General features: G+C 38.0%; 1 protein-coding gene and 3 non-coding genes across 8 annotated transcripts in view; 3 read left to right on the top strand and 1 right to left on the bottom strand.

Moving 5' to 3' along the window:
• Positions 1 to 26,989: 26,989 nt before the first annotated feature.
• Trnas-aga (transfer RNA serine (anticodon AGA)) lies at positions 26,990 to 27,071 on the top strand. The gene has a single exon. It is a non-coding gene; the product is annotated as a tRNA-Ser (tRNA).
• A 17,911-nt stretch (positions 27,072 to 44,982) lies between these two features.
• Positions 44,983 to 45,055, bottom strand: Trnar-acg (transfer RNA arginine (anticodon ACG)). Its single transcript has one exon. It is a non-coding gene; the product is annotated as a tRNA-Arg (tRNA).
• A 12,733-nt stretch (positions 45,056 to 57,788) lies between these two features.
• Trnar-acg (transfer RNA arginine (anticodon ACG)) lies at positions 57,789 to 57,861 on the top strand. Its single transcript has one exon. It is a non-coding gene; the product is annotated as a tRNA-Arg (tRNA).
• Positions 57,862 to 60,323: 2,462 nt separating this feature from the next.
• LOC106054970 (semaphorin-5A-like) overlaps positions 60,324 to 72,089 on the top strand; it is a 190,710-nt gene continuing 178,944 nt past the window's right edge. Inside the window, exons 1-2 of one of the 5 annotated variants that reach the window (XM_056045776.1) lie at positions 60,324 to 60,455; positions 68,717 to 69,078. The gene's annotated coding sequence lies outside the window, so the exon portion shown is untranslated. Of the gene's footprint in view, positions 60,456 to 60,480; positions 60,765 to 60,790; positions 60,806 to 68,716; positions 69,079 to 72,089 lie in introns of those variants that run through there. The other 4 variants (XM_056045772.1, XM_056045774.1, XM_056045773.1 and 1 more) reach the window with 4 other exon arrangements.

The following is a 72,089-nucleotide window of genomic DNA, read 5'->3' as shown; positions in this document are numbered from 1 at the left end:
AACAACAACACAAAGTACAGACCTTCATCAACAGATGTCTGAGAAATATTTTGAAAATACACTGGCATGACAAAATAGTAAAGACCAAAGCAGTGAGAGATGGGTGAACAGAAAAATATAGAAGTGCAGATCTTAGAGAGGAAGTGGAGATGGATTGGTCACACCCTTAGAAAAGATACCAACAACAGAGCTAGACAGGCCTTAGAGTGGAACCCACAGGGAACAAGATGTAGAGGAAGACCAAAAGGAACATGGCGACGCAGTGTACTAGAAGAAGACGAGAGGACCGGAAAGAGCTGGGACGCAATTAAAGAACTAGCAAGAGACCGTGGCGTTTTTTTTTTCTTGAGGCCCTATGCTCCATAAGGAACACAAAGGAAAGATGATGATGATGATGATGATAAGCCGCCATATTTGTGAGAGTACCATTAGCTTTTTAAAAAGTGGATCCAAATTTTTTCTTGTATTCATTCCTTCCCGCTATGTTTACAAAACTTTATCAATTCATTCTGTCTGTCTGTCAAAAAGTTTGTACACTTTATTTTTCCCACACCCAATCTCGGATTAAGCTAAACTTTTTCAGAATTATTTCTTTTACCTGCCAAAACAAAAATCAATAGAGAAAAAAAAAAGTTAATTAACTTTGGTAATTAATTATTTTGTTTGGTATGTCGAACAAGGGGAAGAAAATTTACTTGACTGATTGGTGTCGTGTAAGCTGAATTAGTCCCCTTTATTGTTTGTAGAAAGAAAAGTTTGTAAATAATTATAAAGGCTATTTCCATAAGCAGCTCCCTGGCACAGTGGTTAGCGTGTTGGCTTGAGGAGGCCTTAGCCCTCGAGTTCGAGTTCATGTAGTTCCCTTTGTTTGTTTTGTAATAAATAATATTTACAAAGCCACCACCCAGATACTCCCTTCCTTTTCCCCATCCCCTCCTTTTCCCAACTGGTCCAAACAGGAGAAAGAATTGCAGCGTACTTTTTCCAGATACCCCGTCCTCCCCCCCTCCCTTTTTAATTGGTAAAAATATTCCTAATCACACAAATTTATTGTTGTTTTGATTTAGCATCTATTATGTGTTATCGTTACGCTTCACATCCAAATTAATTATAACGTCTATATTACACATTGTAAGATTGTATATATTATGGTTTCTATCTTTATACATTTTTGTCTTTTTCTTTGACTTCTCTCTATCGCTTTTCTGTCTGTATATATATATATATATTTTCTGTCTGTATATATATAAATTTTTTAAATATTACTTTTGTTTCTCTCTTTTCTTTTCTCAAAGTGAAAGTTTTTAACACTACTGAAAAACTGAATGAGTTCCGGTCTACTTTTTGTTTTGGACAAGTTGCACATTGGAAACATAAGCTGTATTGAGATTTGATTCACTAATCTAAATCATCTAGAAACTCATTAAGATATATCCCGTGTCTACGTTTTTTCGCTACCGTTCCCAGTACTTGCGAAGTGCCACATTCCCATCAATCACTCGGGGACTCGCCATAATTAGCTGCAGATAGAGATCTCGTCTGATTTAAAATACTATTCGTTTACACATATTTCTTTTATCTCTCTCTCCCCCCCCCCCCCGCCTTCCATTTAAGTGCATGTCTGTCTTAGTCAACTCTCCCACAGCCCCCCCCCCTCCTCCTCCTCCTCACCAACTATAACCAATTTACGGTCACGTGGTTTCCACCTTCTCATTAATCGTAAGCGGTTTTGGTTGATAAGGTGGGCTACGTCACTGCCGCCATCTTTAATTGCGGACGGCATTGTGGGAAGATTGAAGTAGTACGCTTCCGCTGACCTAGTTTCTAGCGCACTCTGCTTGGTAGCTTTCGTGAAAGAAATAGAAGCGTTTTATTAAACCGAAACTTACTAGTTATGATTGATTCGGCGCTAATTCTGCAGTCTTCAGATTTTTTTTTAGTAAAATTTATCAATGAAAACAAGATATCTAGTGTTGCTTAATTACAAGTACTACATAGGATATTTGTAGTATGAAAGTGTGGTGTACAATTGAGAAATGTTTACTTGCATAAATAAGAGTTTCTAGTTTCATTACTTAAAAAAAAGTCTACGTAATTTTAATATTTGAAAGTCAGTATGTTATTGCAAAGTTTATATTAACTCACTCCGTTTTTCTGTGTGACAGACTTTGTCTGTCTGTTTGGTTGGATTTTTTAAAACACTTTTTGTCCGACCTCCCATTCTCAGATCGGGTAGAAATTTTGCAACATTTTTCATCGTCGATAATAGCACATTAATCACATTTTTAAAAGAATATAGCAATTTGTTAATCAATAAGTGGTACTTATTTGATTTTGTCTTGTATAGAATAAGGGAAGAAAAACTTGCAATTCTGAGAGATATGGCAGCGATTAATCGGTGCTACCCTTTTACTCAAAAAAAGCTTTGTTTTTTTAAAAGTATTTTTATATTTTTCATGTTATCTTGTGTTACATAAATGCTAATCCACCAATATTGTACTCTATCTCTTAAGTCTACATAAATATTATATCCTATTTAATGTCAAGGGGGCCTCGCTTTATCAATTAAACAGTCAAGAGAAGACAATCTGTCTTTTATTAGCTATTTCAAGGGAGTCAATTTGTTTATGTGTATTCGCGACAACCAGTTTCGTCCTCTCCCTTTATCTTGAAGCAGTCAAGTGTGGCATTCTAATCCTCTCGTATTGATGACTCCAAGCGAGACCAATTGTTCTAAAAGACCTAAACACTGACTTGCAACGTCACAACATGTGGGCAGTTTAGACCAATAGCTCGTTGCCACGTCGAACAGACCTTGCGTCAACATTGGACGAGAATATTATTTATCAACCAGTTTGCAAAGCGAAAAGCCAGAAAAGTGAAGTTCCGTAACTGTATCCGTTGGAAACGGACATGTTGTTAGTTGTTACAGCGTTAGAGGCGGATTAGCCCATTGGTGTGATGTAGTACTGTATATATTGCTACGATCTTCTCTGTCAGCCCTTCTGTAAACACTGCCCAACAACACAACACAGCACATCTAACACAAGAACTTGACAACAAGAGCTTCAATAAATAATGTGGCGGTTTAATTACAAATGCATCAATAAAAAAAAAAAAGTAAAGTACCCCTTTTCCAGATCTTGTGTTCTATAGGGCGGATGATGTTAAGATCATCTGTTTATTTGGCCAGTGGTTAACGAGCAGGGTGTTATGTGGTCTGCACAACGACCAACCGCCTTTACTTTCCCCAACTTAAGTCAGGTACCCATTAGAGTTGGGTGGACTCAGGGGCGCCCTAAAAATCCCGGAATTCAAAATCAGTCTTCGCCGAGATTCGAACCCAGGACCCCAGGTTCGGAAGCCAAGCGCTTAACCACTCAGCCACCGCTCCCCCACAAATGCATCAATAACAGCCAATAAACACAATTGGCTACACTAACTTCAAATGCTTTGTTACATCACGGAACTGCCTAATAAACACTAGAAGTCTCTCTAGCTCGTACAGCTACATTCTCGAGGACTCGGAAGGTACCTCACAGTCATACTTGCCTTGCTGTCCTTTTTTACACACTGTCTCTCGACCGGAAAGGCCTTCGATCACATGACCATAACACTGGTCATATTTGCGTGTACTAGCAGTACTGTCCCTTGTCTATCGACAGCCGTTGACCCGTTGACCTGTGTGATTGGCCTGAGTCGTGTGTATCAGTAGGCCGCACACACATTAACCCTTTCAGCCCGCCTCTGGAGTTACTACAATATATATATAGTCTACCCTTAAGGCCCAGGGACCAGCATATGATATTCGCCAAGGGCTCCGCGCACTGCTAAGGCCGACCCTAACGCCACGGAAACTACAACAGCAGAAAGCCAAAAAAAAAAAGACCTTGTTCATGGGGATTCCTCTAAAGACAAGTTCATGACATACCAGTGAAAGACCATTGTAAGCTGGCAGGCCGAAAAAGTTATTGTTGAACAAAGCAAAAACCAGAATAGGGACCTGGAATATTAGTACCCTACTTACACGAGGAGTACTTTATAAAGTCGCAAGGGAGAAAAGAAGATATAGTATTTAGGTGTTTGACTAGCAGAGGCATTAATAAAGGGTAGAGGAATATCAGGCTGTCACAAGGGGAGACCATCATCTACTAAGGTCATTGGGACCTTAAAAGTCTCACCATGACTCACACATTAGTCAGATTTTATGTTAGGGAAAACTCGACGTCAACATGCGCTGCAACAGACGACCACCAGAAAACATCGCAAACAGAAACCACTCGTGGCTCGGACACCGAAACGAACGTGGAGATCCAGTGAAACCAGATGGACAGGGACCCGACTCGGACGAATAGCCCTGTGCCCAATTGGAAGTCAGATGATAGTGTTATCCGTCTATCGCGGGCCGGTGTTCCCAAACATACTGTGAATTCGTTTCATAATGATGCAATTTATTTCAATTTAAGTTTATTGTAATTGAATAAAATGAGAGGTGAAATAATACAAGGAAGGAAAAAAAATATTCATGAAATTATGGAGCTACTTTTTAATAAAATTGTTACATATATATACTGCTCTTCAATGCCATTTTTTTATTTTTCTGATTAGCACAAAAAAGAGGCATATAAAGCCCAAATAAAAGTCCAAAGAGGATAACACTACCAATCATGACCTGATCAACAGCACATGTACAACACTATCTCATCTCCACCAAACTACAACTCTAGCTTTTTAAAATACTCTGAAAGACACAAAGAGAAAGGCACATTCCTTGTTCCATATGCTAGGACAAACGTGTATACATGCTCCTTCTTCCCCAGTGCTATTAGAGCATGGAATGGGTTGCCTGAATCAGCCAGGAAAACCAACTACTTAGCAGAGTTTAAGATCACTGATTAGCATACATGACTAGATTGACACATGAAAAGCTTGGACGTAAATTATCTTCTCTTTTTGAAGTAACGTCTGTAGTATATAAGAAAAAACATATACGCTGTTTACACACACACACACACACAACCACATGATATGAATAACTAATTCGTTATTATCTTAGAAATACGCTAAAAAGAAAGTGACGCAATAGTCAAATATAAAAGTCTTATGACCTCTAATAGGGGTAAAGCGCTTAGCTTTCGAAATCGGGGTCCCGGGATCGAATTCTGGGATTTTTAATTTCGGGATCTTTGAGTGTCTATGTATCCACCCACCTCTAATGGGTACCTTGCATTAGTTAGGGAAAAAAGTAAAGGCGGTTTTGTCGTTGAGCTGGCCAGGTGACACCCTCGTTAACAGTGGTCAAAGAAACAGATGACCTTTACATCATCTGCCCTATGGATCGCAAGGTCTGAAAGGGGAACCTTATTTTATAATAAAGGAAATATAGACACATTTATTACAATTAATTTTATTAGTAACACAAATACTTGGTCCGGCAGGGTTACATATATAAGAATGTTTATCGTATTTTCTATATTCTATACTAATACACGTGATTACTAAGATTTTACCACCTGTTTAGAAACAAAAATTAATTATATATATATATCATTTCCATACAATATGCCTACTATAATCTCACTACAGTGAATATCCTGTTACTTTAGTCAGCCATAGAGAAAAAAGGGACCGGTGTGTATAAGAAGGATTATGCGTATATTGTAATTTTGACTACCTTTGTAGCACTTGTGTTTTTTGGGCTTAAGAAATAAAATTGTTAAATTGTTAAAAAAAAAACAAAAAAAAAAAAAAACTTGAGATAGTGTCCAAGCCCACACTAAGCAAATGAGAGGTCAATTTGTGAATAATAAATATAATATTACTGTAACTTGAGATAGTGTCCAAGCCTACACTAAGCAAATGAGAGGTCAATTTGTGAATAATAAATATAATATTACTGTAACTTGAGATAGTGTCCAAGCCTACACTAAGCAACAAAGCAATGAACATAGAGTACCAAATAAAATGAAGTTCCTACAAGTCTAGAACCTAAAATAATTTCAATGACATAGATAAGTCTGCTGCATTCATGAATATTAACTATTTACTGACTAATTGTACTTTTTTCTTTACATTATAACAATTATTGTTTCAATGTCTTTGCATTTAATGTTCATCTCTTTCTAAACAAAGCTAGATACGGCTATAAAGGAAACCCGAAGAGTTTGTCTCACCGTAACGTTCAAATCTTTAAGCACGCTGGAGAAAATAAATTTATTTTTTTTTAACGATTTTTAGCTCCCTCGTAAAAAAGAGGATTTGGACAGCTCATAATGGCCTCCACACCGCGACCAGATTTAGTGCGCCCCCAGCTGCTGAGACAATAGACGTCTGGTAGGTGGCTGAAAGATTTGGAAAACTTTCTGGAATGCCAATCTGGCAACAGAAGGGACATTGTCGTTTGGGGGCTTCACCTTTCGGCTCTACCTGGCCTATGAGTCACGCGCAAAAGCCGTGAATGTGCCGATTTTGAACTGTGTCATTTTGGCAGACTTAGAGTATTGTGTCAATATATATATATATATATATATATATATATATATATATATATATATATATTCAAAATGCCTTCAACGTCCTGTGAAAAGATTTCTATTTCTCATATTAACACACTTCTATTGAAAGCCTTGTAAGTATTCGTTCAGCTCGCAATCAAAGATTTTAAGCATTTATTCAAAGGTGTATGTAGTATGGAGGTCTTCCCTGGTCAGGGCCGGCCTTATATAATTGGAGGCCCTAGGCGAGTGAATTTTGTTGCCCCAAATGAAATTTTTAAAAAAAAAGCGAAATAATAAAATTACGCAATTTTTTTTAAAGTCTGGCTAGTGTACTCCACCGATATCATTGGATACAAAAATAATTTTGAGGTCTGTGCGAGGCCCCACCAGTTGGAGGCTCTAGGCGGTTGTCTATTTTGCCTATGCCTAAGGTCAGCCCTGCCCTGGTCGTGTGGTAGGCCTATACTCTCTGGACTGGTGCTCTGTAGTCTCGATGGTCCCGGGTTCGAACAGAGCCCGCTGACATCCACCGTCGTCCAGAAACATGTCAAGCCAACAAGCTGATGTTGGGTCTGCTCTCTGAATATGCAACTCAACGCAAACCTTGTTGATGTCCAAAGAGCTGAGCCGAAGGCTCTTCGAGCTCTAAGTTTGAAAAAAAAACCTGTTTGGTCGTCCAGCCGAACAGTAAAAAAAAAAACAAACCTGTGTGAACACACAGTTCTGTTTGGGAGAGACCCTAGACAATGCCTATGTAAAGCATTGCTGTTGACCGATGCATTTGGCCCCCAGCGCGTGGGCTAGACACGGCCGAAGGCCGAGAATACACCGGGATCTTCTGCCATTTTCCTTCAATGTACCAAGCTAACTGTGCGGGATCCGCCATTTATGTGACGGTCCCTTTGAGGAACAGCGCATGGATGTGGGACATGTTTGTGGGGACTTTATTGCAACCCCGCCCGTGCAAGGGGTTGACTCTCGTCTACCCGTGGGCATCCCCACGGGAGTCTTGTGTTGCTACCCATTTAGCCTAGCCACTTCCCCTAATGGCCGTTTCCACGCGGGCGCCACGATGAGGCAGGGCAACGTGCCCGCGTCAACGCAAACCTACACAATATAATAGCACGCGTTTTTTTTTTTTTTTTTTTTTTTTAAAGAATCTTCTTTATTTAAATTAGTAGCCTAAAATTATAGGTGTTACAAAAAAGTTTGACAAAAAAATCTAAAACCATTTGCATAAATGTGTTTAAAATGTGGTAGATTATAATCCCCCTACTAAAGAGCCTCCAGTGTTTGTTACTATTAATAGTGAATAGTTGTAAGAGTTGTTTATTTTATGATAAAACTGCTTTCATAAGTGATTTAAAAAATTTGATTTTTCGCTTTCAGAAAAGAAAAAGTAGCCGTTGCATCAGAACTTTGAATGGTCTAAAATATTATGAAGTCGGATTTTCACTATCTTTTCTAGTTTACGTGATCTAAATGGGACGGACGGACGGACGGACAGACATTCCACACAAAACTAATAGCGTCTTTTCCCCTTTCATGGGCCGCTAAAAAAAATGATCATTTCGCTTGAAATCACTTCTTACAAGCTTTTTTGTCTATATCAAGTCTTCTATAAAAAAAAGATATAGAATAAAAAATGTATTTCTTTGAGTTTCTGTTTACTCCGACGTCACTTCCCCTCTGCCTTTATCCCCCCCCCCTACGCATTCACTTTTCGTCTAGAAGTACTAGCCCCCTTCCACACAAATACACACACACACTAGATCTTTCGGTGGCACCCTGGCACCCCGCTAGCCAAGTCACGTGATAGCTAAGGTAAGAACACTTCTCGGACCCCAAAAAGCCACGTGGTAACGTGATCTCTCTCACCAGGTGGCGCTGCTTTACCAGCAGTAGCGTCCCTTGGCGTCACCCCCTCCCCGACAGCCTATTTCTTTCATTCTTACATTTGACCAAGAAAAAAAGGGAAATAAATTAACCACAAATCTTTTTTTTTTCATGTTGTTATGATCTAGCCCCCCCCCCTTTTCTCTCTTTCAACACTTGAGGGCAATCAAATAAATCTATCACTTCCTGAAACGTGGTGAATGGTATAGCCATAGGATCAGATTTACTGGTGAGATTCCCTAAGTCTCTCTTAAAGCAGTGACATTCCAGAAACGTATTGGTGATGGAGGCCTTGAACAAAATGTTAGTCACAGTGAACTATTAATTTATAGCATTAGACCAATTTGTAAGAGTTTAAATTAATTGGTAGCTTTCATTCTATAAGCATGCCCCAATCTCTGGTCCAATCTTGGTACCAATCTTAGGTCCAATCTCCGTCCCCCCCCCCCAACCTCTGGTCAACTCTCTTTAATGATTTGAACTTAAACCCCTTAGATAGGTAGCAAGCCACACATCGCAGTATTTTTAATTGTTAGTTTGAAAAAAAAAAAAAGAGAGAGAGATTGAGAGAGAGAGAGAAAGATGGAAAGAGAAATGGACAAAGAGAAAGTTGAAAATAGAGACTGTCAAAGAGTAAGATGATAATAGAGAGTGTCAAAGAGTAAGATGAAAATAGAGATTGACATAGAGAACAATGAAAATAGAGATTGACAAACAGAGAGTTGAAAATAGAGATTGACAAAGAGAACAATGAAAATAGAGATTGACAAAGAGAGAGTTGAAAATAGAGATTGACAAAGAGAACAATGAAAATAGAGATTAACAAAAAGAGAGTTGAAAATAGAGATTGACAAAGCGAGAGTTGAAAATAGAGATTTACAAAGAGAGAGTTTAAAATAGAGACTGACAAAGAGAACAATGAAAATAGAGATTGACAAAGAGAGAGTTGAAAATAGAGATTGACAAAGAGAAGAATGAAAAAAGAGATTGACAAAGAGAGCGTTGAAAATAGAGATTGACAAAGAGAACAATAAAAATAGATATTGACAAAGAGAGAGTTGAAAATAGAGATTGACAAAGAGAGAGTTGAAAATAGAGATTGACAAAGAGAGAGTTGAAAATAGAGATTGACAAAGAGAGAGTTGAAAATAGAGATTTACAAAGAGAGAGTTGAAAATAGAGACTGACAAAGAGAGAGTTGAAAATAGAGACTGACAAAGAGAACAATGAAAATAGAGATTGACAAACAGAGAGTTGAAAATAGAGATTGACAAAGAGAGAGTTGAAAATAGAGATTGACAAAGAGAAGAATGAAAATAGAGATTGACAAAGAGAGCGTTGAAAATAGAGATTGACAAAGAGAACAATGAAAATAGAGATTGACAAAGAGAGAGTTGAAAATAGAGATTGACAAAGAGAGAGTTGATAATAGAGGTTGACAAAGAGAACGACGAAAAATAGAGATTGATAAAGAGTAAGATGAAAATAGAGATTGACAAAGAGTAAGATGAAAATAGAGATTGACAAAGAGAATGATGAAAATAGAGATTGTCAAAGAGAATGATGAAAATAGAGATTGATAAAGAGTAAGATGAAGAGAGATGTAGGAAGAAAATGAAAGAAATGAAACGAGTAAGACAGAGACAGAGACAGTTATTTGCTCTGACTACCACTGAAAAAGAAAACAACATTGTATAAAAGAACGCTTGTCTGTCCATCCACTCAAGTTGGCTCTTGTTTATCAGACTAATTATTTGTTTGGTCATGAGCCATGGCATTACATTGTTCCTCTTTCCTTTTGGCTTACATAAGTGTCCCTCGTTTTTTTTTTTTTTTTTGTTCCAAGAACCCCACGTGGAGGCACAACACGCCAGTGCAACGCCTTCAGCAAAACCTATAAGCAAGTAACAACAGACTCTATAATTTCTTCATCTAAAAAAAACTATTTCTCTTTACATCCTAGAGACAGCGCTTCCCAAACTGTTTACCGTGGAACCCGAGTATTCCGCGAGGCCTGAATAGGGATTTCGCGAACTACTGGAATACTAAACTAGATGCCCACCACGTGAGTTAATCTCCCTAAAAAAAAACAGCGAATTGTTCCGCTAACTTCTCAGGATGTGCGAAGTGTTCCGTTCAGAAAAATGTTTGGGAACCACTGCCCTATCATAATGTTAAAAGTGCTTTGAACCTGTATCCATTCGGCCTTTACCCCTTCACTTCTCTTAGACACACATGCATACTCTGTGAAATAAAGAGATAAAGATCTGGAAATGATAAAAGAACCATTAGAAAGCAAAAAAAGAAATAACGGAAAGAAGAAGAAAAAAAGAGAGTTAGGGTGGAGAGAAAGAGGAAGAGTTATACATAGAGTGAAGAGCTCTTAAATGAACAAGGATTAAAACTAGAAGAAGAAACTAAAGTGTTTATTTATCATTTCTACAGTCTTAATTTGAACTCTTAAAAACGATTTCTTTTTTGTTACTCTCTAAAACTCCTAACGATATAAACAAATAGCTCAATGACTGGCTCTCGACTTCCGTCCAACGGTTTAGTTAAATCCAGAAAGACTTCATTTTGCTATGATATCCAAGGAAAATATTATCAGAGTGAAGCCTTGAGATCTTTAAAAAAAAAAAGCCAAAGTAGTCATTGTTTTTTTATAGCAAATTTTTAATTTGCGTGTGCATGTTTGTGTGTGTGTGTGTGTGTGTCTGCGTGAGTTTAATTTAAATTCTTTACCCAAGAACGTGTCAAGACGATTCCCTAGCGGCCAGGATTTTTTTTAGACGTTTCATAGGAAATTGATTTTGTAATGAGAAAATCACGAAAATCGTTGTTGTTTTTTTAAAGATTAAGACGCCATCAAAATATTTTGTGTGAAGTTATTCAAAGACGTCATCAAAATGTGTGACAAAAAATCTTGCTCGATGACGTCATCAAAATGTGTGTTGTGATGTTACTGGCTGACGTGACGTAAATGCGAGGAGAGGTACAGCTCAAACGCTGAGTCTGTCAGATTGTACTTGATGACATCATGATAATGTGCAGCGAGATGTTCTTCGATGGCGTCATCAAAATATGTGGCTTTATTTAATAACCCGGGAAACATGCGGTTTACATGAAGAGCTCTTGTCATTTTGCTGCTAAATCTTGAACAAATGGTAAAAATAAAACCACACAAAAATGACATCCCACGGCCATTGGGAATTGACCTAATTAAGTTAGAGACTTTGATTCTGCAGTCTTAAAAATGTGCACATAAATAATTAAAAGTTTTTTTTTTTAATTGCACATCTTATCCCTTTTTCCCAGTGGCGTAGCTAGCGATTCGGGGACCCTGTGGGGGAAGGGGGGCTTGACCTCTTTAGAGGCCCCTGCATTTTGACATTCGACATCGTGACATGAGATAATGGCGTAATATATAATGTAAAAACACATTTCGGACACTCATTTGGGGGCCCCCAAGTTGGAGCCTGAAGGGATTTTTTAATTTGGACCCTCCCTCCCCCACACTAGCTACGCCACTGCTTCTTCCATATTCTGCACACAGGATACAAAAAAAGCTTGCTATTTATAGAATTACATCTTATTTATAAAAATCATAAATGAAAAAAAAGCTATTTCTATTTTTTCTTTCCTTTTTGTAAATGTAATCAGTTAGAGCAAAAGTAAGGTTCCTTACAAAAGTTGCGCTGAATGGTGTAAATATTTGTTTCTATAGACTACGATTAACTATGGTGCGATGTTGCCAGCACAACGATCTGCCTCCAACCCGAATTTATAAATCTCAGTATTCGTCGGTATTCGAACCCTAGACCGTTTGGTTTGGAAACCAAGCTTTTCATTGACCACCTAGGATAGTAGCGAATTACTAGAGCTAATAAATGCGAACGCAGTCTTAAAGAACAAAGAGAATCAAGTGTGCCGTACTGCCACGTAGATCAATCAATACGATGGCCGGCCATAATTGCCGCCAAGATTCAATTAAAGATATGGACTAGCCATAGCATGGCCTGGCACGTACACAAACGAAACGAGAACCTCTGAAATACAGATGGCGGCCATTGGTGAGAATAATAAATAGTTTGAGAAGCCGTCCATGATATTTTTATTATTTTTTTTTTAGTTTTCATTTCCAAAAAAAGTTTGACGGAAAACATTGACACTAGAAACGACGTGACGTTGTTATTATCCTTTCATTTGAATGTTTTGAGACGTGTTAAAAATGTGGATTATGTTCACGTCTGCCAACTTTGACGAAACAAACAAAAAAAAAGACGTTTGCGGGTTGTTTCCACTATTAACAGCGCATAGAACATTTTGATTCCTTTAATCTCTAAACTCAAAATAATGTTCGCGTGGATAGAAAATTATCCTAATATTCATCATCTTTAATGCAAGAGATTTTTTTTCACTATAATATTGTCGACCACCTGCGGACAATGGTTATGCTTGCCTTGGGTGTGGCAAAATATGTAGGTCACAGCTGGGGCTGCGCAGCCACGGGAAATACTGCACTCCTCACTAATCTTCGGACTGCAAGACAAGCCTTATTTTCGATTCTTACCAATGTCTAGGTTGTATTAAAATATCACAGTCGCGAACTAAACAATCAAAATTAATTTATGCTAAAAGCCCAAAAGCTTATCAATATTTGATTTCGCATTAATAAAAGTGCAAAAAAAAATAATAAAGTAATTGTAAAGCGGTAAATAACATAACTAATCAATCTTCCTATTTTTTATACACCGAATGCGCCAAATAGCTAGTTATTTATAGTTATCTACCATAGATGAAAATCGCCAATATGAATGTATTAGTGAAATCATTTAGACAACAAAGCATGTTTAATTAAGCTAATTAAAATAATTTGCATAGCTTTATGAAGAAAACTGAACTGCAGGCCAGGATTGCATAGTCCAAAGCAGCACTTGCAAAACTCAAAACAATCTGGATGGACAAAGGCATAGATCTAGACACTAAAATCAGACTGATGCTCTCCCTGGTCATGGCCACATTCTTGTATGTTTGCGAATCCTGGAAGCTGATCGCAGAGCTTGAGAGGAGGATCCTAACAATGGAATTGAGATGCTACAGAAAGATACTAAGGGTCACATTCAAAGACCGCATCACAAACGAAGAGATTAGAAACAGGTGAGATTTAGCGACTGGACCCCACGATGACCAGCTAACGACTGTAAAAATACGCAAAGAGAAACATTATGGCCATATCACAAGGTCCGCAGGGCTCGCAAAGACCTTCCTTCAGGGAACAGTAGGCCTACCAGGAAAATAAAAGAAGAGGCAGACAGAGAAAGCGATGGGAAGACATTAAGGAATGGACAGGCCTGTCATTGAGGGACATTCTTTTCAAGACAAAAGACAGAGAGGAATGGAGAAAGACGATCAAAAGTTCGTGTGTGGTGCCCCAATGTTCTAACAGACTAAGAGACTAAGAGATAGATGAATGAAGACATATCTATCAATCTATCTATCTATCTATCTATCTATCTATCTATCAATCTATCTATCTATCTATCTATCTCTATCTATCTATCTATCTATTTATCTATCTATCTATCTATCTATCTATCTATTCTATCTATCTATCTATCTATCTATCTATCTATCTATCTATCTATCTATCTATCTATCTATCTATCTATCTATCTCTATCTATCTATTTATCTATCTATCTATCTATCTATCTATCTATCTATCTATCTATCTATCTATCTATCTATCTATCTATCTATCTATCTATCTATCTATCTAGATCTAGATAGATAGTATAAATTTGATAAATGTTATATATCTCTTTACATACATTATTACTGATAGTTATCTGTTATTGTTGATGATGCCTTCGTCGCTATTCTCATATAATCCTTATATAGCTGTACGTTTGGGATTAGTCTTTGGCTTGCCTGAGTCTGGTTTCAAGCTAATTCTGGTATATAAACACAAAGTCTTATAGAACCCACGAGGTTAGGCTACTACCTTTCAGAATTATTATATGGTACGAGGGTGTCGTGTGGCCAGCACAACGACCAGCAGCCTTTACTTCACCAACATTTAGGGAGGCGTCCTAAATTATCATCACCGAGATTCGAACCCCTTGAGACTCTATTCTGCCTTATTACTTTCAATTCTTCTTAAGTTCAAAATGCGAAAAGTTCGTTAAATGATTTGATTCCTCTATATGTTAGGGTTCATTGGTGTTCATGAACTTTCAGGCCGCTGTCTCAAGTTCATTTTGGTGCTTTCTGGAAACTGAGCATCTCTTTCATAATTGAGTTCATCCCTCCCTGATCCTCCCTTTCCCTCTTTTCTCTTAACTCCCCTTTTGTTTTAACACCCCCCCCCCCCCGAACCCCTACACCCACTAAAAATTAAATATACCCCCTCCCCCATTTGGAGTACAAAGATGATGAAGAAAAGACAAATCAGGGCGCCTCAAAAAATGTTGCACCCCTTCCCCTCTCGAGGTCTCCTTTTCATATATTTTTTTTTCTTTTTGCACTGAGTACAGATGGTCAAATGTTTGACCCCTTTGGGGCACGAGCAGGAATCAAGGAAAAGAAAATGAGAAGAAAAAAAATGAGTAAACTCACGCCTCCAAGATGGAGAACGATAAAGAATCGCGCCCCTCACAAAATTAATTGCCCCTTGTTTCTGTGAGGGGTGGAATTGGGGTTTGTCTTTGTCTTTGTGGCTGCTGCACCCACCCAGCGCCTTCTTTGATTTGATGTGAAGTTATACCGTTTCAAGCTTCCGGCTCCCAGTTGTTCAAATACGTTTTGTTTTATTTATAGAACAGCGGAATGATACAGAGACATTGTACAATAAGTAAGCTTACGCTAAAAAAGAACGAAACTCTCCAGGAAAGGAAAATGAATACAATATACAATACTCATGTTTGTTTATTTAGCATAGACATGTGTAACGTTATACAATATTTGTTAAATCATTAGAATTTTACTGGGAAGACGTCGCGGGGAGATGTAGCAGAGGGGCTACTGCAAGTTGTGATGCTTCGCGAATTATAAGACTCTCAAATGTACTGTTGTTGTTACTCCACTAATCTATCTTCCTTGTTTTTATAGAGCTCTGACCTAGACATTCTTTAAACAACAGCTACATCACAGCTACACATAGGCTACACAACAGCTACACATCTACACGACAGCTACACCACATCTACACAGCAGCTACACCAAGCTACACAACAGATACACCACATCTACACAGCAGCTACACCAAGCTACACAACAGCTACACCACATCTACACAACATCTACACCACATCTACACCACATCTACACAACATCTACACCACATCTACACAACAGCTACAACACATCTACACAACAGCTACACCACATCTACACAACATCTACACCACATCTACACAACATCTACACCACATCTACACAACAGCTACACCACATCTACACAACATCTACACCACATCTACACAACAGCTACACAACAGCTACACCACAGCTACACAACGGCTACACCACATCTACAAAACAGCTACACCACATCTACACAACAGCTGTACCAAGCTACACAACGGCTACACCAAACTACACAACATCTACACCACAGCTACATAACGGCAAACAACCACCCCGGATGCACAATGGCTACGCAACGGCTGCCATTTCACTTTCTTTACACCAATCAGACATTGCCTAATTGACCTAATTCCGCCAACATTTGCTGCGACATTGAAAGAACAGGAGAAAACCAAAAGGGAGGGGGGTGGGAAAGACGAACATTTTAAAAAAACGGGGGGGGGGGGGATTGTAAAAATCAATTTCTCATTACTAAAACAAAACAAAAATTAAGGAAAGGGATTACGCATTATGCTAAATTGTTCTAATGAGAGGCATTATATATTCATAACGCCATCTCATTAAAGGAAATGCCATGGTTCGTGATTGTCAGAAAGTTATTGCGTTGAAACAAGAAAAACCGGATGTCTTGAACCTCAAGTGATTTGTTGTATTCGAATACCATAAAAAGTTTGGATTGCACTAAACAAAACAAAACAAAATTATTTGCATGTAAATTGTGGTTCCGCGTCGAAGAACGCAATAAACATGTCCGTCTGTCAATGTTCATTTGTCCAGTGCGTAGTGTAGAAATGTTAAAGCTGAGGTTGGGGGGCCCTTAGCAGGGCTCACAAACCAAAGCCCTGGCTATAGTTAGATAGCCGCAATGCCTTGTGTGTGTCCCTGTAAGGTCTTAGCACGGAGTAAACCCTAACAGAAAATCCGGTTTTGGAGCCCGTAGGGGACAGTGGTACGACAACTGCTCTCTGGCAAACTCCTACAGCCAACCCTAACCCAGCCTCAAGTTGCAATGGTTCTCCATCCCACTGGACGCGGTCAGTATGGAAGAGGGGTAAAGTGTTGACGTGTGGGCAGCCCAGCACTCACAAATTGACCACCAAGGCTTTCCCTCAGAAATGGAGAGGTCACTGACAGTAATAACACAGGAAGTTGCAGAGGGAAGGGATTGCCTGCCTCGTAAACATGACACAGTAGACAGTATATGACAATGCAATCAGGTTAACTCTTTAAAACCTGCAACTCAATCCGTTAGAAATACGTGATCGATCTGACCAAGAACTATAATGTGCAAAGAGTTAATAGGGAATTAACTTTCTATTGCCCACTAAGGGGAAGAAACCTTTGATTGAAACACACTGAACGTCTTGTCGGACTCCAGGACTCCTGTGTTTGTCTGTCCTCTTTTTTATTTATTTTTTTATTTTATTGGGGGGTGCCTTCCAGCAAGGGGCTGCCAGGTCACTTGACTGGGAGAGTGAACGCAGGTTTCTAGGAAGTCCGTGTTTTAAAAATTGAATTAATGAATCCAGGGAGACTTTGGAATTTGAGACGAAACTCAGTTATGAGAAGAAAGGGGAGAGACGGAATTTCTTTAACAGCACCCTTCCCTCACCCCCCCCCCCACCATTTTATTGGCCAGACACACGCATTGACACGCACACGTACGCATGTTGCGCAGGCATGCGCAAGCCAACGCTGACTAAATTTAACAAGTGCGGGATAACTGGTTTGGCTTTCTCGCGAATTTTTAATGATGAGTTATCTTTTCCTTGAGTAACTTCCCGTAATGTGAGACAAGTCTTTAGGAGTTCATTCACCGCCTCATCTGTGTGAGTGTAGGCCCCTATGTGTGCGTTGAGGGGGGCTGGGGGGACTTGATTGTAAATGATTTAATATGTAAATTTGACATTTGTTTATTCCAGTGACATTGAAAATATTTTAATTCCAAAGATAGGAAAGAACAAGCGAAATATAAAATTTCTTTATAAAAAAGTTTTATCTAAGGGGAATAACTCTCAATAATGTAAAAGTTATTTCTTTTTTAAATGATAAATTACAAATAATTAATTATTATTATTATAGCTTTTATATAGCGCTACTTTCATGCTTATAGCATGCTCAGAGCGGTTTGGTCCAATCTCTCTTGTGGACCAGTGGGGGGGGGGGGGGGGGGAGGGGGTATCTAGGAGTTGGTTTTCCGTGCTGCCTTCAGGCGCTCAGTAAACACAACTCTGCCCGAGTCGGGTGTCGAACCTCGAGCCCCCTTCAACGTAGCAAAGCCAAGCTAAGATCAAGCGCACTTGGCCTCTCGACCACGTTAATTTTTAAAATGGATTCATGTTTCGTTATCTACAGTAATAATTATTTAAAGTTTCAACTTAATCCCAGAATGGATGTGGATCAAGTGGACGAAACACTACATATTTAGCTATTTGTGTGAATACTGAAAGATTATTTTCCTTTGTTGATTATTTTCGTTTGTTGATATCTAAAAAAAATAATTAATTAAAAGTAATTAATTAACAAACTGTTAATATCTTTTATTGATTCGTGTAATTTTTTCGCCAATGAATAATTGTGCAAATGTTGAACTTGATCCGAGAATGGCTTTGGAAGAAATCAAGTGATCAAACTTTGTACCAGTCCTCGAGCCTTAGAGAATCTTTTGTCCGTTTGTCACCATCAGCGCAAGGTGCATATATTTGTGGCTCTGTATGACCTTTGCCCCAGTGCGCCGCGCAGTGCTGATGCCGCCTCTGTACTGCACCCTCTGAGGAACGTGATGGTCAAGTGTTCGAATCCCGGTGTCTGACTTGGCCGTGAACATCGCAATCCTAAGGCGCTCCTTGAGCTACCTGATATTACTCTAGGATAGTAGAAGCAGTTGGTCGTTGTAAGGGCCACATGACACCATTTTTAACGGTATATCAGAGATATAGATGAGACAGCAAGGTCTGTACAAAAACAAAGGAAGGGAGATTTGCTGGCGTCAACAGAAATTAAAAAAAAAAAGCAAGCAATATGATAATTTAAAATCCTATATTTTGTTACAAAAAAATACATTCATATTTAAAAGAAATAATATTTTTTAGTAATCTATAACAAATACAATACAAATGGGATATTATAGATATTTAGTAATAAGAAAATATAACGTAATAATTACCTCCCATGTTCTTCTATATCTTTAACATTTACAAAAAAAAATAATTCATTCAATTTTCGATGAAAGTATTTTACTGAAATTCTATAAAATATTTAGTCACGCACCAGTCAGTCACCAGATTCTATGAGTATAGCCAAGAGTTTAAACATCCTCCCTCCAGCGGGTTTGAAGCTAAAAACACCTCTTCAAAATAAAAAAAAAAGCAAATTACCCAAAAAAATTCTATGAGCGTAGCCAAAGGGGTTTTGAGTTTATATATATATATATATATATATATATATATATATGCTGGGGGGGGGGGGGGAATCCCATCAAAAACTCCCCCACCCCGAAAAAAAATCCTAGCTACGCCCATGGGTACAGACCAAAAACAGTTTGAAGACCATTGATCTTAAAAAAACAAAGACTGAGACAAGTGTTCCGTGTTCTCTGGATGTCTTCGGGGACAAGTTGTGGACTGGGTCAGTTTGACAAATCTTCTGTCCTCTTCGATTGGGCCCTGCCAGAACTGGTCATTAATTTCCTGTCACACGATCTGTCCGCCGTGTGTCTGTCCACACAATTTCGGACTCCTTCCTTTCCCCTGGACTGTCCCCCCTGGTTCCCAACTTAATCACCGCTTCTGGAGAGTGTTGGTTTTGTCCAGAACTGCACCGGACATGGAGCCCTCAATAACGCTGACCATGTCTTAGTGACATCTTGATTTACCGCCCCTTGTCACAAGGCTCGGAGTTTCTTGCTTTATTTTCTCCCAAGCTTTTGGAACCAACGACTTTTAAAAAAAAAATTAAAATTGAGATGTAGCATGGGCGTAGCTAGGCTTTTTTTATGAAGGGGGGGGGGGTTTGGGGATTGAGCTTTTTTTCTTTTGAACACACACATACATATGGCCCCCCTCCCCCCACTCCCGGCCACGCCCGTGCTTGTCAGTATCAGTATTAAACAAGGTAACCATTAAACAGAACATTCATTAACAGGATATCCATTACACGGGGTGTCTATTAAACAGGTTGTCCATTAAACATAATATTTTAAAATAGGGAGAATTTAGTGCCTTCCTGTAACATTCTCCCTCTCGAGCTCATCGTTGTTTTCGTTGATGCCGTTCTTTGTTCCAGTTTGTTGTTCCAGATTTTGTTTTGCTGACATGTTGTGGATGTTCCTTTAAAATTGAAGATTATGACATCGACATCGGGACCATTGAGACGACAGTTCAGAACGAAGCTACACGAAATGTTCTTGTGTATTTTTTGGGGTGGCTTTTTCGCTGTTGGTTGTATTTCTTGTGCGTCTTTGTGTGTGTGTGACGTCTTTGTGTGTGTGTGTGTCGTCTTTGTGTATGTGTGTGTGACGTCTTTGTGTGTGTGTGACGTCTTTGTGTGTGTGTGACGTCTTTGTGTGTGACGTCTTTGTATATGTGTGACGTCTTTGTGTGTGTGTGTGACGTCTTTGTGTGTGTCGTCTTTGTGTATGTGTGTGTGACGTCTTTGTGTGTGTGACGTCTTTGTGTATATGTGTGTGACGTCTTTGTGTGTGTGACGTCTTTGTGTGTGTGACGTCTTTGTGTGTGTGACGTCTTTGTCTGCTTGTTTGTTGCTTTGTGTTTTTGTTGTTTACAAAGCTTATATCGACTCACTCTGTCTGTCTGTCTGTCTGTCTGTATAGTAAAGAGTTAGTACACATTATTTTCTCACACACCCAATCTCGGATTAAGTTGAAATTTAGCACAATTGTTTCTTTTACCTTTCAATCATTTGCGACCTATAGGGCAGATGATGTTAAGGTCATCTGTTTCTTTGGTCAACGGTTAATGAACAAAGTGTCATCTGGCCAGCACTACCACCAACCGCCTATACTTTCCCCAACTAAAGCTGGGTGAACTAAGGGGTGCCCTAAAATTCCCGAAATTCAAAGTACCAATTCTTATCGAGATTCGAAGCCGGGACCCCAGTTTCGGAAGCCAAGCGCTTAACCACTCAGCCAGAGAAAAGGCAAAGGAAGCTTTTTTTTATGGGGTTGAACTCTGGATGATAATGTGAAGGTTCACCAGCCGTCTGTGTTTCTCTAGTGTGTGCTCTCTTCATACTAGTTACAATGTATTTATTCACGATGACACAAGTTTTTACTAAAGTTATCTTATCTGTGTTATGGAGTGTGTGTGTTTGTGTTTCTATGGTGACGGTGGGAAGAGATTAGCGATTGGTTGTGAATGATGCAAGATAAACGATATTGTCGTCAGCGGTCTTAGGACAGACAACTCCAGAAAGCCTGACTGAAAAAATGTGTTATTGTAGTGAGTTAGATTTTGTTAAAAATACCATTATATAATATTAGTAAAGTCTACTTATAAGTCTACTACATTAATTTTGATTGATTTCAAGTTGAGTTTATCTATTTTGTAATAAAACTTCTATTTAGTTTCGTTCACCAAAATAGTTATTCGGGTTATTTCAAGCTCTTATATAACTTAGAAAATAATACGCCTACAGAGATTTAGTTGTTTACCAGCAGTTTGGTACTACAAGTCAACGACCGTCTACAACAATCAATCGAAATAAACTTACACACATATACATGAATACATATGCAAGCACATATGGACATTCAGATATTTACACACACACATACACATAAATTCCACATGAACACACACTTTTTGATGAACGTATTCACGCATGAACACACACACTCACATGAACACTCACATTCATCGACGTACACACACGCACACTAGCCGCGTCGCCAATTTTGACCAGGCAATAAACCAACAAGCTAGTTAACATTAAAGTATAACGTCCATTAGGAGAGTGGACAATAACATCTTTGGTCTCTTTACCTTGGGAGAAGGAGGGGTGGTGGGGGTGAACACATTTCCTGGCGGCGAACAGATCCATTAAACACTTTGGCAGTCGCCCCACTGGTGGTCCTGCCCCTGACTACTACCCTAGGCTTTGACCACTCCGATGAAACTGGACACCACCATCTCCACCACGTGACGCTCGGGCACGGCAGTATCCGGAACAGTGGCGAACAAATCCGGGATGAATTTCCCCCGATTACGATATCTCTATCTGATCCCTTTGTGGAGCTATCCATCTCCTTTGGTGTGACCCGCACCCCTCTCAAACGAAGGTCAACAAACGCCTTGGCATCGTCTCCTTTGGGGTGGGGAGCGAACAATACGGGCGAGAATGTCTCCTCTCCTGAAATTCGATAGGGGCAACTATTACAGGTGATTTGTTGCCTTTGTCCTGCTGCGAGGCTACTCAATGTCCGGCTCATTTTATTGTTCCCACCCCCTTTTTCCCTGTATCAACAAAAACGTTAAGTTTCGAGTATGGAGATATTCTTCCGACATTTGACCCGTGACCTTTTTTTTTTTTTGCGGTTTAATAATGACCGTGACATTTAATCTTAGCAGAACTTTGTGACCCAGTGAAATAATTCATTGTATCTAGTTACAAACACGGAAAGTCAGTATATTATCTGGCTAAATGGATGGATGGCTGCCTGGTCGAGCGTATGCGCGCTAGACTGTCGTTCAGACTTCTCGATGGTCCCGGGTTCATACCCTGCCCGCGGCCTTCCCGCGGGAGGTTTGGACTACAATGTAGACTATCTTCGACTATGAAGAAACATACGAAACATGTAAATTATTTTACAAACTCGAATGGAGTACAGATGTGCTGGTGTATTATGGTGCCTTTCGCACCAGCAGACATATATGTCAAAGAACCAAGATTGTCTCAGCATAAGAGATATAGGTTTCCAAATGTTAAATTCACAACAAATAATCAGCCTCTGTCGGTACCAAAATGTTAGCTCTATGAAGGTCCTACCCTGTAAATTATGCTACTAAGTATCTAGTGCCTATTCTAAAGTTACGTCAATTTTAATGGTGCATTCACAGTCTGTCCTTTTAGGTGCGCTAAACGACTTCCAATACATAACATTACGCTAAGTGGGAAAAGAAAAATACAAGCATAAATAAACAAGTAGACAATGAATGATGTTATAATATATATAACTATATGATGGCAGTATTATAATGATGAATTATTATAACGAAATAAAGGACATCTCTGTACGAAGCTTGAACCAAGGACCAGACCTATAGGCTAATATCATGTGAAAATGGACTACTGAACACTTTAAAGGGAGACTACAATATATTTTCTTTCTCTTTTAAATAAATCTCGCTCCTTACAGTGCCAAAGACTTTGGTGCACTTTGTTAATAACAATAATAATAATAATAATATAATAACCACTACCATTATCGACATCGCAGTACCACTGTCTCATAATTTAAGAAAAACTGAGATAGAAAGACTTACAATCTTTTGCAACCTAGGCTAGAAATTAAGCGCCTATGGAAATTATCCAAGATAACAATATATCTCATTGTACAATTGACCGATGGGATAACAACAACTGACCACACAGATACCTTCAAGCCCCAAAACATTCCTAGGAACATCCTCGTTACCAGTCAGAGGGCGGCACTGCTGCAGACCTGCCACATCACCTGAAAATTCCTCAGTGGAAACTGTTAAAGTACTCTAATTTAGGGGGCGCGTTTGCTGAGTGGTTAAGCGCTTGGCTTCCGAACCTGTGGTCCTGGGTTCGAATCTCGGTGAAGACTGCGATTTTGAATTTCGTGATTTTTGGGTGCGCCTGAGTCCACCCAACTCTAATAGGTAGGCTACCTGACTTTAGTTGGGGAAAGTAAAGGCCACATGACACCCTGATCGTTAACCGTTGGCAAAAGAATCAGATGACCTTAACATCGTCTGCCCTATAGATCGCAAGGTCTGAAAGGGGAGACTGTACTTTTACTTTACTGTTAGTACTCTAATTTAGCTGGGATGTTTGCCTGCTTAATTTATCTATTTGATTAGATAGTTCCACTGGCGGATCCAGGGGGGGGGGGCGGTAGGGGCGATCGCCCCCCCCCACTCGGACGACCCCCCCCCCAAGGGGGGGGCGGACGAATTTTAGTATAGAAGTCACACAATTTGTATACGAATTTATTACTTATGTTAATAATATATACTAATTATTTATATTTCAAACTATTTTTAGACTATTTCGCACCCCCCCTCTAGTATGTTGGCCGATTAGGTGGGGTCGGGAGGGGGCGATAGCATCAATCCGCCCCCCCCAACCATAAACTTTTGAGTGGGGGGGGGGGCGGTTTAATTTATTTGTAGAAATCACAGCTTGCCAAAAGAATCAATTAAATATCTATATGATTAAAACTTGTTATTGATATTTTAACCGATCTTTATATTATGTCGTTCCCCTGTTGTCCGATTGGTGTGTGTGTGGGGGGGGGGGGCGAAACCTCTACTGCCCTTCCCACCTAAACCCTTAGAGTGGGGGGGGCGGTCTTACTTTTATGGAGAAATCATAGTTTGTGAGCAAGATTAGTTGCATTGATATATAAATTTGATATTATGTCGCTCTCCTTCAGGTATCTTGGCCGATTCGGTGGGGTAAGGGGGGGGGGGGCGATTGCATATACTGCCCTCCCCGCTCTAGCCCTCTGAGTGGGGGGGGGCGGTCATATTTTTATGGAGGAATCATAGTTTGTGAACAAAAATAGTTGAATTTCTATATAATTGATATGTGAAACCATTTGTATAATATGTCGCACCACACTCTAATCTCAAATTTTATGATTAGTAAATATAAAAGGAAAAAGGTGGGAGGGGCGATACATGCCATCTCCTTTCCCTCCTCGGACAAAGCAATAATTTTTCTTTTTGTATTATAGTTAAGAAATTACAAAATGTAAAAAAAAAAAAAATCAACCACTAATATAATTTATATATGCTATAAATTAAATTCTCGTATCGAGTGGCCCCACCCTTATTCTTTAATGCCAAATGCAATCATTAGCAGAAATTATAAAAAGGAGCGAGGATAAATCGTTTTCATTCTACCGCCCCTCCCATTTCCAGACAGAGTTTATGTAATTTCACATGAATTTATCATAATTATTTTAAGAAAGACTTTGCTTTGGAAAAGTTAGAATTCAAACAAAAATTTTCAGTATAAGAGTCACGATTGAGATGAGTAGTTAAATTAGGGACTATAACTCACAATTTATGCTTGAATTTTATTGAATATTATTTATCGAATTTTTTTTCGGCGGCGATCCTCAAAGCCTTAATCTAAATATGTGGGGTATCTGATCTTTTCAAGGAACAAATCGGTTTTATTTGCAATGTATTAAGGGCGTATACATTCAAATTAGAATATTTTTCAAGTACAATATTATTCAAAAGGTCCTTTTTTAATAGGATGAATAATGAGCTTTAGGTAAGGAGAATGTGTTTCTTCAGCGAAGAATGCAAGAAAACGCTTTTAGCGTCGGGGCTTCGCCCCGAAAATCACTGATGAATAGTTAGCTAACCCTAACCCGAACTCCACTGATTAATAATGAGCTGTAGATGTCAGGAGAATGCGTTTCTTCACTGAGGAATGCATGAAAGCGCTTTATGCGTCGGGGCTACGCCCCGAAACTCACTGATGAATAGTGAGCTGTAGTTGTCAGGAGCAGGCGTTTCTGCAATGAAAAATGTAAGAAAACGCTTTTGGCGTCGGGGCTTCGCCCCGAACTCCACTGATTGATAAAGAGCTGTAGATGTCAGGAGAATGCGTTTCTTCAGTGAAGAATGCATGAAAGCGCTTTATGCGTCGGGGCTACGCCCCGAAAATCACTGATGAATAGTGAGCTGTAGTTGTCAGGAGCAGGCGTTTCTGCAATGAAAAATGTAAGAAAACGCTTTTGGCGTCGGGGCTTCGCCCCGAACTCCACTGATTGATAAAGAGCTGTAGATGTCAGGAGAATGCGTTTCTTCAGTGAAGAATGCATGAAAGCGCTTTATGCGTCGGGGCTACGCCCCGAAAATCACTGATGAATAGTGAGCTGTAGTTGTCAGGAGCAGGCGTTTCTGCAATGAAAAATGTAAGAAAACGCTTTTGGCGTCGGGGCTTCGCCCCGAACTCCACTGATTGATAAAGAGCTGTAGATGTCAGGAGAATGCGTTTCTTCAGTGAAGAATGCATGAAAGCGCTTTATGCGTCGGGGCTACGCCCCGAAACTCACTGATGAATAGTGAGCTGTAGTTGTCAGGAGAAGGCGTTTCTGCCATGAAAAATGCAAGAAAACGCTTTTTTGGCGTCTGGGCTTCGCCCCGAACTCCACTGATGGATAAAGAGCTGTAGATGTCAGGAGAATGCGTTTCTGCAGTGAAGAATGCATGAAAATACTAAGAAATACTGCTTATTTATTCTTATATATATATATACACATATATATATGTGTGTGTGTGTGCTGTACGCACGTTTATGTATAGGGTTAGGGTTTACTGGGCGTTAGGGTTAGGGTTTGGAAAAAAATCGCCCCCCCCACTCCAAAGTTCTGGATCCGCTAGTGGATAGTTCTAACCGTTAGTGAAATACAATAACCGACTATTGCCTGAAGATTTAGACTCTAAACAAAGCCATATTTAGACTCGAAGATTCGTGGCCCGTTTGAATCCCTTTTTTCCACGTTCATATATTATATGTCAGTGCTAAATATTTCCTGGGAGCCCTAAGCCTGTGTTGCCTACAGGTAAAAAACCGGAACTGTTTGTAATGGTATTTTGTGTAACGTAGAACAGGCTTTTGTGTTACATTGACGGCCAATCGTTCAAAGCAAAATATAAACAAAGGGAAACTTGGAAAGATTAGGTTAAGATCACCGTGAAGGATTAAATGGTCTTTCCTCTCTCAAGTCTCTTTCTCTCTCTTGTCTCTCTTTATCAAATTCCATATTTACATAACTCTTCCTTATTTGTTCTCTTATATATGCTCTCCGTAGATTACATTCTCTCACAACACTACTCTCTGTCTCTCTCTTTTTTTTCTCTCTCTCTCTCTCTCTTTCTCCCTCTCTCTCTCTCTCTCTCTCGCTCCCACTCACTCACAATCTCTCGCTCTACCTCATGCTCGATAACATACGATAACACATTTTGCTTCTGATAAAAAGCACCGCACAGCCTGTACACAGTTGTCGTGGCCGAGTGGTTAAGGCGATGGACTAGAAATCCATTGGGATCTTCCCGCGCAGGTTCGAATCCTGCCGACAACGCATAATTTTTTATTTAAATAGTTTTTTTCTCTTATCTTTCCATTTTTTTTTTAAATTATTTAATTATTATTATATTTTTTATTACTATTATATTATTTTTATTTTTTTACTATAATTTTTCATTTTTATTATTATTTTTTTTTGTTATAATTATTTTATTAGCATTGTTGATGTTGTCTGTATTAAGACTAAGCACAAAGATCATTCCACCTTTGTCCCTAATTGTTATTACAAAGCTTTTATCAACTCATATTAACTAAATAGTCAGTTACAGAGTGGTATATAATAAATTTTTGTTTTTTATGTAAGAAAGAAAATAATTCTTGCAGCATTGACGGATATGTCTGTACATGTGTATTATTTCCCTATTAAAAAAATATTTTTCATACTTTTACAAAGCTTATATCAACGTACTCTGCAGGTTTGTCTCACTGGTAATTTATTATTTAGTTTAACTAGTTTAACTAGGCAAACTAATAATACAGTTTGCACAGATGTGGCTAAATATGCTGTGTTTAGTCCCATTAAATAATTGTTAACGCTATTTCTACCTCACGCATTCTCCGATCAAGTTGATACTTTAATCAGTTATTTATTGTACCTAACAAAACAAGAATCAATAAACAGAAATACTCAATTAGCCCATTGAATATAAGTATTTTATTATTTTGTTTGATATCGAATGAGGGAAATAAATTGTACATTATTGGTAAAAATGGTTTTAAGGAGGGAGTTCTTCCCCTTTAGATAAGCTATTTTCTTGAAATTGCTTTCTAAATTCTGATTTTATTTGTTTAAACACATATCTTTAAACATCCTATTACTTTCCTAGATTTCCCGCCTTAAAGAGGATAATTTATTATTGCTCTTACGGAAAAAGTATGAACAGGTACCTTTAATAATTTTTTAAAGCCCCAAGATAAAAAAAACAAACTTATACTGCTCCTAGACCGAAAGGAATTGGACATGATTGTTATTAAACAAACTAACATCAGTTACCTCCCTTCTTGCCCCTACTACTCTGTCCGATCTTATTATTCAAATTCTTTCGTTAGGACTATAACCAAACCAGCGCGAATTAGTGTACATGCTTGCATCTCTTTTGTATGTATGTGTGTGTGTGTTTTTTGTTTTTTTTTGGAGGACGTCTGCTTCTAAGAAAGAGAGTAAAGCAGAGTTACCTACCCATTCATGTATAGATTTTAGCCCCCGCCACAGCTGTGACGTCAGCCTCATCGCCTCGTTCAAAACTAGTGCACTTTAATCTCGTCTTAGGAAACATTGAAACGTTTCTTGAGCCAAATTAAAACTTAAGATGTTGTTAACTGTGAGGTCTTCCTTATAGTGTGGCCTGCGCTCAGGACCGTCGTTTTCAATGTTCACTTTTCGAACCCCGAGCGCCGCTACCCATTGCCTTCTAGCAAGATGCTTGAAATATTACGCTAATATCTAACTAAATAGCTAACCCTAAAGGAATGGCTGAAAACAATTAATTAATATATAAATGTGTGTGTGACACGTCTCAAAATAAGTAGCATTTATTTCCCTTTTTCTATACCAAACAAAATAATTCTTCTTCTAAAATACAGATTTTACTTCAAGAAAAAAAAGAAGATGATTAAGTCCAACGGGTGTCAATAGGTCAAGCTTGTCATACACGTTAATCAAGTCACTGGTTTTCCAGGCTGACTCAGGCAACCCATTCCATGCTCTAATAGCACTAGGGAGGAAGGAGTATTTGTACAGATTTGTCCTAGCATATGGAACAAGGAATGTGCCTTTAATTATCAATAATTTTTAGCTAACTGGTTCATATTTTTTTTATTGATTCGTGTTTTGTTAGGTACAGCAAATGATCGTGTAAAGTTTCAGCTTGATCCGAGAATGGAAATTTGGAGAAATAACATGTACAAAAATTGTATCAGATAAACAGACAGAATGAGTTGATAAAAACATTGTTTAAAAAAATTATTTAAAAGACACGCTGTGTTCATCTGAAACTGTTTACACCATCTTGGTTTCATTTTAATTTTTTTTTCAACGTAACGAGTACGACTGAACCAAGGGACCCGCCTACAAGTTTATTTATATAACATAAACTCCCTTTATCTTGTTTTATGCTCTTATAATAAGATTCGGAACATTTTATTATTGCTGATAGAAGAGAGCGGTTATCGTAGAGTTTAAACTGCCAGGGTTTGTTTCGTTTCGCTATGACATCATGATCTTTTAAAACTTTATTTTTTTTTTTTTTAAGTTCATACTTCTGCTCTAGTTTCTTGTACCACCTGTTTCACTAGATTACGGCACTTGGCTAGGTCAGGAGCGCGATGCAGACGGCAAAAAGGTTAAGAGGTTAAAATTATGGGTTCACTTTATGTCCAACTTGTAAACAAAAACAGAACGCGGACCATATGTTGGTAGGTTAAGTCTTTTGGATAACTGACATATGGCGAACACAGACTGCGGAGTTCTTGAACAGGTTTAGCGTTGGTAGGAGGGGGACTCAGTTGCTGATTCTTTCACAAACGCGCAGACGTGACCTATGTGCCTTGTTCTTTAGCCCTAGCACAACGAAACAACTTTTGCATGATCCATCACAGATTTTCTCATGAGTTCAAACTGGAATATTAGTTGAAGGCGAAACTCACTTTTGGCATCTGTCTTTCTGCATCACTTTGGCTCATTTCTCTATCTCCCCCCCCCCCTCTTCTCTCCCACTCTTTTTTTTATGTCTCGGTGCCTCTTTCTCTCTTTCCCTCATTTCTTTTCCTTACACTCTCCTTCCTTTCTCGTAGCGCTACCTCTTTCTCTCTCATTTATCTCTTTCTTCCTAAATCTTCCATCTCCCCCATCTATTATATATTTCTTTCTATCTTTATTATCTCTCCCTCCTTCTCTCTCTCATATCTCTCCCTCCCTCTCTCTTCTGTCTCATTCACATTTTTGTCCTCATTTTCTCACATCCCTCCTTTCTGCCTCTTTGTCCATTCCTTCCTCTTTTATCTCTCTCAGTCCAGTTAAAACATTTCTCTTTCTCTTCATTCCTTTCTCTTTCTCTTCATTCCTTTCTCTTTCTCTTCATTCCTTTCTCTTTCTCTTCATTCCTTTCTTTCTTTTCATGCCTTTCTCTTTCTCTTCATGCCTTTCTCTTTCTTTTCATGCCTTTATCTTTCTCTCTTTCTCTTCATGCCTTTCTCTTTCTCTTCATCCCTTTCTCTTTCTCTTCATGCCTTTCTCTTTCTCTCTTTCTCTTCATTCCTTTCTCTTTCTCTTCATTCCTTTCTCTTTCTCTTCATTCCTTTCTCTTTTTCTTTTTCTCTTCATTCCTTTCTCTTTCTTTTCATTCCTTTCTTTCTCTTTTTTCTCTTTCCTCTTGCTCTTCATCCTATTAACTTTCTCTTTATATTTATCACTTTATCTATTTCTCTTCATTCATTTCTTTTTCTCTTTCTCCTTCTCTTCATCCTTTATCTTTCTCTATAACCCGTTCTCTCTCTCTCTCTCTCTCTCTCTCACCTTTTACTGGTTTACTCTAAGCTTTACAGAATCAAGAATTGATCACACAAATCAATATCAACGCATCATTTCTAAACAACACAAGTCACTAGTGGAATCTGTTGAAGACGCAGTGACTAAAGGCATTAGTTTAGCAATACCATTTCGGGAAAAAGGGGTGGGGGCTATAGTCTCACGTTCTGTTTGGTTTAAGAGCTCTATATCTACACATTCGTTTCTTGCGCCACATTAATGCCCTCCTGTCTCCGACGCTGAGTAGGCGACACCTCTGTTTGGCTCAACTACATTCAAAGTTCGAGTTGAGAATGTTAATCACTTCGTGAGATTCCCGAGGACCACACAAGTTGTGACCAAACTTGAAAGAATTTTTTTTAAAAAAAAAAGCTTAATTTAAAAGTATTTCTTTAAATCTGGTTTGGCTTACATTCCGTTATTAATTTAGTCTCACAGATAAAACAGTTCTGTAAGTTACAAGAACTAGTCAGGGGAGATCACCATTGTACATTGAAATTGATACGACACGGGTAGTTTTCTCTTTAGCTTAGTTTCTATCAAGTTTCTTTTTCTAAATAAAATAGCAACATTTTTTTTTCATTGTTTTTTTTTCCTCTTTGTTTTTTTTTTTTTTTTTTTTTTTCGTTGTTTTTTATTCAACATGGGTGGAACCTGGACATATCTCTCCAGAAATTATGGCGATCTACAAATAAATGTAGCAGTCTATTTATGTTGCAGAGGATACAATTACCACCTCGTTGACAACACTGTAAAAGCCTCAGTTTCACTGTTATAATATTTTAAAGTAAAAAAAAATAATAATTAAATTTGGCTAGAGAACTAGGCCTAGATCTAGATCCAACATCGATTTTGAAAGGACTATCGCGATCTTGAAAGGACTATCGCATTCGGGAATTTCGTGCATTATTGATCCAAGAGTTTTAATAAACTAATGTTGAGGAAAGTTTTGCGCATCGACTTCCAAGTCTAGATCTAAATGCCTATCATTGGAATAATATAAAATGTAGAATATCTATAGATTCGTTTAACCAGGATTTATTCTCAGAGGGAGTTTTACTTTTATCTTACACTGTGGAAATGATCCAGGTTTAAGTTTAACATTTATTAGTTATTAAGCGAAAAACAACTTTGTAAAATTTGCATAAAGGAAGTCTTTTAAAAAAAAATTATTGCAATGTTCATTTTGTTTCCCTTGCTCATTTTACAAAGCTAATATCAACTCACTCTGTCTGTCTGTCAGTCTGTCTTCCTAAAAGTTTCCATTCTCGATCAAGCTGAAATTTTGCACAACTGTCAACTGTCGAAGACGAAACATTAATCGATAAGCATTATACCAGTTATTTAATTAATGTTTCTAATTATATATTGTTATTGGTACAGTTATGGTTTCAGTATCTGTAGCAGCTTCAGTTTTTAACATTGGTATTCTATTAAAACGCAAGTCGCTTAAAAAAATAATTAAATTGATTATACAAATTAAAAGCATCAAAAGAAAAAGTTATGTGTCATTTAAAATCACAAAATTTCAGCAAAAGAAATACATGAAAAAAGAAAGAGAACTCTGACGTCCTCAGAGAGTTTGAGTTGTGCGCCCTTTTCTAGTTATAGGATCTCAATATACCAAAGCATACAAAGTTACAAAATTTCATTGACCTAAAACAGACTACAAACCTTTGCGCCCCCACTTACTCAGTATTTATTTCTCTTTACGATTGACCACCCTGTTAGTATATAAAATATAGTGGAGGGGTGTTTTTTGTGTGGTGTGTGAGAGAGTTTGTGTGGGGAAAGATTAACATGATGTAGACATTCAGATCCACAGCAGACGACAATCCTCACGGCAAACATGGCGTGCCGCTGAGTCTACGGGCTGTACAAGTTGAAGTCAAGCTGCAAGTTAGCGCCCTCGACCTTCGCCCTTCCCCGCACCCAGATAATCCAGTAACCAAAGTCGAGGGGTAGTGGGGAGGGGGTGATGGTGTGGTCAGAGGGTGGCGTTGGTGGAACCACAAGGAGACCTGACTTGTAAGAAGGGCGCTGTCACGCATTGTCACATAAGATGACACTCTAGCAGTTTAGTTAAAAGCAATGACATGTCATTTTTTAAACTTCTATACAAGTGATCGATATAAAGGGTGATAACTAAATTAAAAAAAGAAAAACATTTAAAAACAAAAAAAAAATGCCTATTTTATACACAGTAAAGAGTGATTAATAACTCTTAATAACTAATTAAAATAATTAATTTTTTACTATATCGGACATTTTATACCCCCGAGAAAAAAAACCTGGTTAAGCGAATGTTTGTGAATATTCTAACGATTGGCCTTTAGATCTAGACTTACAAGACTATGTGTAACATGTTCAAAGCAATAATAGCACTACCCGAATAATAAATACGACACCTATATGCGGAAATAACCGAAAACGTAAAGACTGTTCAAGATAAAGATTTTCTCTAGCCAATTTTGTTTTCTTTTTTAGACATTGAAAAATTATAACGGTCAAACTAGAGTTTTCCAAAGAGCCTATAATTCTTTTCCCAACTAAAATTTATAGGAAAATCGTTACAGGCGTTTTTTTGTACAACCGCCTACAGGTTCCACCTTTTGCCCAGAAGGCTCCACGAAGGTACGAGTTGAATAGAGGTATTGTAATAAAAGGGTAAATGAATTTTAGGTCATCTCCTACCGGCGCCCATTAGAAAAACGGAGAAACCAGTAAAATTTATTTTTAAAATACTTTAAAAAAAAAAAAAAACGAAGCCTATTCAAGTTTTGAATTAAATTGCATTATTTTTTTTGAATAAATTAATTAATTAATTAATTAATTTTTAATATATCTATACTAACAATAATAAATGTGTGTGATTGGAAATATTTTAATTCATTTTTTTTTTGTTTAGTGCAACTTTTATGCTTATAGTAAGCTCGGTGCGCTATGGTAAATTACTTTAGAATTAGGGGGTGGTAAGGGTAAATGAGAGAAGATTTCCGTGCTGTCTTTTCACACGCAATTTAAAAAATAAAAGTTCATCGAGTCTGAATTGGAGCTCGAGGTCTCGAGTGTTCATGATGGAAAGTCTGACATGCTAGCGCTAGCCACTGAGCTATTCAACCACTTTAAAAAATGATTTTTTTATATATTTTTTAAAAATAGATTATTGTTAGGCTTATCTTCCTAGGCTTCGTACATTTTCTATTTAAAACAAAAATAATTAATTACGATTAATTCACGTGTTGTCATTGACAACGAATAATTGTGAAAAGTTTTAACTTGATCCGAGACTCGGAAGTGGAGAAATAGTGTGTACAAGATTCCGCCCAGACATACAAACAAAAAGTGTGAATTGATATAAGCTTTGTAAGAAAATGCTTTTTGCTGTCTTAAGAATTCTAATTTGATGTATGATGAAAAAAAATGTCCCCAATAATCTTACATCTGAACTCATTACAAAGCTTTCATCGACTCACCCTGTCTGTTATGTTATGGCATGTGTAGGAATTGGGCGCTAAAAAATATTTGTTTCATAAAAAGTGAAAGTTTTGTTTTGTAACTAGAACATGGCTATTAAAAACAAAGACTAGGATTGAAAGAAGCAAAAAAGTAAGCAGACGACTTTTCGCAGGTCTAGAGTTAGGTCGACATTCGACGGTTCCCTTCTTTTTGTTCGACTTCCTTCATCGGCGTCGACTACCTTTCTATAGTCGGTCTTTCTATAGTCGGCCTTTCTATAGTCGACCGTTCTATAGTCGACCGTTCTATAGTCGACCTTTCTATAGTCGACCGGTCTATAGTCGACCTTTCTATAGTCGGCCTTTCTATAGTCGACCGTTCTATAGTCGACCTTTCTATAGTCGACCGTTCTATAGTCGGCCTTTCTATAATCGACCTTTCTATAGTCGACCTTTCTATAGTCGGCCTTTCTATAGTCGGCCTTTCTATAGTCGACCTTTCTATAGTCGACATGTCTATAGTCGACCTTTCTATTGTCGACCTTTCTATAGTTTACCTTTCTATAGTCGACCTTTCTATAGTCGGCCTTTCTATAGTCGACCTTTCTATAGTCGGCCTTTCTATAGTCGACCTTTCTATAGTCGGCCTTTCTATAGTCGGTCTGGCCTTTATATAGTCGGCCTTTCGCCTGTGTTATTTTGGTGACTTGAACATAAAGGAAGGGTCCCGTGTCGCAGATGCCATACACAACAGTAGTAGAAAGAAGGGAAAGAAGTCTTTCTAAAGCTCATCTGTGGTCTACTGCTGACGAGAGTATCACGTGACCAGGAAAAAGACCGACTGTCTTTAGTTTCCCTAACTAATGTCAGGTAGTCATTAGAATTGAGTGGAGTAGTGGAGTCCTTAAAAAAATCCCGAAACTCAAAATTGCAGTCTTCAACGAGATTCGAACCCGAAAGCTCTTTTTACAATATTATTGTTAACACTTGTAATTGTTAAAATGACCGACTATCTTTAGTTGTTCCTAACTAATGTCGGGTACTTATTAGAGTTGGGTGGATTCAGAGGCGTCCTAAAAATTCCAAAACTCAGAATTCCAGTGGTCAACGGGATTCGAACCCGAGATCTCTCTTTCAATGCTCTTCTTGTTCACACTTGTCATTGTTATGTTTCAAACAGGCAACTCTTGCCACGTATTCTATCACAACAATTTGTACAGAGAGTTAGGATAGGGACTCAAATATTTGACCACCATTTCCACTGTGACTGGGCCACGCTAAACCAAGATTAGCTTTTACTGTCCCCCCCCCCCTTTTCACTCCCATTTTATTTTCATGGGGGGGGGGCAAGAGGTCAGGTCTCTAGCCATGGGGTATAGGACACGCGATAGCCCGTTCGTGCTGTTGAAAGGCGAGGGGGGGGCGTTGTGTCGGTATTGTCACTTTAATCACAAGGGTAAGGAGAGAGGACAAATGGACCAAGCGGGGAAGTAAAAAAGGTGGTCACGACACTTGGCGAGGCTATTAGCGAGATCAATAAAAATATGTAAATTTTTGCCTGTGTGTTTGTGGGAAGGAGCGAGTTTGTTGTCGATTGTGTGATTTCTAACTTGCATATCTTGACTTTAAAACAACTGAGACAAAAATAAAAACGATATAGTGTTATACTTAATTTCAAACCTAACAACAAGTTTTTATACATAACATCAATGTAGACTTTACACATATTCTATAATTGGTTAGGCCAATAATAGAATATGTATCCTCCGTTTGGGACCCCTCAACTCAAGAAAACATTAAGAAACTGGAACAGACACAAAATAGAGCCGTGAGATTCATAGCAAACGAATATTCACATTTGACTAGAGTAACACCTTTAGTAAAATCACTAAATTTAGAAAGCCTTCAGGACAGAAGACTTAAAAGTAAAGTAGCAATTATACATAAAACACTGAACCATAATCTTCAAATACAAAAACAAAATCTAATAAAATACTCAGAAAGACACAAAGATAAAGGCACATTCCTCATCCCATATGCTAGGACAAATTTGTACAAATACTCCTTCTTCCCTAGTGCTATTAGAGCATGGAATGGGTTGCCTGAGCTTGCCAAGAAAACCAGTGACTTGGCAGAATTTAAGTCATTGGTTAATATGCATGACTAAATGCATGACGCGTAGGACGTAATCATCTTCTTTTTTGAAGTAACGTCTGTATTATATAAGATAAGATAAGAACTCATTATACGAAATAAAATAATAAAAGAGCATTATCGTTACGTCCGAGAGCCCCTTCAGAAACTACGTTCTCGTCAACTTTCCTTATTTCCAACTTCTACATCGAGATTACATTAAATCTTTAAAAGTATAATTTCTAGATATCTAGATCTAACTGTATGGAGATAATACAATTACAGGAACAAACTGTTCTGACTTCAGTAAGCAGTTCCGTATTGCGGGTCAAAGGTTAGATTAGATAGATTCTAAGAATCTAGAGAAAGTGATGGGAAGACAACATACAATTAAAAATAGAGCCTGTGAACAATTGTGAATTATGAATGGGAGAGTCTTATTATAGTTTACAGTTTATTTCACATTTCAACTAATTAATATGTCTCTAGTGTGTATATATATATATATATATATATATATATATATATATATATATATATATATATATATATATATATATATAATATATATATATATATGTATGTGTTTATTCCCACCCACCCACCCACCCCCCTTTTTTTCCACACCAGAGAAAATTTTTCCCTTCCTTAAGTATTGTAACATTAAAACATTTGAATCATTATGTATTATTATGTATTATTATGTATTACACCATGATAAAGGAGGTGCGGTGGCTGGGCGGTAAAGCGCTTGGCTTCCTAGCCGAGGTCCCGGGTTCGAATCCTGGTGAAAACTGGGATTTTTAACTTCGGGATGTTAGTTGGGGAAAAAGTTAAGGCGATTGGTCGTTATGCTGGCCACATGACACCCTCGTAAACTGCGGGCCACAGAAACAGATGACCTTTACATCATCTGCCCCCATAGAACGCAAGGACTGAAATGGGACCTTTACTTTACTTACACAATGATAAGCATGAAGTACTGTGACGAAAACTGCAATATTCCCAATGTTGATTATCTTATCTTTTACGTCACAGACGTTCGTTCAAAAGATAAGATGATTACGTCCCAATAGTCTCCATGTGTAAATCTGTTAATTAGAGAATTGACCAGCAACATCATTATCTCCCTTGACTTTCGTCGTAAGAATGCCGTGACAGTTCAACAAACCAAATCTCTCTACTTTATCCGGTCAGCAGTTGTTCTTAGCAGGACATCAAGAGAGAGGCCGGACATTTTATACGTTGTCCAGCCAGATTTTCTTTGGACGACCCTTTCTTCGTGCTCCCTCCAATGTAACTTGAAGGATGATTTTTGACAATAAGTCATGTCTTACAATAGGACAGCACCAGCTCAGCTTTCGTTACTTCACAGTATTGAGGTGTTCCTTCTTCTTTACAGTGTTGACTTGTAATAGTACAAACTCATTTTGTCTTCTTTTCCTGGTATCAGATACCCTGCAATGTTTCTGTTACATTTACTCTCAAAGGTTTGGATTCATCTTTCAGCCTTAGCGTTTAATGTCCAACTTTCACAACTATACAGTGAGTACAGTGACCATTATAGCCATTGCCTTGCTAAAATTCAGGCACCCGTTTCAGAGCTGTAATTGCAGTAGAGAGAGAGCACTAATAAGACTGTCCCTGCATATGGAATTAGAATATCGCTTCTATCTTAATTTCTAAGTATCTTATTGGATTGTGTGTTGTTGTTGTTTTTTTTGTGTATATGCAAATTATAGGTCATTGTTTTATGTATGAACTGCAACTGCAACTTTATCTTATTAGGAAATATTATTAATGTAGAATAAAGCAAAACAAATAGAAAAGAACTTTTCAACGGCTGTTCCAATAATAAACTCCAGATTGCGTCTGGTTTGGATTGTTCTAGATCTATATTCATTCCTTGTGTCTTCATTGTTTGGCAACCTCACCGACACTGGGGCGCGAGACACCCAACGACGTGAAATCCCTGCTGGCGGCGCAGGGAACACAGATCCTATCCAAAAAAAAAAAACACTGTACACATTGCTTTAAAAACCCAGAACAAACAAAAACCTTGTCCCCCAAGGGAGAGAGAGAAAGCAAGTGGTACCATTGAGTATGATACCCGAGTCTCATACGGCGAAACATGACTGGAATATGAAGAGAGGACAACAGAGGAATAGGAGAAAAAGAACAGAGCCATGTCTGTATTCTTCTACCTCCCTTTTTTTTTTCCGAAATCATCTTTTTAATTTTTTTTCCCAATGGACTGGGTTCTGCCGTAGCATACTCTTGACTTAATTTATACTTTGTTAAATTATTAAAACATTTAATATGAACCCTCGTCCATCTCTGCTCCTTCCTCTCTCACGATCTCAAGGTCACTTGAAAGTCAAACACTTGCATAATTTACTGACAGTGACAGCTGTCAGCTTTAATTCGTTTCATTTTAAAATTCTTCTTTTTCAACTTTTATGTTTCTTTTAAAAATTCTTTTTTTTTAGCTTCTATTTGTTTCTTATAAAAAATTCTGGTTTTTAAACTTTTATTCGTTTTTTCTTTTAAATTCTTCTTTTTAATTTTATTTTTTTTCAAATAAAGTTTCTTTTCAGAGCGCTGTGCCCACGGTGGTTAGGAAGTCGGGGCAGTTTCCCTTACCTCCGGGGTTCGAATTACGACTCCCGGCGACCTTCGCAGACGTGGAGCCTTTTGTGGAAGGCAGGGCGAGGTGGATGCCGGGGTCATTGTCGTGTTGACTTGGCGCTGAACAGAAAATACGTGGCGTGTGCGCTGCGGGATTAGCGGAGTGACATGCGTAATCCACAATAAACAAGCTCCGCTATAGAGAAGTCACTGAAGGTGGTGGCTTAGAGACAAGGAGCGCGGCTGTAGTCGGTGTGGCAGGGGAGAGAATTTTAATGATGATTTCGTTTGTCAGTCATCGATGTCTTCCCTTGCAATACAAAGCCGTAGAATTGAACTGATTTGATCGGCGCGAGAAGGGGTGGGGGGATATTTGTTTATGTCACGTGATAAACGTGTCGCCAATGACAACGGAAGTTGTATTTGAGACTGTTATCTCAGAACACACTTTAATCTTGTCGTAGTCATCAAAATAGCTCATTATACCAGAAGTATGCTAAATTATTTTTTTTTTAAAAAGGTTATTTCTCTTTCTGATCTGGGTTTTGGAGAAATTAATTTCAGAGTAATACATGTATACGTGTAGATGGCTTCCTATCTCGGAAGACAATGGATGCGCCCAGATGAGTCACTGGTTTTGGTTTCGTCTTAAGAAGGGGCAGAATCTGGAGTGACTGATCAAGCCAATTCTAGAGAGGCAGAGGCAGCCATTTTTTTAACATGACCACCGCATAATTTTTCGACTCAGCACCGGACACAACAGACTGAGACAACATATGTTCGGAAAGTCGGGACTAGCGAAATCTGCCCTTGTGGAGCATCACCAGAGAATGCTGACAATGTCCTTCAATGTCCTTCAATATCAAAAGGCCACAAAACCATCCTATACAACAAAAACTATACGGAGAACTGCCTGATCTGAAAACCACTGATCGGAACTCTCCGACATGTAAAATGAGAACGAAGAAGAAGAAAGACGACTCTGTACTTTTTAATTTTTCGATTTTCTGAAGTGGATTAATGTTCGTGTAATTCTTTTCACGTATTCCCATCATACGCTTGTGTCGCCACAGAGGTTCTGAAACTTTTTTCAGTTCGGGGGACCGCTTTACAAGCCTTAAGATAATAGCGGACTCAACAACGAACCCTCATTTGCCTGCCCAATCCCATATTTCTAAAGCCGTTGGTATAATTGAATTCTTCAATCTCTTGTGTGTGTTGTTGTTGTTTTTTGTTTTGTTCTGTGTTGTTGAGCTTTAAGGGATTTTTTTTTCTGTTGTCTCTGTTGCTAAAAATGTTTTGTAAATTGCATACACTTCTTCTCGACGTTTGAAGAAATCAGTTTGTTTTTCTTTCAGTCCATTATCATTTGTTACAAGATGTCACTTTAGGTAAGCAGGTTTTTAAGCTTTCGTCCGAAAACACATTGAAACAAAGCCTTCAGGACAGAAGACTCAAAAGTAAAGTAGCAATTATACATAAAACACTGAACCATAATCTTCAAATACAAAAACAAAATTTAATAAAATACTCAGAAAGACACAAAGATAAAGGCACACTCCTCTTCCCATATATGCTAGGACAAATTTGTACCAATACTCCGTCTTCCCTAGTGCTATTAGAGCATGGAATGGGTTGCCTGAGCCAGCCAGGAAAACCAGTGACTTGGCAGAATTTAAGTCATTGGTTAATATGCATGACTAAATGCATGACGCGTAGGACGTAATCATCTTCTTTTTTAAAGTAACGTCTGTATTATATAAGATAAGATAAGATAAGATAAGACATTTAAACTAATGATCTCCGCCTCGACAGGTCTGGGTAACCAAAACTTCTCGACCTGTATGGTGACATGAATGCACTGCGCAAAACAGCAGGGTTTCTGTTCAGGGCTTTTGCAAGAGAGGCTTTAAGCCTCCCAAGCCCTCACTCTAATGGAGTTTGATGATCATTAGGATGATAACAAATGACGTTCAAACCAATGACACATTGGAACATATGACGCACTGTGTCTGTTCGTTGTTGCATTTGTTTGGTATAAATCCGCAAATGTAAATATTCAGGAGCATATTTACGCACGTTTAGCTTACGAGGTGCGCCCTCTCATACGGCATCGTGTATCAGTTGATTGCAACTATTTCCACTAACTTCTTGCTTTACTTCAGAAGTCTGCTTACATGTATCTATAGTCCAACATATAGATGGACGCAGTGACTACAATTTAACTAACACGAATTACCTCTGAATAAATTAATAATTGGGAAGCGTGCTCTAGAGGCTGAGTACGTTTAATCTTGTCTTGGCTACCTATGAAGGGGCCTCGAGGTTCGACACCCGACTCGGGCAGAGTTGTGTTTACTGAGCGCCTAAAGGCAGCACGGAAAAACCTTCTCCTAGATACCCTTCTCCCCTCCCCCCCCCCCTTCCCCAACTGGTCCACAACTGAAATTGGACCATATCGCTCTGAGCATGCTATAAGCATGAAAGTAGCGCCATATAAAAGCGATAATTATTATTAATTAATCTTGTAGACGAATAATAACCAGACTGATGTCGATTTGTCGTGGTATGTGATGGTAGTAGGTTGAAAACTTTAAAACAAAGCTTGGACTACTTTTTTTGAATGGCGTGATAAAGAAGAGCTTTTGAAAGAACGACGTTGATTGGTTTGTAAAAATAAGTTAATTTGATATTCATGGGCGAAATAAAATACTATCACACGAATGGTAGCAATCATTGTTGTATTGACAAACTGCGTCAACTAAATGACGCCGTCATAGACTAGTTCGTAATAGAGCTATTAAACAGTAATGAGGGGTGAGTTGATTATTATTCAGATTATTCGATCGGATAAAATGGCATTTAGCGAAGAAGGTATTTTAATTTGTATACCATTTTCATTGCCTGCGGACCCCCCTAATATCTTCTCGCGGACCGCTGAGGGTTTGCGTACCACAGTTTGAGAACCACAGTGTCACCAGATTAACGTCTAGAATTACTACTTTGCAACAAGCACAAAAACACCAGACTCTAGTACAGGGGTTCTCAACCTGTGGGTCGCGACCCCTTTGGGGGTCGATTGACGCTTTGCCAGGAGTCGCCTAAGACCATCGGAAATATGGATTGTTATTGTCTACTCTTCTATTGCTGTGTGTGAGTAAGGGGGGAGGGGTCGCGGCAAAGTGAAGAATTGTAAAAAGGGGTCGCCGAGCTTAAAAGTTGAGAACCGCTGCTCTAGTAAGATGTTTGTGGACATTGACTATTTAACGAGTGGTTCTATGGTCGACGCGATGGGGTCGGGATTTTCCTTCTAGATTTGAGGATGTTTCCGAGTTCTGCTTGAGACCCTCCATACCCCCTCCTCGAAGCTCTGCTTAATTAGGGCACCCAACATCTGAATGGGAAAGTAATACTCAACCTATGTTTGAATACACACACCATAAATCATCCAAAAATGCTGAAGACACTACAGATGTCTTTAGAAATGTTCTCGTCTTTTCTCAAGTGCCCCTTCTCAATATTTGGCTCCACGAGCTACTGTTGTCATGTTGCACGTATGAAGTGTCAAGGCTGTTTACATTTCCAGAAACAACAGTAATTTAAAAAAAAACAATTATTAATAGCCAGAGGAGTTTAAAATAAGCATAGATCTTTCAATAGAAGACTCTTTTTTTCTGGCTAATTTTAGAGAGGATATAAATACAAGGGAAGACAGTAAGCGAGATCGGTTATTAAGTTTCAAGCTTCATGTTCAGTCTACATTAGTTAATTTATGATTTAAATGAACTTGTATTGTGCCTTAATAGTCTGTGTTTTTTTTTTTAATTTCTTCTTAAGAATTTACATTTTTTTAAATTTCGTCTAGTAAAATTTTGTTGAAATTTTCCCCCTGAAGAAGGAACACGGACATGCTTGGAAATTAGGTCATCCGATTTTACTCCTGATTATCCAATTGCAAATTTACAAACCGATTCCATCATAACATGGTGTTTAGCAGTGAGAATGTTTTGTAAAGTTCAACTCACTCTCCCAGGCACTGTACTCACGATGTCCTCTCGCTGACCCCAAACCCCTCCTCTTTCTCTCACCTTACTCGTTCCTGCGTTCCATTAGCCAGAGGTCACGTGGTCACTTTTGGATACAGTCAGTTACGCCGTGGCGCGTTTTGGTACAGAGGAGATACAAGCAAGTCAGGTGCAAAAGGAAAATAGTTCACCCCCCCCCCTTCCCCTCGCCCCCCCCCCCCCCACCCCTCAAACTTTCTGGAGCTGGTACTAACACTGGTTCTTCACCTTGACCGCTGTACCTGAAGTAAATTGACCCCAGGCATAGGTAAGCCCACAGTGTCTTAGTATCTGGCTGAAGTACAGTAAAGGAAAATAAAATGAGAACCATTCTCACACAGAATATGAGAATTGAGTTTATTGATACTTTGGAGTAACGCGGTATAGCCAGTAAGAATGTAAAGCTTACAGTAGAGTTCCCCTTTCAGACCTTGGGGGTAATTGATTTAAAATTAATACGTTTATTAATGACAACGGTGAACGATGGTGTCATGTGGCCAGCACAACGACCAACAACCTTTACTTTCCCAACGTAAGTCAAGAGTCCATTATCATCATCATCATTATCATCATCAAACTCTATTTGAGTGAGGGCTTGAGAGGCTTAAATCCTGTCTTACAAAAGCCCTGGACAGAAACCCTGCTGTCTTGTGTAATGCGTGCACGTCACCATACAGGTCGAGAATTTTTGGTTTCCCAGACCTGTCGAGACGGAGATCAGCAAGTCTGGGGCAGTCAAACAGAATATGAGGCACGGTTTCCTTTTCTTCAAGAGTCCATTAGAATTGAGTAGATTCAGCGGCGTCCTAAAAATCCGGAAGTCAACGTCTCAGTCTCAACCACAATTCGAATCCGAGACCTCTTGGTTTGGAAGAAAAGTTATTTATTGTTTACAGTTAAATCAATGTACCAATGACTTAATTAGCCTTTTGGAAACTGATGCGAGTTAAAGGAGTCGTTAAAAAAAGTACTCACTCGCACGTGAGAGACGTGAGCTAAGCAGAGTAAGACGTTCTTGGTGAGTAATTGGTCAACAATTTGCTTCACCAAAAGTCTACTACGTACTCAGAAGGTAGCAACCAAAAAGAAAGGTAACAGCTTATTTTAAGTATAATTGTATCAAATAAATTGGGGGTGAGGTGGCTGACGGGTTAAACGCTCGTCTTCCGAACCTTGGGTCCTGGGTTCGAATTTCATTGAAGACTGGGATTTTGAATTTCGGGATTCTTAGGGCGCCCCTGAGTCCACTCAGCTGTAATGGGTACCTGATTTTAGTTGGGGAAAGTAAAGGCGGTTGGTCGTTAAGCTAGTCACATGACACCCTGCTTGTTAACCGTGGGCCATAGAAATAGATGACCTTAACATCATCTGCCCCAATTATCGCAAGATCTGAAATGGAAACTTGTACCAAATAAATTGGGCCTGGAGTTACATAAGCATTGACCTAGACATAATAAATCTGTGCAATTAGAAATATTATTACCAATCTCCTTTGATTAGTTATAGCTAGTCTTAATGTGCTATGATCCTATCACTTGTCTGGACCAGTAGGATACAATGAAAAAAAGGGATTGGCAAGAAAGATATATCTGGGTGAATTTTTTTTTACCGTTATCTATGTCTGGGTCCAGGTGTTAACACATCGTACATTAAGTTCGTTTCTTTATTACCCTGTTAAGTCTGAAAAGAACACACAAAAAATTCTCAAAAAATTATCATTTTGGAGTCGGCAACGGTGATCTCCCCTTTCTGTACGGTAGCTACGTCTGAAAATAAATTTAAGACATAAACTAGTTAATTATTAATTATATTACTATTGTTATGGAAATTTGTTCATATTTCATTAAAAATCTAAAAAAAAAAGGTGATTGTTATTTTTTTTTCGTTATTTTCACACGTTTACCTGTGCAGCATTTAATTAATTATTTTAAATCGATTCCAATTATGTTATCAATAAGAATGCAGAACTAATGATCTAGTCATTTTATTGTGTTTTAATTTCAAATTAGGGAAAAAAATAGAGACTGTGAATTTCTAAATGTAAATATATGATATTATAATAATAAAAATAACATTATAATTAAACAAAATGAAATTCGAGCCTACCAGGATTCGAACCTGGAATCTTCTGATCCGTAGTCAGACGCGTTATCCATTGCGCCACAGGCCCTTGGTAATACTACTTTAGTAAAATGACATTTTTCTAAGTAGCAGAAGATCGTGTCAGGTAGTTATTTTGATAGGTTTTTAGATATGACACTAGCAAGTTCGTTAACCGTTAAGACAAAAAAAAAAAAAAAAAAAATCTTATCTTATACATTACAGACGTTCCTTCAAATATGACAATAATGAACTGATCTAAATCTCTTTTTCCTCTACTTTTTAAAATTAAAATTAGCAATATATCTCTTTTAGGTTCTAGACGGCTATACTGAAGGTAAAAGTTAGTTTAGCAGTCTAGTTCGGTGTTTCCCAAACGTTGCCCTCAACGGAACACTGCACATTGCACATTCTGAGTATTTAGCGGAACACTTTTATGTTTTTTTTGTCTCATAGACTAATTCACTTGGCGGCTTACTAGGATCAAGACTAGATCTAGTTACTAGTTCATAGTTCCAGTAAGTTCGTGGAAGACCTATTCAGGCCTCGCGGAGCACTAGGGTTCCGAGGAACATAGTTTGGGAAACACTATTTGTTAATTAAATGACATGAACATTTATACTTTACAAAACTGAAGTTATAGATCTGATTTTAAACATCGATTTGTTTTTAAACAACTAATCTATCTATCTGTCTATCTGTCTATCTATCTATCTATCTATCTATCTATCTATCTATCTATCTATCTATCTATCTATCTATCTATCTATCTATCTATCTATCTATCTCTATCTATCTATCTATCTATCTATCTATCTATCTATCTATCTATCTATCTATCTATTTATCTATCCATCTATCTGTCTGAATGTCTGTCTGTCTGTCTGTCTGTCTATCTTTCTATCTATTTATCTATCTATCTATCTATCTATCTATCTATCTATCTATCTATCTATCTATCTATCTATCTATCTATCTATCTATCTATCTATCTATCTATCTATCTCTATCTATCTATCTATCTATCTACCTATCTATCTATCTATCTATCTATCTATCTATCTATCTATCTATCTATCTATCTATCTATCTATCTATCTATCTATTTATCTATCCATCTATCTATCTGTCTGAATGTCTGTCTGTCTGTCTGTCTGTCTATCTGTCTATCTATCTATCTATTTATCTATCTATCTATCTATCTTTCTATCTATCTATCTATCTATCTATCTATCTATCTATCTATCTATCTATCTATCTATCTATCTATCTATCTATCTATCTATCTATCTATCTATCTATCTATCTATCTATCTATTTATCTATCTATCCATCTATCTATCTATCTATCTATCTATCTATCTATCTATCTATATTATCGTTCCTCTTATCGTTAACGACGGAGTTCTCAACCAGATGTCACTGACACCTGACAAATTGGCCTAAAACAAACTGCGGGGTGTTTTTGAAGCATGTTCGCCGTGGGGTGCATGACTCCCCACCCCTCCTCTTATTTCGCCCCCTCCTCTTTTGTTATACACACCTCAACGTGAGGCTATTATGGGATGTTGTCTTAAGGCTGGGAGTGGGGGGTGGGGTGGAGGGAGGTTACCTGCTCAGGAAGAAATCTCACAAAATTTTAGTCTTCAGGTTGAGAGCTTAGATGTCTATTTTTATCCCGGCTAGGATCGGCTTCCTCTCTCAATGACGTCATCGGAAATTGCGTTCATACTCATAACTCAACATATTTACAATATCCGAGAGAAAAAAAAAAGAACAATTCATTGTAAGATTTACCTCCCTTGGCGCTTTCGTCTGCTGCGCACTTCCTATGAAAGTGGTAGGAGAGAGCAGCTGCTTGTCTAATTGCATGTTTCAAAGATGGCGTTCAGTTCTTCTTCTTCTTCCTCCTCCCAAACCCCTTTCCACGGAAACATTTCATACAAAACAAACTACTAGGTAAGAGGCACAATGCCTTCTACTATCTGAAATATTTCCGAAATTAGAACCGACGTCTAACTTTCAAATTTCAATGTGTACAATGAACAACAAAATTTATTTATTTTGTCACAAAGTACAAGTTCTTCAAAGGCATTCACAATGACAAAGAATAACAATCTACACCCAATCAAGATGAAAACTAATAAAAAGTAATAATAATAATAATGAAAGTAGTAATATCAATTATAAATAATAATTATAACAATAATAAGGAACAACAATACCGCAAATATCAGATCTCGCGATTCACAAACAGTGGAATGTTCATTAAACACTTTATGACAATCCAAGCCATCAACTTAACGACACACAATATACGAGAACAATGATGTCAATAATGTCATAAAGTTGTATATTAAAATAACAATATAAAATTCAATAGCGGGATTTAACTTCTGAAAAAAAAAAAAAGACAGAGAATTAACTTAATCAATACACTGAGTTTTTTTATAGTATTTTTTAAAGATTTAGAATTTAACAGTTCAGCTAATTTTTCAACATTGGGCCTGGAATAATATTTTTTTTTTTACTAATCTTAGTCTGTGTAATTTAAACTGCTCACACACCAGCAGATAATAAAAGGCATCACCTATTTCATGAGTACAACATGGACATATTCTATCTTCATAGTTGGTCCTATTGCGACGGCCTAGTACTACTGGAAAGTTGACGTTACTACTTTTAATCTTTAAACTAAGTCAAGCATCTTGAAATGGTGATCTACTTAAAAAGGTGGTGAACTTGTGTATCTCTGACATATTCGTTTGTTATGAATCTCACTGCTCTATTGTGTGTCTGTCCTGGTTTCTTAATGTTTTCTTGAGTTGAGGGGGCCCTAACTGAGGATGCATATTCTAGTATTGGCCTAACCTAGGTTAAAAAACATTTTGGTTTGATGTTCTTATTTGATGTTCTTATTTGATGGAACTTTACTAGGATCAAAATATTACCACTGAGCGACATGCAACGGTAAAAAACCGTTCTAGATGGCGCTTTATTTTCCGCTAGGTGGCGCTTCATTCTCAACTAGGTGGCGCTTTATTCTCTACTAATAAAAGTAAAAAAAAAAAGTTTCCTATTTCAAACCTTGTGATCTATGGGGCAGATGATGTAAAGTTCATCTATTTCTGTGGCCCACAGTTAACGAGGGTTTCATGTGGCCGGCACAACGACCCACCGACTTTACTTTTACCCAACTAATTTAGAGGCGCCCTAAGGATCCAGAAAGTAAAAATTCACAGTCTTCACTAAGATGGGAACAAGGAACCCCCCGGTTCGGAAGCCACGCGATTTACCACTCAGCCACCGCGCCTGTTCGTTAACCGTTGGCCACAGAAACACAGAAGACCTTAAAATCATCTGCCTTAAAATCATCTCCCTTAATATCATCTAAATTAACATCATCCACCTTAACATCATCTGCCTTAACATCATCCGCCTTAACATCATCTGCCTTACCATCATCTAAATTAACATCATCCGCCTTAACATCATCTGCCTTAACATCATCCGCCTTACCATCATCTAAATTAACATCATCCGCCTTAACATCATCTGCCTTAACATCATCTGCCTTAACATCATCTGCCTTAACATCATCTGCCTTAACATCATCTGCCTTAACATCATCTAAATTAACATCATCCGCCTTAACATCATCTGCCTTAACATCATCTGCCTTAACATCATCATCCTTAACATCATCCGCCTTAACATCATCCGTCTTAACATCATCTGCCTTAACATCATCCGCCTTAACATCATCTGCCTTAACATCATCCGCCTTAACATCATCTAAATTAACATCATCCGCCTTAACATCATCCGCCTTAACATCATCTGCCTTAACATCATCCGCCTTAACATCATCTGCCTTAACATCATCCGCCTTAACATCATCTAAATTAACATCATCCGCCTTAACATCATCCGCCTTAACATCATCTGCCTTAACATCATCTAAATTAACATCATCCGCCTTAACATCATCCGCCTTAACATCATCTGCCTTAACATCATCTAAATTAACATCATCCGCCTTAACATCATCCGCCTTAACATCATCTAAATTAACATCATCCGCCTTAACATCATCCGCCTTAACATCATCTGCCCCATAGATTGCAAGGTCTGAAAGGGAAACTGTATTCACAACTAGGTTGCGATGAATATTCTCGTACTCTTCCTTCATCGCCCCCCTCACCCCTCCTTTGCAAACTCCACAACTCACAAGTTTTCTCTGACTACACTCTGGGCTCTATTCTCCAGGGACCATATTGACTCGATGACCTACTAGACGTTAAGCCATCGGACTAGAACTTGTATCCCCGTGTGACCTAACCCTCTTCCGATAGATTGACCCAGAAATCTTTAAGAGATCGCCCCCCCCCCATCGACATTTTCCACCCGGCAGAAATCAACCCCCCACCTCCCCCCTCCAATGTCATGTTCTCTCTTTAGTTCCTTTCAAATCAACCAAAGTCTCGTAAAATAAAAATAAAAACACACACACAAAAATAAAACAAACAAACAAAACACGAGACAAGGGTCTGAGGTTGACATCAAATTTCGTAACGTTTGTGAACTAAAATTCTGTTTGCATCCGCTGGAAAATTCTAATTACAAAATTTAAATCTCCATCTTTGATTTTTCAGTTCATAAGTTTCTTCTATGCATATTGCGCTGATTGTGTGTCTCTGTGTGTGTGTGTGTGTTTCGTTTATAAATGTTGCTCGTGTTTGCATTATATAGTTATAGCACTAATGCTGAGGTAGACCATTGTATTCAAACTGAATCTTATCTTATCTTATTTTATTAGCTGACAGTTTTTTCATAGTCAAAAGGTAGAAGGTGGTCGTCATCACATGTAAAAAAAAAAAAAAAACAAGCAAAAAAAATGTAATCATTTATTTCAAGATAAAATTGCCTGCATGGCTGGTTATCTGAGTTAGCACTCTCTCTCTCTCTCTCTCTCTCTCTATCTCTCTCATTATTTTGAATGGCAAATAAGATATGAATTTTTACTTAACTATAATATTGTCTTGATAATGCAACATTTTATTTCCCGACACCAACTGTTATCCAACGTAGCAAAAGCATGTGTTAACGTCGAACGACATACAAGAAAAAGTCACCTGACCTATTGCATGCGTAGGATAAAATAATACTATTACAGATTTGACAAAACACGTGCTTAAATTCTTGTAGCTATTGTATACTGTAGTACAGTGTTTCCCAAACTGTGTGAATAGGTGTACCATGGAATACTGGAGTAATGAACTAGTAGGCCACTACATGAATTGATCTCACTATAAAAAATAATCAAAGTGTTTTGTTAAACTCTCGGAATGTGCGAAGTGTTCCGCTAAAGAAAAAGTTTGGGAAACCCTGAAGTATAAAATATATTTTTAGAATATAGGCAGGCTCAAGTTGCACTGTCGTACAGTATGTGATAGGTCAAATCATATGTTTCGTATTTTTTAAATTAATAAAAAAAAATATGAGTACTAGAAAAGTATTTGTCTGCCCTTGTTTATTAAAGAACTTTATTCAATGGGAGTAGACATGAATCGTATACTTTTGGTGATCTGAAGTTCGCTTTAAGTTGTGTTTCATTAACAAATCTAGTTTCTATTAAAGCAGAGCACCATTAACTCGGCTGCCATTATCCGTGACGTCTGCCAAGTTCTGCTGGTATAAATTAAGTGCAATTAGCGCTGACTGCATCTCAAAAGAGTTTTGTAAAAATGTTTTGTAAAATGTTTTACATGTTTCGGATGTTCCTTCAGAGTTGAAGATAATTACTTCCTAGTCCTAACCTCCCGCAGGACGACGGGGGATGGGAGCGGGCAGGGTTTGAACCCTGGACCATCGATAAATCTGAACTACAGTCCAGCGCGCAAACCGACCAGGCAGCCAGCATAGAAACTCCGTTGAAAAGGAAAACAAAGCTTGAGAGATATTCTGAAGTCGAGAACTCAATAAAAGTCACCATCGATAAAAGGCGCAGACGTGAAACAAAAAAAAGGGGTAACTTTAGAATCCAGCATTACCCTACAAAATGACATTTTTTTTTATACTAAGTAGTACACTATTTGGTCATCACATTTAGTTGGAAATCTAGAATCTTCGCAGATCGTTTTCCGTCTCATATATATGTATATGTCACGTGTGGTAGGCGTCAAGGTTACCACAGCAATGTAAACAGGAAGCTTATAGTAGCTTCGAGTTTCTACACAGAATCATAATGGTAAATGAAATAAGGTAAAGGGAAGTAATTAGAAAAGAAAATGAAACGAAAAAAAAATAATTTAGTTTTGATACTAGAATGAACTAGAACAGAGAACATTTAGTTTTAAGGACTATAAATATACGAGGCGAGTTCATTTCAAGGTCCATTCAGTTCAGACGTAAGATTTATGTGAAGATGATTTATGAGACTGATTTATTGTATTGGAATTATACAGTTTATGTATTACTCCATATATAGACACTAGACAGTGGCGTAACTAGGAATCTACCATTAGTGGCATGAGTACAAAGGCTCCGATTATATTAATGTAAAAAACAATTTCAAACAATCATTTGCTCCGTCCCCCTCAAGTGGGGGCCCGGGGATTCTCAAATTATCCCCCACCACTGGTACAAAAACTCGTTCGCTCTTTACTCGGTCAGACTTGTTGATCAGGAAACATAAAAAGGACCAAGATGCCTGTGTGTAGTCGCTGAATGAACTCTTTATGTTGTGTCTGTTGTATTTATGTGTATGTTTCTGTTGTGTTGTCTTTATATGAGAAACGAGTCCTTGTAATCACAACACAAATTTCCATAAGGATCAATAAAGCAGCCTTAGTCTTAGTCAATAGTGTTCATTCTTTTTATGTTTTCTACACTGAAGATTGCATTAACTTATTTCGTAAAGAGCAATTCTATGACTTGGATTTTTAGGTCATTCTATTTCTTTTTTCAAATTTTCTAAGACGTACTTACAACCGAAAACCCTTGTTAAAGTCCCATCTCCAGACCACTACCTACACACGCAATCATTCCCAGAACATCTGTATTAACACCATGAGCCCATATGGTTAAAGATCTGCGAACATACAACAATCCACTGAACTAAAGCCTTCCGATTTCAGGCTTTACTAGCTCCGATACAGTCTCACCTTTTTCGCGTCATCAATACGTGTGTAGGTTATTCCCACGGAAACGCTGGCTGCAATCACGGCGGCGTTACTGTGTTTACTTTGGCCTGACCTTTCCGCTTCTGTTGTAATCTCCTGGACAACAGACCGTGTGATAGGTAAACTCGTTAGCGGGACCTTTAAGTCCAGGAAAGCTGGTGGTATCTCTTCTGGTCAAAGCATGGGCAGGAGAGTATGTAACACTATTGTAATATTTGTTTGTATTACTGTCTGCAGGAGTACTATTACGGGGTACATCTCTTAAATGATGAATTCACAGGAAATGAATACATCATAATTTGGTTCATTCAGTTTAGAGATTTTTATTTATGGCGGGAAAAAAAAACTATAAATAGCTCGCTTTTTGGTGTATCGGTGTAGAGAATTAAAAAAAAACCAAATAAGCTTTGTTTTTTAAAAGGTCTAATCAGGGTCAAGTTTTCTAAGCGCTTTTGTTTGTAGCACAGAGTAATCAACATAGATCAGTGATTCCCAGAGTGGTCTATATAGACCCCCCAGGGGTCTACGAAGACTTCCAAGGGGTCTACAAGACAAAAAGGTTTGGAAACCACTGATATAGATGAAGCATTAGATTTTCAATGTTTAACCGAAACTTATATAAAACGAATGGATAATTATGGGGAGGTGAATCGCAGTATCAGCTGCGACGCCTTGATACGTAGAAAAAAAATAAAAAAATGTAAAGATCCTCTTTCAGACCATGCAGATGATGTAAAGGCCATCTGTTTCTGTGGTCCATGGTTAACGAGGGTGATTTGGATGAGAGCTCTTTTATTTACAATTAATTTCTTCATTTCTTCTGGATAGAGTGCAGAGTTTATTAGTGAGTTTGTTCTCCCACTCTTGGCGAGTGTGTCAGCCTTCTCATTTCCTTCTAGTTGAATATGAGCTGTTATTCATTGAATAACAGTTTTTTTTGCTGTTGTTGTTGAGCTTTGTAAGTGCTGTTCTAAGGTTTTTAATATAAGAGGAATCAGAGTTTTGCAAGCTTTGGAGGGTTGTTTTCGCATCGGTTAGAAAGACAATCTGACTGTGTGGGGAACTTGGATGATTTGCTAGCATGGTAGCAGCTAGTGCTAGTGCTTCCCTTTCTGCTCTGTGACTGTCAGAGAGCTCTCCAATTGCAATCGATTTTTCTAGTTTTCCTCCATCTGGCCATTGACACATAGAGAAAATTCTAAAAAGTAAAGTTCCTTTTTCAGGCCATGCAGATGATGTAAAGGTCATCTGTTTCTGTGGCCCACGGTTAACGAGGGTGCTTTGTGGCCAGAACAAAGGGCCTTTACTTTTCCCCAACTAATGTCAGGTACCCATTGGAGCAGGGTGGAGTCAGAGGCGCCTTAAAGATCCTGAAATTATAAATCCCAGTCTTCACCAGGAATCGAACCCGTGACCCCCAGTTCGGAAGCCAAGCGCTGTACCACTCAGCCACCTCGAGATACGTAGGTTTAGAGTATTGTATTTAACGTCCTTGGCATTGTACAGACCTGTAACGTGGCGGCGAGCTATTGGTCTAAACTGCTCACAGGTTGTGACGTTGCAGGTCACTGTTCAGGGCTTTATAACGATTGGTTTCGGCTCTATAGCCTTTTTGGGTACTCGGCAGCAAGTCTAGGAGACGAAAACAATCAGCGTAGCAAACAATCAGCGTAGCAAACAATCAGCGTAGCCAACAATCAGCGTGGAAAACAATCATCGTAGCCAACAATCAGCGTAGCCAACAATCAGCGTAGCCAACAATCAGCGTAGCAAACAATCAGTGTAGCAAATAATCAGCGTAGCAAACAATCAGCGTAGCAAACAATCAGCGTAGCAAACAATCAGCGTAGCAAACAATCAGTGTAGCAAACAATCAGCGTAGCAAACAATCAGCGTAGCAAACAATCAGCGTAGCCAACAATCAGCGTAGAAAACAATCATCGTAGCCAACAATCAGCGTAGCCAACAATCAGCGTAGCCAACAATCAGCGTAGCAAACAATCAGCGTAGCAAACAATCAGCGTAGCAAACAATCAGCGTAGAAAACAATCATCGTAGCCAACAATCAGCGTAGCCAACAATCAGCGTAGCCAACAATCAGCGTAGCAAACAATCAGCGTAGCAAACAATCAGCGTAGCCAACAATGGGCGTAGCAAACAATCAGCGTAGCAAACAATCAGCGTAGCCAACAATCAGCGTAGCAAACAATCAGCGTAGCCAACAATCAGCGTAGCAAACAATCAGCGTAGCCAACAATCAGCGTAGGCTGGTGGACATGTTTTTACCACCTGACATACTGCACTTAATCTTTGGACTTGAACTAGAGCCTTACAAAAAGACTATTAGTGGAGCGTTCTGAGATGTCCCAAATCCAATTCTTTTAAGATTCGAACCTTAGACCCCCACTCCCTTGCGGCTTTTTGAGAGACACGCGGATGTTGGTAAAAGTCCAAAGAGCTAGATAGTAACAAGAGAGTGAAGTTCAGGTCATGTGATGGTGGAAGGAAATTTTTTTTTTGTTTTCACTTTGATTTGCGCTAATCGTTATACCAGAGAAAACAGCAGATGGTTGGGAGCAGACTTCAGGTGCTTCCACAGTAACTGTTATTACACAGTTCAAGCCTCACCAACATACACACATACTGAAACACTTTTGGTGCACCCAGGTCACTCACTCAAACACACACACACACTTGCCTCTCCTACTGACAATTTGGGGTGTAGAAATAACATTTTAAAAAAGTGAATTCGTCAGTCCGTCCGTCCCGTTTAGGTCTCGTAAACTAGAAAAGATAGTGAAAATCCGACATCATGATATTTAATTTAGACCATTCAAAGCTCTGATGCAACGGCTACTGTTTTCTTTTCTGAAAGCGAAAAATCTAATTTTTTAAAATCAACTATGCAAGCATTTTTTTCATAAAAAATACACCACTTTCTCAACTATTCACTATTAATGGTAACAAACACGGGAGGCTCTTTAGTAGGGAGTAGTTAATCTACAATATCTTTAACACATTTATGCAAATGGTTTTAGATTTTTTTTCAAAAAAATAATTATTTTTACATTTTGTATTGCTAAGCTATGTAAGTTCTGTCTTACTATTCACTACATTTACACACAAAAATGTGAAATTTTTTTTTAAGAGAAAAAAAATATTTAGTATGCATATAAGTTGGACATAATTTAAAACAACAATTAATAAGTAGTTTTTCATATTATCGCGTGAACTGCAAAGCCACAGAATACATTATGAAACACCTAACTAAAAGATTATTTTTTTTTACGGAAATGTATTTTTTCTTGAGGATTTGAATAAGAGATTGACACTTTACAAAACAATTAGATCAATCAATCAGTTAGGCCAAGTTCACGTCTAACTTCATATTCACTTTCACCTATCCTTTGGTCTTCTGGACCGCTGGGGCACCACACAAGATCTGTCAACCTTCTTTCTCTATTCTTCTCTGTCATTTGTCTTTGAAAGAATTTCATTCTGATGTTCTTTATCAGAATATTGAGACCTGCCTTTTTAACTGCCTGAGTGGACCACTTCGGGGGCCGATTTTGAGTTTGTGTTTCCACAGAAACTGTCTTTGTAACCTTGTTTTTATATTGTTTTAGTCCTTGGGGTTTTCATGAAATTTCAGAAACAAATCCTTCTCTCTCCCCGACACCGCCAAACTTTTACACAACTATTTTCAAATCAGAAAGTAAAATAATGTATTTACTCATATGATAAATCACCATCAACCTCACCTATCCCTTTGTTGGACCGTCGGGGCGCTACACACGACCTGTCAACCATCTTTCTCCATTTCTCTCTGTCTTTTGCCTAGAATAGGATTTTATTCACTGGCAGGTCTGTCCATTCTTTGATGCTGTCAATATGATAAATAGTCTGGTTTAAAAAAAAAACACATGTGAATGCATCTTTCTCTTTTTGTTACTAGCCTAATATGACCCGTAGCCCGTGGGCCTTATTTTCTATATCACTAATCTAGTGTATTAAAAACAGAAAAAAACAACAACATAATAATCGTATAAGTAAGGCCAATATATTTGTTCATATCGCTTTCCGTTTTTTATTTGTATGCTTCAATATTTTATGAATTACAGAAGTTACTTGAAAAGAGAAAATACCTAATGTCGACCATAGTTGACCTCCAGATATCGCTATAGTGCAATGATGCCCAAAATACGGCCCGCGGGTCAAATGCGGCCCGCGACGTGGTTCCATCCGGCCCGCCGAAACGTAAGCACAAAGTGTAGAAAATATATCCCCTCCCCACTTTTTTTAAAAGGTTGAAAAATGTTATGTTACCTAACTTGGGGCCCTGATTTTTTCTCCGATGGCTTGGTACCATGACATTTAACATTTGTACGTTTACGAAAGAGGAAACGGGAGAGCCGAAAAAACTACAAGTGGACTCTGAATGCTTCATCTACCAGGAAAACTGAACGGATCTTGATTTGTTTGTGGAACATAATAAGACAAGGTATTTGTTTTGTAAAGAAAATTTGGCTGTTTAAAAAAACAACAATAACATAAAAACGGCATTATAAACCAAATATGGCGGCATTCTTGGTTTGAGCAGCGAATAATAATATTGTTAAAACGACGCTTAGACTTGGAGATTGGAGGATTGATGGGGATCTTTAGCTAAAAGAGAAAAGAAAAGGAGTCGTTGGTAAAGCTAGCTAAAATGTTGTAACATTTTAATTAGAGAATTGAAGCATCTTTCCGACGAGTCTAAAAAAAAAAAGATAAACTTCCTCTATCCCATTAATTAATGTAAGTACTAGATCCACAAGTTTCTTATAAAATTGTTTCAGCTCAATTTCATTTCGTTTTTTGAACATTTTTGGTCATATGGCCCGCGACACGAGTGTCGAGACCTAAAACGGCCCGAAGGTAGAATTAGGTTGAGCATCACTGCTATAGTGTATCCCGCAACCTTCCTGGCATCTGTCCCATCTCAATATGCTAATATTCTTCTTCTTCTAACAAGCTTTTTTCTTGTTGAGCTGTAAGCTCTTTGGCAGTCTAATAAGTTAATATAATAATAATACTATGTTATACTACTATAAGCTTTACTTTGACGGTGTGTCAAAACATGCAGATTGCAACGGATCAGCGCAGCCACGTACATGACTGCACTCATCCTTAATCTTTGGACTCAGAGACAATGCCAACTACAAGGTATTACTATTATTATTCCTGTTGTTATCAAACAATAACAATAAAAGTTATATTAATAAACGTATTTTGTATTTATATACCCGTATAGATAGATAGATAGATAGATAGATAGATAGATAGATAGATAGATAGATAGATAGATAGCCTCCAGATATTGCTTCATTCTAGAAACCCCCCCCCCTCCCCAAACAGTGTTTGTCAAGCAAAAAAAAAATGCCCGAATGCCTCAACTCCACGAACAAATAGTTAAAACGTGTTGTCATGGTAACAAGGAGGTGTCTATATTAAAAGTTATTTTACACTTCATCTTTCGTAACTATTGTCTCTTTTTTTTTCTCTGTAACCTAATCCTGACTACCTACTGCCACAACTACCCTTATAGTACTCTGGATTGCTGTTAACAATAACTTCCAAGGGCCTGTGGCGCAATGGATAACGCGTCTGACTACGGATCAGAAGATTCCAGGTTCGAATCCTGGTAGGCTCGAAACTTTTTTTTTGTGCTCTACTTTTTTTATATTGAGTGATATTTGAACATTTATTATAAAAAATGTTTTAGCTTGCTTCTATTTCGGTGCATGTTGTTAAAAAAAAATAAACAGGTGTGGAGAGGCGACTATGTGCATTCTATGGTGTTACCTAATGAACACTCGGACTATCCTGTACTCATTAGAAACTTTATCGTAATTCTTATAGATTTCATGTCCATGCATACCATTCATCAGCCATTGAGTAAAAATATTTTATTTCGAAAAAGAAACTTCAGACATGGAGAGCTTCATCTGAGTCATGGGGGACTGTTAACAAGGAAGTCGCGCGGTCAGCACAACGACCAAACCAACAGCCTTTATTTGCAGCACCTAATGTAAGATCTTCATTAGGATATAGAGGTCCCCCCCCCCCCACCCAAAAAAAAAACAACCTTTTTTCCAGTTGTATGTAATTTTCCGGTCTCTCAAGGCAAGACCTTTAGCACTTGGTCCCTGTTCAAACACTCCAGCATCGTTTTGTAAGTTTGTTAATTGTTTGTTAAAGAGATCACACACGTGGTTAATTAATAATTAAAAAAAGAAAGCAAGAAAAAAATACTTAAAAAAAAAAGATTATCTAAGCTAGAAAAGCTCCACATTTACAGACATAAATATCAAAGGTTTATTTCCTTTTTTTTTTTCGGTATCCAACACATTTTCCTACATTAGTACTATTTAATTATCTTTTTAGCTAATTTTTCATTAATTCGTGGGTTTTTTTTTTTTAGGAACAATGAATAATTGTGCAAAGTTTTAATTGATACGTGAATGGGAAGCGGGAGAAATAATGTGTTCAAAATGTGTCCCAGACAGACAGAAAGAGAGTAATTTGGTAAAAACTTTGTAAACATTTACTTTAAAAGAAAATAATGGAGGCTATGCAAAAGAGCTTGATATCACAACTTACAATATGTCATTAGAATACACTTAAGCATTAATGAATTTAATTCCCCTTTTAGACTTAATTGCTCGTGGTCATTGTTACATCAAATATTTTTTTTTATTTCGAACCTAGATGTTGACGGGCTAGATTTCACTACTACGCCTTCTCGCCAGACTGCCAGAGTTTCGTCCTCTCGCGTTCCCTTTGTGTGGCGTTGCTTGTCCCTAAATCTCGCATTAGCCGCAAGCCAGTTTAGCGGTCCAAAGATGTGTTGTAAAAGTTTGGTGTTTGTCATGAGATATAGATGTGTTGTATACTCGTGGATGTTTCAGAGAGCATACTTACATAAATGTTTTTTTTTAATCATCATTTTTAAATATAAATGACTGTTTTCTTGTATACAATTTAATATTGTTCTGGTTTCAAAATTAGCTTAGTTGGTTCTGCTAAGCTTAGTAGTATAATTAATATTTTGTTTTTGATTAAAAAAAAACTGTAGATAAGAACGATAAATCTTTCATTGCAATAAGTTTTCTACAAATTATCTCCCTTCCAAAACATTCTCATTAAAAGGTATATATTAATAGCCTCCGTGTCTTACTTACTAACCTGTCTTACGCTTTGACTATTTTAAAAATATTTGTTTTCTGCCAAATGTTGCCAGTTTAATAGTAGCTTAAAATATTTAAGAAGCACCAAATGGTCGTGTGGTAGGCGCTCTGAATTGTCGACTCAATAGCCCCTGGTTCGAACCCTGCCCGTCGCCATTCCTCGCCGTTCTTCGTTAGCCTAGACTTGGGCTAGGATAAACAAGCTTCATTCATTGGTTTCTGTTGTAGTGCTTCAATCATGTAATGACGTCTCAGAGTCCCAACCAACTATACTGGGTACCTGGTGGCTGGTGTTAGTTAGGGAAAGTAAAGGCGGTTGGTCATTGTGCTGGACACGAGACACTCTCGTTAACAGTCGGACGTAACAACAGTTGAGCTTTAGGCTACATTATTTGCATTATATATCGCAAGGTCTGAAAGGAATACTTTATGTATTTTTAATCCTTTTTTTTTTTTTTTCAAACATTGAAATCGTTAAAAATTTGTTTTGCATAAGAAAAAATGGGTTTTAAAGAGTATTTATTTGAACAACATCTGGGTATTTTTCAAAAACTCTAAGCAATCCTCGCTGCGTCATAGTCTGCTCCCAAAAACAGAACTTTGATTGTCATTTAAAGTGACATTAGGCTCCCCCCCCCCCCACCCCTCATTTTTTTTTTTGACACGGTTTCGAAATATTTGTTGTTTCGTGAACTCATTTTCTAACAAGACCTCGCGGCCATGACACAATTTTGAGCAGAAACAACATAGTTTAAAAAAAAAAAATGTGTGCCTAGATCAAACGTTTCTTCTGTTAAAGTTGACTTTGTTAATGCGCCATGCACATTCAGAAACACTCCACGCAACAACAGCCACACCATGTCCAAGTGACGCGGCACAAAGTTGATTCCAACAGACGGACCCTCGGCGAGCCCTCGTCTGTCGAGACAACGCGTTCACCTGCCAAACTCTATGGCGGCAGACGAGACGGGGGGAGGAAGGAGAAGAAGAAGAAGAGAAGAAAAAAAAAAAAAAAAACACAACTTGGTGTTGCGGTATTTCACCAACTGAGATTGTGGTACGAGGGGGAGAATCCCTCGCTTTTTTTTTTCCTCTCTCTCTCTCTTCTATTCGTATTGCTACTTCTGCTCTTGAGTGTAAATATTGCTTGAAATTGTTAGTGTCAACTTAGGGTTATGGCCCCTAGATCTATGTGCTTTTGATGATTCGGTGCTTGTGATGTGTTTTCGATATTGGATACACGATAATTAGTGAGTGCTAAACTTCAGGACATTTTTGTGCAGGACATTGTTTTTCGTGCATAAATAGGACTTTCTTACATAGGATACTTTTTGGTTAAAGTGTGTGTGTATATGGATCTATAGATGTAAATCTCTAGTTAAGAGTTAAGACTTTGCGAAGTCACAGGTTTGCGTCGAATTCAGGTGTTACTGTTGATGATCTAGACTAGACTTTAATGTCCTACACAAGACTGACTAGATTTAGATCTAGATCTAGAGTATGGTTAGGCTTACACACACCGCTAGATCTAGATTAGATATTTACCTAGAGTGAACTCAGAGATCTAGATTTTAATATAAATAGATGTAGATCTAGATCTAGACTAGTCACTCTAGTGTGGACAACAAGAGTTCTTTTCATATCTTAGATTATATAATACAGACGTTACTTCAAAAAAGAAGATGATTACGTCACGCATTCAGACTATATCTAGATCTAAATGAAATTTAGATCAAGGCATAGAACAGATTCTAGATGCAAACAATAGTCCTGATTATAGAATAGGTCTATTGGGTTGTAGCCTATTTCATTACAGGTGGACCTAGTGAGACCTAGTGAGATATCTATATCTCCTTAACTGTGAAGCCGTGTGTCTCTATTAATAACAGAACACGCCAGACATAACATCAATGTCTTTGTATTGCAAGCTGTTCTCTTATTTTTTTTACATCTATCTATCTATCTATCTATCTATCTATCTATCTATCTATATATCTATCAATCTATCTACCTATCTATCTGTCTATCTATCTATAATCTATCTATCTATCTATCTATCTATTTATCTATCTATCTATCTATCTATATCTATCTATTTATCTATCTATCTATCTTTTTATCTATCTTATTATCTATCTATATATCTATCTATCTATCTATAAAGTATACGGGTATATAAATAACAAATGTTTTATTAATATAACTTTTATTGCTATTGTTTGATAACAACAGGGCTAATACTAATAATACCTAGTAGTCGGCATTGTCCAAAGTCCAAAGATTTCGGATGAGAGCAGTAATGTACGGTGTCTGCTCAGATCCCTTGCAGTCTGTATGTTTTGACACATCGTCATAGTAAAGCTTATAGTAGTATAACATAGTATTATTATTATATTAACTTATTAGACTGCCAAAGAGCTTACAGCTCATCAAGAAAAAGCTGGTTAGAAGAAGAAGAATATTGGCATATTGGCATATGGACAGATGCCAGGAAGGTTGCTGGGATACACTCTTGAGACCCAAAGAAAAAGCCGTTGTCCAAGAGACGTGGAGAAGACGCTTAGAGAGATCTCCCGCGGACAATGGCTTTGTCCGCATAAGTAGTGGCAAAATTTGCAGGTCGCAAATGGGTGTGCATGATTATGTGAAAAAACAGAACTCATCCTTAATCTTCGGATTCGAAGACAATGCTTTATAATAATAAGATCAATTATAATAATAATAAAATATAATAATAATAATCTTTATTGTTCGTAAGGAAATTTGTCTTACGAATAAGTGCATTATTTCATGTCGAATGACTAAATGCAGGGGCCCCTAAAAAGTTCACGCCATCCCGGGGCTCAAATCCCTAGCCACGCCACTGCCCCATAACACTAGTGAAGTTTACGACGTCTACTGTGGATAAGTCTATCTTGTCCCAATCCTCATGGTTCTATAGTAGGGACTATGTGCAAGTCAAATGACTTACAAGCAAAAGACCGTGAAAGCCCGGATAACCATAAACCGGTGCACGGACTCTTTAATCTCACCATCGCTTCCGTGCACCGAGGTGCACCCCTGTGCTGCAGGGAACGAGTGGGGGGAAGGGGGGGGCGCATGTGACAGGCGCCCCCAGCATACAGAGACGAAATTCCAGGGCAATTGTCGATGGAGATTGACAGAGCGACGCAGTGTAGTGTGATAAGAAAAGAAGAATCCTGTCTTTTTCCGTGATACATTCCAGTGATAGACAGGCGGTGTGTGTGTGTGCGTGCGTGCGTGGTGGTAAGAACATAATGATAATGTATGCGGGTTATCAGGTCAAAGACTATCGCCGGCGAATATCGTCTCAAAACATTTGATAAAGGTCCGAAGCAAGCGTGTCACGCCTCTGTACAACGGTGGAGGGATGGATTCGCGGGTGGAGGGATGGATTCGCGAGGGCTGATCCAAATACGAGACGCGAGGCGATGGCAAGTTGTAATAGTGAATTAGAAGATGTGAAATCTGTATGAAGCTATTCATAGATATCAGGGGAGGTGATCTGGTCTCGTTACTCTACGATTCATTGAGAGCAAAAAAAATATTTAATAGAATGAAACTTAATTGTGCGCTAAATGTTTAGCGGTGGCATAAAGTAATGTACTAAGCAGAAAGAGAAGGGACGTCATTCTTTTTGTTTGTTTGTGTTGTTTACAAAGCTTAAATCAACTGGTCAAAAGTTTGCACACGTTATTTCTCAGACTCCCAGTCTCCCAATTTCTTCTACCCAACAACACAAGAATTATGGAATAAAAAATAATGAACCTATTAGTTAATTAATTATTGGTAATTATTTTTTTTTTTTATTAGGTATCTCGAAGAAGTGAAAAAAAGTTGTACTTGATTGACGTGATGGTATAAGCTGAATTAGACCCCTTTATAAGTTCGCCGCTTTAAAGAAAGTTTGAAACAAACAATAGATAACAATACGATCTTCTATTTTCATAAGCATCTCACTAGCAGAGTAGTTAGTATGTCGGCTTAAGGAAATTTTAGTCATGAGTTCAAATTCAGTTAGTTTCCCCTCCCCATTTTTTAAAACTGTAATGGACCTCATTCACCAATCGTAAACAAACAACATTTAGTCACGCGATCTTATTGATAATCCATCCATCCATCCCAGTGGCGCTACAGCCCATGGAGGGCTCTGGCCTGCTTTAACACATCCTTCCATTCAGATCTCTCCTGGGCCTTTCGTCTCCACGCCCTAACCCCAAGCTGCTTCAGATCTGCTTCCACGTCATCTATCCATCGCATTCGGGGTCTGCCTTTGGGTCGCCTGCCTTTTGGTTTTTGCCTGTATACGATTTTCGCCCCTCTGTTGTCTGACATTCTTTCAAGGTGACCTGCCCAACGTAGTCTGTTCTTTTTTATTTCGTTCACTATTGGAGGGTCTTCATATAATTGATATAACTCATGGTTAGTGCGTGTCCTCCACCCTGTTTCATCCTGTATGGCACCATAGATGATCTTATTGATAAAACAACGCAAAAAAATTGTCACGTGACAACCATCATGAATTAAACATGAGATCGTAAATTATATAGAAGAGATAGAGCAACACGTGCTAAATGTTGTTTGTTTACGATTGGTGAATGAGGTCCATTGTTCATTATAGACTAGACAATGCACAAAATTGAAAAAAATCAGTTTGTACTAATTCGAGTTTCCGGAACCTGGGATTGTTTGAAAAGTCAAGTGTCAATCAGGAAATTTTAGCTATTTATTTATATTTTTATCGTTAGTTAGGATAAAAGTTTTTTAATCTGACGAAATACCAACATTAAAATCTTTGGGATTGTCTAGTCATTTTTTTTTCGACATTTAGATTATACTTCCATTTACACTGACACACAAGACAAACAGGTCAACGCACCTTCGTCCAGACCATATAATACTGTTGAGCAGTCAAGGTTATTGAGAAGTTGTATATAGTTCATGATCAAATACACTGTTCGTTGTAATATACCCGCTGGAGTTCATCAATTATAAAGTCATACTCGCAGATATAGGAGCATTAGCGAGTGGTCCAAACAAGATTAGTTTTTCATGTTTTTTTTTTTAAATTTTATGGAGTTCATTGTTTCATAAAACAAGATTTATTATAAAACATTTTAAATACAAAAAAATAAAGAAACTGATTGAGCTTCGAAAAAAATGAATAATTAGCAGCTGTGTCGAAATTTTAATTCGTGAACATCAGGGCTTTAGTGTCATCCATAAGTTCTCACGTGAGCCCCAACTAGTCAAGAGTCATGGGCCCAAGTGCAATGAACCACTTTACGCCATTGTTGCTACCCCTCCGGCTTTGGGCCTCTAATGGTCGTGGGACCAGGTCCATTGAATCCCTTCGCTCCATGGATGGCACGCCACTGAATAGAGTTACGTACACACTCTTAACACTACAATTGCCAACAACACATAAGACACTAACATTGTACTTTGACAGTTATTCAGTACTGAAGCGATTACATTGCCAACAACACATAAGACACTAACATAAGTTTACGGTTTACACAACAGTTCACATTAAAATTGTTCATAAACTGTCCAAACTTGACGATCACTGGGCTGTCCATTGTCCTGTGTTGTAGACGAACGAAGTTTTTTGGGATTCTTTGGGAAGGATCTGTCCTTGTTTCCTATGGAAGCCCAAAGATTCCAAGAAATATAAATGGTTATTCAGTACTGAAGAGATTACCTTGCCAACAACACATAAGACACTAACGTTAGTTTACACAACAGTTCAATTTAAAATTGTTCATAAACTGTCCAAATTCTTTGCCACGAATGCGAAGCGGTAAGAATAGACTCACTTCAGCATCAAAAATATAACAAGAATTCAAGTTAATAATTTAGTTTATATACATTAGAATAATTTGTGTCATTGTCAACTTAAAATGAACATGTCTATTTATTTTTTACAAAGCTTATATCAACTCTGTCTGTCTGGTAAAAGTGTGAACACGTTATTTCTCCCACACCCATTCTCGGATCGAGTTGAAACTTCGCACAATTAATCACTGACAGAGACAAGACATGAATCAATTTTAAAAACAATAACCTATTTGTCAATTTATTACTGGTAATTAATATTTGTTTGATACCAACAAGGGAAACTAAGTATTCAGTATTCACTGATATGGCTAAAATTGTGGAGTTTATCCCTCTTAAATAATTGTTAACGTTATTTCTCCCTCGCGCACTCTCCTATCAAGCTAATACTCTAAAGAATTATTTATTTACAAAACATGAACCAATAAAAAGTAAATACTCAATTGGTCAATTAGTTATTGGTAAATCATTATTTGGCCTGATATAGAATAAGGGAAATAACGTGTTGATATAGTTTTAAGGGTGGAGTTCTTCCCCTTTAGATAAACTTTTGTAATTTTTATATTTTCTGGTTAACACAATGTCTCCGTTGTCCAAGGGTCTCAACCTGATCATGATGATCCCCAAAGCTAGTTTGTAATTAATAGGCTCATTCTTCACTGGGAGTTGATCTTCAGCCACTGGGCTAAGAGGCCAAGCAGATTGCCACCCGACAATCTCAACCTACTTACTATATGATTCGCCAGCTTGTTATTATTAACCGTTTAATTTTAATAACTTGGGAAAAATAATTGAAAGTGTAAAGTAGACTAGATGAATTTCCGTGTGAGTTTAGGGTTAAGGCAATCTCAAAGAGAGTCTTTTTCTCTTGTCAAAGCTTTAAACCAAGGAGAAACATTAAAAAAAATACTTTTAACTCTTTCTCTCCGTAATTATTTTTTCCACGTTTCGAAGGAATTCTTCTTTTTGCCCGTTACCATTTCACTCCCCTGTTATGATTAAGCTGTTATGATTAAGTTGTTATGATTAAGCTGTTATGATTAAGTTGTTATGATTAAGCTGTTATGATTAAGCTGTTATGATTAAGCTTCAATAGCTTTGTTGTTTGTGATCAGAAAATGTTTCATTTTGGTACAGGATTAAAGGGGAAATGCACGCTCTTTTTATATGACACAAAGTCAAGTTTATTAATTTAAACATTGAATTAATTTAATGAGATCAAATCAACGATCGTATCGTCGATTAGGAGAGAAAGAGTTTTTAAAAATTAAACAAAGCTTATATTAAGTGTAATTGTATCATTTAGTTTAGATCAGCCATGTAATTGTATATATGATGACCACATAAATATAATAAATCTGCGCAATTAGAAATATTTTTACTCATTGTTTTTTTTTTTGTTTCGCGCAATTTCTTCTCAGTGCGCTGTGATCCTATCACTTGTCTGGACAATTTGTGACAGGGGGCGGGAAGAAGGGGGGGGGGGCCTTGGTGAATGTTGACATGATCGTTTTTTTAAATGCAATAAAAATGTTCACTCGGGGGTCCTCAAGGGGACGAATTAAACCTATACCGGGCTATACCACCACATCTGTCAATTACGGTTTATTTACCTAGTTCAAGATAACAAACAAAATAATCAATTATCAATTGTTAATTAACTAATTGGTTAATTTTTTTAAAATTTGATTCTTGTGTTGTCAGGTAAAAAGAAATAATTGTGCATAATTGCAAAATTAATCCGAGATTAGGTGTGGAAGAAATATTGTCTACAAACGTTTTACTAGACAGACAGAGCTGATAAAAGCTTTGTAAAAACCTCCACAGGTCTCGCGTAATTTCCCCCCCCCCCCCCAAATTTCTCTTTGATATGTAAATTAGATACATTTTTCATGCGCCTGGTTAATGCCCTTATATGTGTGTGTGCGTGTTTGTATTTATATACATGTTAAGGTGTCGTCGATATATTTATAACACTCCCGAGATTAACTTGTTAGAAGACAAAGAAGGGGGGGGGGGTGGGGGGTCCTCTTTGTATATTTTTTTTATGTATGGGGGAACCATATCACAGCTAGTATCAGATCCAACCGCATGTAATGGTTGTGGGGATTAAACTATCAAATGATAACATCCTGCTTCAACCAGGGCTACCTTGCTATACGACTCCCTACCTTAACAAGGCTACCTCACTTAAATTGGGTCTTCTTATTTCACCAGGGCTACCTCACTTTATCAGGGACTCCTTATCCAAACAGGGCTACCTGACTTTACTTGGAGGCTCACTAGTCCGCCAAGGCTACCTTACATTATGAGGGACTCCTCATCCAAACAAGGCTACCTCCACTTTAACTGGAGACTTCCTATTCCACCAGGGCTACATCACTTTTATAGAGGTCCTGTACTCCATCAAGGTGACCTCACTTTAAAATAGAGACTCTCTACTCCGCCTTGGCTACCTATTTGAACCAGAGACCCATACTACACTTGGGCTATCTCACTTTACACGTTACTCCCTACTACACTAGGGTTACCTCACAATAGATCACTTCTAAACCTTGGCTACCTCACTTTACCAGAGACTGCCTGATCCACAAGAGAGTTCTGGGAAAACTTTGAGCGCAAATTATATTTCTCTGTTTCTCTAGCCCTTTCTCTCTCTCTCTCTCTCTCTCTCTCTCTGTAGTATGTTGGAACCATCTACTTTGAAATGCGAGCGTGTTTGGGCCATATTATATGAGTTTTACTATTAAGTTGCACCTCTAAGTTGCACCTCTAAGTGCAGCTCTAAGTTGCACATCTAAGTGCACCTCTACTATGGTGCGGTGCGACTACGTTCTGAATCGTGGTGACGTCACGAGGAAACTGACGTCAGAGTGTCCCAGCAGGCACTCCGAAGAACTCACGACATTAAGACTTATTTAAGTATTTTGTCAAGTGTGGAGTATTTTATCACAAACTTACACAAGTGGCTTAAATTATTCGATGTTTATGGCCCCAATGGATATAATTATCAGTCATCACAATAAAATTAAGGGGCCGCGGTGGCTGAATAGGTAAGCGCTTGGCTTCCGAACCTGGGATCCTGGGTTCGAATCTCGGCGAAGTCTGGGATTTTGAATGTCGGGATTTTTAGGGAGCTCCTGAGACAACCCAACTCTATAGGTACTTGACTTAAGTTGGCGAAAGTAAAGGCGGTCGTTGTGCTGACCATATGGCAACCTGCTCGTTAGCCGCTCGAAAGAAACGGATGACCTTAACATCGTCCGCCCTATAGATCGGAAAGTCTGAAATGGGAACATTTACTTTTTACAATGAAAACTATGAAGAACACCTAAAAGTAATCATGCATTTTTTTCCCCTCTATGCCTAATAGCGCATTGAGCCTACATTTTGTTTGTTAACAGCGCTCCATAAATTCAATTATTATTATATATTGTTTGCGTGTTTCTCTTTTTCTAGTGATTTAATCGGATTTCACTTAAACACACACAAACGCGTGCAGATACAAGAATTATTTACTTTTAAAACAAAAGTGTTTGTTCACTTAAACACACACAAACGCGTGCAGATACAAGAATTATTTACTTTTAAAACAAAAGTGTTTGTAGTGCGCTACGTCTGTAGTAGTGGTTTCGTATTTAGAACTACGTATAGAGTATTTTCTTGGTGTTTTTGTTACTGCTAAAAAAAAAAAAGAAAAAAACAAACAATTTTGTGTGAGACTTGAGTTTTCAACTTTTGCACATTCGTGAACTTTCGACACTCGGATTAACCGGGGGCAGAAGGCAAAGGCTAAAAGGGATTACCTTGACAAAATGAAGGTAAGTCCACTCTTGTCAACTCGTGTGTGTGTGTTGGAACGGGGGACAGGTATGGGTGTGAGGGGAGGGGAGGGGGGGGGCTGAGAGGGTATATGTGAGCGTGTATGTCGGGAGTGCATCTGTGAGTGTGTGGATGTAAGGTGTGGGAAAAGAATGGGTGATGGTGGTGGTGGTGGTGTGGGGGGGGTGTCTTCTAACATCAGGTATTTTACGAATTCTGTCTGTCGCAGTGTTGCTGAATGTGACAACGCGCTGTTGACCCAAAGTGTGACATACAGCCGGAGTTGTGTGGACATACAGACTGTAGTTGTTGTCATGTGTTGTGAGGACATATTGATTGTTGTTGTTGTCATGTGTTGTGTGGGCATATAGACTGTAGTTGTTGTCATGTGTTGTGAGGACATATTGACTGTTGTTGTTGTCATGTGTTGTGCGGACATATAGACTGTAGTTGATGTCATGTTTTGAGTGGACATATTGTCGTTATTATAAGCGAAATAATTGTCAGTTGAAACAGAATGAGACTGTAGATTATTGCTAGATCTAGCTATAGAAAAGTTAAATATGTGACCCTGCCGGATCAAGTAAAAAAAAGGGACGTTTGGGCCACGATGCCTTCATCAGCTACAAGGCAAGCAAAAACAAAACTAAATACACCCAATTAACACACAATTCAACAAAGTTTAGTAGTAAAGGCTGTACATAGTATACATTTGTTTTTGTTTAGTTTTACATGTTTCGGATGTTCCTTCAGAGTTGAAGATAGTTTACTTCCTAGTCCAAACCTCCCGCTGGACGACGGGGCATGGGAGCGGGCAGGATTTGAACACTTGACCATCGATAAATTCGAACGACAGTCCAGCGCGCAAGCCGCACGACCAGGCAGCCATCCTGCATTTGTATATATATATATATATATAGAGAGAGAGACTACCGCTGATTAAATTATTATGATTTTTTTTTTTGGTTTCTGAATTTCCATTTTAGTGCATTTTATTTATTTATAAATAAATCATTTCGTATAACTTGTATGATGAAATTTAGATTGTGAAATAATTTAAAATTTCCTTTTGTTTTTCACGCTTGATCTGTATATCATCCAATCCAATCAATTAGCCGTATTATTCAATGTTGTATCCAATAGGACAACTTTCCTGTTGAAATGAAAAACATGTAAAAAAATGTTTTATAAAGATATACTTGGATAGTCTCAGAACAGGTTTTAAGCTTTGATTTTAAATATTGAAACATGAAACAACAATGTTGGCTACCGCCAGGCAATTTTTAATACAATAGTCAATAGTCCAGTGTACTATTGTATTGCATTCCTTAGTGTACGTCTAGACCTAGAATTAATAATAATAAAAAAGTATAGTTTTCATTAGTGGTTCTCAAACCGTAATGCCCGCGAACTCCCGTCAAAGAATTCCCCGCGGACGGTTACGAACTGCTCGGACAGTGCGAACAACTTCAGAAATAAAATTAAAGAATAGCCATGATTCACCATGTGGGCTCATGTTGAGGAAATGGAGAAGCAAAACCAAGAAAAGAAAACAGTAAGAAAGAAGAAAAACCTCCATTATTAAACTTCAAATATTATAAAATAATTTTATAAAAATAATTTAAGTTTGGTTCATTACGTCATATTGGCTCTAGACCTAGATATAGTCTCCAGCCAAATTTATATTTATTGATTATTTTTTACTTGGAAAAATTATAACGGTCAAACTAAAGTTTTCTCCATGTCGCCAACGAGCTAGTAATTCTTTATTAACGATGTACGTTAATTGTTTTAATTTCTAGAAACATCGTTAGAGCCGTTTTTTGAGATCAGCGTCTAGGTTCCAGGTTCCGTGAAGGGCTGACTTATATAGAAGTATTGTAAAAAAAAAACAACAAATCTCTTAATACTAACTTATGTTTTTAAATACCGCATGTTATGAGTTAATAATCGATAATAAGTAATATAGATGATGGAGGCCATAGGCGAAGTGAACTAGATGGCCCGAAATGAAAGGCAAAAAATATTAAACAGTGTTAATATAAAAATAACGAAAACCATTTCAAACCCAGTGACTCCAGCAACAATGGACACATGTGTCGCTATTTCTTCTATTTAAAAAAAAAATTGTTTTGAGTCCTATGCGTGGCCCACACCAGTCGGAGGTCCCAGGACTAGTTTGCGTATCCCTAAGGCCGGCCCTGCCCCACTTGCTGTCGCAGACCAACACCCTGCCTTCGCGATCACAAGATCTGAGTTCCCACTGATTCCCAACCTTTTTATTTATTTATTTTGTTCACATTTTCGCACTCTCCACTACCCCCCCCCCTTTTTAATCCCGTTAATTCCTCGCCACTGCATCCATGATCCGCCTTTGAACTATTATGTATTTCAAAAAAACAAAACAAAAAAAAAAAACCACCTAAAAACTGTATTAATCCCTTCGGCTTAGCACTTCGTACCCCCCTTCCCCTCCCTCCCCACCCAGCCTTTTTGTTCATGGCTACATGCATAGCAGTCTAAGAATGTAGCACAGACTGGAGATATGTATTCGTAATGAATGTGTGTCGTCTGCTACATAGCTTGCTGACAGTTTCCATTTAAACATGCCACTAGCAGACAAATACCTCCAGACGTACAAGAGTAACACGTACATTTTAGTTTCTACTAGTCAATAGACCCGTCACTACTTGGCTCGATTCAAACTAAACACCAAAAAAAAAAAAAAACCCGAATAAATAATCAATACTATTTATATTTCGTTTATTGCATGGACCTATGTAGAGATACCTGTGGTGAAGTTTGCGACGACCTATGCTAGTATTTATTTGTGAGTCATCTATTGCACCTTCGTTTTGCTTCGTTTTTTTTAAAATCTAATATGTTAATGAGTTGCACTTAGTTTAGGATAAATAATAATAGTATGAGAAAGCTGTGCAAACATAGGTCCAATATATCATGCCACAACAATTTGCCTTTAATGAGTCTACGTCTTCATAATTACTAAGCA

Source organism: Biomphalaria glabrata, chromosome 11 (genome assembly GCF_947242115.1).
Source record: "Biomphalaria glabrata chromosome 11, xgBioGlab47.1, whole genome shotgun sequence".
Lineage (NCBI taxonomy): Eukaryota > Metazoa > Mollusca > Gastropoda > Planorbidae > Biomphalaria > Biomphalaria glabrata.
The sequence above is the reverse complement of the archived record's forward strand: the minus strand, read 5'-3'. Positions and strand labels throughout refer to the sequence as shown.